Source organism: Nicotiana sylvestris, chromosome 2 (genome assembly GCF_000393655.2).
Source record: "Nicotiana sylvestris chromosome 2, ASM39365v2, whole genome shotgun sequence".
NCBI lineage: Eukaryota > Viridiplantae > Streptophyta > Magnoliopsida > Solanales > Solanaceae > Nicotiana > Nicotiana sylvestris.
This window is the reverse complement of record NC_091058.1, coordinates 113927515-113999391: the sequence shown is the minus strand read 5'-3', so window position 1 is coordinate 113999391 and position 71877 is coordinate 113927515. Positions and strand designations below refer to the sequence as shown.

Sequence of the window (71877 nt, the reverse complement as noted above, 5' to 3'; positions counted from 1 at the left end):
GGTACAGAATACAACTGCCATGTCATCAACTTTTCAGATCCTGCTGTCACGTCTCTTCATTTCAAATCGTTCCATCTCGATCTGAAACATTGCAATTCTCCACGCCCAACCGCCATTTCAGAACCGGTGCCTATTACTCTCTCTTCATAATTATCCTATCCTTTTAAAAAACCCTCTTTTCTGCTCTTCTTAACCATAAGTCTTACACTAGAATCACCCAAAAAGGAGGATCGTCACACCACTTCTTTTAATGGCTGAGATGACTTCCGATCTCTCTGCCTCAGTTGTAACTACCACTGATCAATCTATGGAACCTTCTGCTCTCACTGAGCCTTCCTCGTCCTCTATTACTCCTGCTGCTACAGTCACACCTTTTCCAGTTTCCTAATCTCTTCACAATCTTTCTATTTCTTTTCTATATATGGAAAGTTCAAAAATCATCATCTAATAATCCAGAAATTGCAATAAAAAAGAAATAAGAAACCCTTGAAATTGCTGCTCCGTTCTCCCCATTGTCTGATTCCCACCAGTCAAACCCTAAGTGGAGAACAAGGTCAAAATCCTGAGGTCACAAAGGGTTCTGCCATCGTTGCCACCGATCCTATGGTGGTGGAAGCATTGATTGAGGAAGAGAAAAATATTGTAACCATGTTTGTGGTATCCGCTGATGGTGTATTGCATAAGATTACATCTCAGAAAAACGAGACATAAAGTGTGGAGGAAGAAGGGGCCATTATAGCTATTGAAGGAGATGCAGTAGAAGATACTACTGGGGCATCACATGAGGAACCTAATCCCTCTCCGGAGGACCCAGGTCAGGGCTCTCATCCCTAGGATAGTGTTGTTCCTGCATTCGATGTTGTGCCCTTGGAAATTCAAGCACTTGAAATGAGATCCAGTGATGAAGAAGACCTAGATAATGTGGATCTTGATGCATTCATAAGTAAGTGGAGGGTTTTGTCCACCATTGAGTCTGAAATCAAATGACCTACTGCCAGGCTTCAAGTTAAAGTGGCCTACGATTCTGCTCTCCAAAAGAGCAAGAAGAGTAGTACGAAGAAAAGAAGAAAGTTGGTGAAAGATGGTGTACCTGTAAGTGATGAGGCGATCCATGTAGTCAAGGTGGAAGAGGGAACCTTAGAGGAACCTGGTTCACTTGTTAGGTGGTCTTCAAAAAAGACAAAGCCTATTTCAATAGAGAAAGGGTCAATATCTAGGTCTAAGATGAAAGAGGTAATGAGTGAGTTTTCTATGTCTGATGAGGATATCCTAGTCAAATCCAAGGGATAAGGCAAAGTCAGTGGAGAGAAGTCTGGGAAACGCAAGTCTGAATCTTTTGAAAAACCTGGTTCTGTGAAGAAAATGAGAAGTGAAGTCAGCCTTGGCTCTGAGCGCCTGAGGCATCAAAAAGTTCTGTTGGGTCGTAAGTTTGACGTAACAATCTCTAAGATGGCTGGAATGTGCCAAATTCTGGAAATGGTCGAGTTTCAACGTTGGGTGCATCTATTTCAAATTGATGCACCTAAGGTGTATGAGGAGTAGGTACAAAGTTTCTTTGCTAGCCTCTTTCTAGTTGATACTGACCATGTTTGTGCTTTGGTCAATAGTGTGGACATCGTCTTTAATGTAAAATTACTTGGAGAGATCTTAAAAGTTCCTACAGCTGGTGTGTCCAGTATAAGAGATGTGTGTCAGTATAACTTTAGTAATGCAGTGGTAAAAGATAATGTTAACCAGAAAGGGGACCAGGTCCATAAGAAAGCACTACTCCCTGTTTACTAGCTGCTGTTTGAATTGGTGAACAAAGTTCTATCGCCTCGAGCTGAAAGGAGGTCAGTGACTTCTAAGTCTGACCTATTCCTAATGGAGCAACAGGACGGTTTTACTCCTGTGAGTCTGCTTGCTATTATGATTGAACCCATGCAAAAGGTTGCCACCTTCAAAGACAATAATTATGGCCTTCCCTATGGATTCTTGCTTACTCCAGTGTTCAAATTCTTTAAAGTTCCACTGGGGATGGGCAAAGTGGGGACTCGAAAGCATACTTTCTCATAGATGACTTTGGAAGAGTGCGAGTGTGTGGAAAATTATGGGAGAGGTAGGAAGTACATCAATCGTTTCACAGCTTATCAATGCCCAGAATAGTGCATCTGAGAAAATTCGTCGGTTGAAGGCCAGGAATGTTATCCTGGAAGGTCAGCAAGATCGAGGGGTTCCGATGTCGAATGATGAAGTGGCTCGTTTGACACAGGAGAATGCTGATCTCAGGGCGCAAGTAGAAAACCTGAAAGCAGAACTGCTCAATGAGCAAAAGTCGGCAAACGCCCGAATAAACCTCATTCTCCAAACACTTACTGCAGCTACCAAGCCTTTTACTCCTAGTGCCCCCTAAGTTCCCCTTCAGTGACCAGTTTTCTGGATATGTTTGTTATGTTTTTTTTCTTTTGATGGTTTGGCGGATGTTTTTGTTTTTTTTTTTTTGTGTTGGGATGAAACACCACTGCTCCCGTTAGAAAGTCCAATGTTGTCTCTCGCTTTTTTTCAAAGCTGAGGCATATTAAAACTTTATTAATATCAATCCTCGTTTTATTATGTCAGTACTCTCTTTCTATATTTTATGCTCTATCATGATTGTGTGCACATATGTGGCATAAGTTAGATTAGCTGGACTTTTTTGTGTTGTTATTCTTTTTAATGATGCCAAAATGGGGAAAAATAATACTCAGGGGGAACATATAGGGGAACTATTATTACAATAAGGCATAGTCTTAGGGGGAACTCGGTGTTCCTCTGATACTTAAACTGGTTCTTACTGCTCTAACTCCACTCTATAAATGTTAAGTTTGTCATCATCAAAAAGGGAAAATTGATAGATATTAAATATTCTTGCCTTATGTTTTGATGATCTAACAAACTTACTGGTAAGAACTAGATAGGGAACCTGACCTACTTGGACTACTGCAAGCTTTAACGGATTCCAGCTAAAGGTGAACTACTACAGCTTCAGGAGCTAGGAACCCATACAAGGACCTGATACTCTTGTGGTTTCTTCATAGCAGTACAAAGTTAATTGGACACAGCAGGAAATGAAGTGACTGACGACATTGTTTCTGCCGCACTGCACTGTCTCCAGCGCCCACTCATTCGCTAACCAAATAAAGTACTCACATCATTTCAAGTGACGTGATCGAGATGTACCTACAATGAGTTTTATACAAAAATATCACTTGAACATTTCTGTTTCTCATTTAAGCTTCTTGCAAAAACAGAGAAATCAATCCTCACAAGCTTGAAGAACAAGGTTGAACCCAACTACGGACCAATTCCTAAAAGATAGCTTGTTGTTGTCCTAGTTGAGTTGTAACTTTGTTATTGTACTTATTGTATCTCCTAAACTACTTACCTAGATGCGTTTGATTAGGAATTCTCTTGTAAATCCGTAAACTCCTTGAGTTTATGTTGTGACTAGATTCAGTCATAAGAAAAAGTCTTTGTAATTGTAGAGTTATAAAGTGGCTTGTGGTAAGAGCATCACAAGTTAGAAAAAGCCTTTGTAACTAGGAAGTCACAAAGTGGCTTGTGGTAAGAGTACCACAAGTTAGTTGAGTAAATCCTTTGCAATAGGAGTCATTGCAAAGTAACTTGTAATTGGTTCTTTACAAGTTAGTGAAGTTAAAAGCCTACAGGTGTAGGTTGTGATTTTCTGATCCCCTTGTATGAGATTTTTCCACGTAAAAATTCAATGCCTTATTACGTACTGTTTTATTAGCATTCTCAGCAGAATCTTGTAGAGGACCAGGTACTCTACGATTTGGTGGACTCATACAAACTAACACAATAGGTTTGTATAATGATTTCAGACTTGGGCATATGTCCGGATCGGGTTTTAGATGATCCGGGAGTGTTTCGACATCTATTGTGAAAGTTGGCATTTTGGAAGAAATTCATAAATTTGGGTTGAAGTGCATTTTAATGTTATCGATGTCCATTTGGGATTCTGAGTCTGGAGATAGCTCCGTATGGTAATTTCGGTATTAGGAGTGCGTCCGAAAGTGGATTTGGAGGTCCGTAGGTCATTTTGTAGTTATTTGGCGAAAGTTAGAAATTTGAAGGTTTTGAGAAGTTTGACCGAAAGTGCACTTTTGATACCGGGGTCGGATTCTGATTTCGGAAGTTATAGTAGGTTCGTAATGTCAAATGTGACTTATCTGCAATTTTGAGGTCAATCGGACGTGATTTGATAGGTTCCGACACCGAATGAAGAAGTTGGACGGGGTCGCGGGGGCCTCAGGTGGATTCCGGATGGTTAACAGATTGAAATTTGAAGTTGAGGAAGAACTGAAGCAGTTGGGCATCTGGTGTAACCGCACCTTCATGAAGAGGGCCGCATGTGCGGGAGATGGCTCGCAGATGCGGAAGGAGCCAAGGTCGCTAGGAACCGCAGAAGCGGAAAAGCGTGCGCACATGCGATGATGCAGGTGCAATGTCAGTAGCCGCATAAGCAGCAAAGGTCGTAGGTGCAGAATAAGAGGTCGTAGAAGCTGAAGCGCGGATGCGGTTGGTGTACCGCAGATGCGGAATGGTCGCTAGGCAGTGAGGGTTTACAAAAATAGGACTTGGCCCATTTTCTCCGATTTTCATTTGGTTTGGGCGATTTTGGAGAGCTTAAAGGGGAGATTTTCTTCAAGCAACATAAGGTTAGTGATTCTCACTCAATATGAGTTAATTACATGGTCTGTATAAGGATTTAAACATGAAATTAGTAGAAATTTGGGATTTTGGAAAAAGACCTAGAATTTGGTATTTTTAGATTTTGACCACGATTTTGGACATGGAATTGAGAATAAATTATATATTCGAGTTTGTGAAGTTATGAGTAAAGTTTATTTTCAAAAAAAATTTGGAAATTGGGCACGTGAGCCTGAGGATGATTTTTATCGACTTTTCGATCGGGGTTAGAAATTTGTTATAAATTGGAATATAATGAGTATTAGAGTTTGTATTTATGGGTTTGAATATTTATTGGCTAGTTTTGAAGCGTGGGCATCGGTTTGAGTTGTCGAAGGGGCTTTAGAGCCAGTTATGAAACTTCGGAGCGAGGTAAGTCTCCTTTCTAACCTTATAGGAGGGAATTAATCTCATAAGTGAACTAAATTATTATGTGCTTCTATTTGAGGGAGGGCTACGTATGCACGAGGTGACGAGAGTACGTACGTAGCTACTAACTATGCCTATATTCGGGTAGTTTTAGGCTTACATCATGCCTTGTTAATTTTGTTGTTAATTTATGTTTATTGTTTGCCTTGAGAAGAAGCAAGATCAAGTTAGCTTAATATATGTTTTGAAAGAAGTTGAAATTGAGGAAAAGTTTGGGAACTTAAAAGTTTTCATATGAACTTCGTATTTTGAAAAGAATTGAAGAATAATATAATAACTTAAGAAATCTATACGTAACTGCGCCGTACGTGTGATCAGCGAGCGGGGTAATTCCTTGAATTTATATTTGACCGCGTCGCATGTATGATTCGCGAGTGGAGTAAATAGATGCATCTATGGTTCGTGTCGTTCGACCCTCGGCAGTGCACAATTTAGATTTATATTGGATCGGGCCGAACGCTCTTGGTGGTATTCGTGTGTGATAATGGAACTAGAAGTCCCTTTTGTAATTGGTATAAATTCATTGTTTGTGCGATCATATGTTTTAAAGGAATGAAGTGATTTAAGCTCTTAATTACGGGGAAGACTTGTCCAGTTATTTCTTGTTCTGAGTCTTATTGTTATAAATCATGCTTAATTAGAATTTCATATTACCATATTATTGGACCGCTAGTAAGTGTCAGAGTCGACCTCTCGTCACTATTTCTTCGAGGTTAGACTGGATACATGTTATTTCCGTACTCATACTACACTTTCTTTACATTTTGTTGTACATGCACATGTATGTCTAGTGGCCTTGTGGGCGCAACAACGTGGTTGATATAGGAACTTAGGTGAGCTGCAGCTTATGAGACGATCCGCAACCAGCAGAATCTCCTTCAGAGTACTTGTACTTTCTTTTCTATCTAAATTTGTGTTCCGGACATATATTGTATTTTATTTTACTTCCTAGTAAATGCTCATGCACTTGTGACACCGGGTTCTTTGATGATTATGGGATATTCGGTGTTGAAATCGGAACACATTATTATTTACTCTGTAAAGTTCATCTGTTACTAGTTGAATTGTAAGAAATTTTATGGTTTAAAAAATATAAAAAGAGAATTTAATTAACTATTTAATGTTGGCTTGCCTAACAGCGGTGTCCGATGCCATCACGACCTTTAATGGATTTTGGGTCGTGACAATATGGTATCAGAGCACTAGGTTCACTTAGGTCTCACGAGTCATGATCAAGTCTAGTAGAGTCTTGCGGATCGGTACATAGACGTTTGTACTTATCTTCGAGAGACTATAGGGCTATTAGGAGCACTTCCCTTCTTGATTCCTCATTGTTCAATTTGATTCTTTTGAGACTTATGCCTTTATTTTTTCCTATTCAATCTTATACGACGTGAAGTGCCAGTTATAGATCGAGAATTGAGAAATTGTAATAGTACTACATATGTGGTGCAGGATGTTTCTCCCTGCATACTTGATTGGGCTATTGTTGTCGCCTTGCGGAAGGCCGTTCTGCCATTTTAGCTCAATATCAGTATTACCTAAGGTTTTGAGATTTACCATTGATTGTTATGACGATTCGTGTGTTGCTATCGCACAATGTTGTGTAATAGTAGGATGTTTGTCTATGCGTTGAGGCAGTGAATGACTTAAAAGGAGGTTTACTCAGTGCATGATTCAAAGATTCAGTATTTTATTTCCGGCGGAGGAAAGGCAATCAGCCTACGAATGCTCAGATTTGGGTTGATGGAGTAACGAGACTTAGTATTTTCGAGCGTGGTAGAATTTTTATCAGTAATGTAGTGTCGTCGTCCTTGATCGAATGTGTTAAGTTTGTTGGTGTAATGGTCTTCGTCAACATCTCCCTCGGGGCAGGGGTAGTGTGAAATAGTGCCGGAGAAGCGACTATTAGAAATAGAGGAGTGTAGCAATTTCAGAGTCGAATGGGTATTTTTAATATTGACGGCTCGAGAAAAATAATCTTCGGAAAGGTTTAAAGTTGGTAGCGATCTATTGATCCAGGTGCTACAGAGATGGATTTCTGATTTGAGGCAACGACTGGGCAGGGAAGGATGAGGAAGGACATGTGGGAGGTGTCTTGTGGTGGTTAAATTTCTAGAAGGCCAGGTGTAAGAAACAGGAGTTGGGTAGTTGCTTAAAGGAGTGAGTTTGACCAAAGTGGCAGAGTGGCAGAGTAGCATATGGATTATGTGGTAGGATGACTACATACCTTGAGAAAAGTTTAGAGTGATTTAGGATTCATGGTGGACAATGACTAGGTCTACAGACGTAATTTGGAACATTGGTTATTATATGACGAAAAATTGGATATGACAGAAAAGGAGTTGCTTGATATGAAGAAGGATATAACATGACTTTGAATTGGAATGTATTGTCGCACCTTTAGTTGATTTCCATGAGGAGTGAACGAACTTTTATAGCTGGTGAATAAGCGCGGGCTCAGGATGGGTTACTAATTTTGTAGTAATTGTACCCAGTACACCGACGTTGGAAGATATCAACATGTAATTTCCACATGTGGGTTATCTCATGTGAATAGGTTAGCGATCGTGTGGTGTTGACAAAGCTTCTACAAAGGATTGTACTGGCTATCCAGTTAGAGGTTAAATATGTAAATGTGGCTAGTAATTCAGAGTGTTCATGAAAGTTTTAACATAAAGATTTCGAGAAATTTGGCGGGTTGACTGTGCAAGATTATGCCAATAATGAAGAAAGAGCCTTAGTGGTTCTAGGTTTATGCAATGATAGCTTCCAGCTAAGTGGGAGAGCCCCACCACCTACGATTAGATTGTATGGTTATCTACTTAAGAGGTTTTTGGTTATCGGCATATTGATGGGTTATTGCGACAAATGAAAGAGAACATCAGTGGTAATTTGAGCGAAGTATTTGAGGAATGTGTTCTATAATAGGCCTTATCGATTCATGTTCAGGCTTTGAGGAAGGTGATTCGACCGGGTGCTTCTTTGAGAGGGTGGTCATGTGCTAGAGGAGCCTTGTAGTTGATTATATTCGGGACTAAGTCATAGTGGGTGACTCTCAATAATGGTCCTAGTGGATTCAAAAGTTAAAGTGTGGTGCCTAAGGATTTCGAGTCGATAGTATGGTTGAGTATCAAGCTTTTGCAGCCAAAGGAGCTTGGGGTGTTCTGCGTTATCTCCGGTCTGTGGTGTAGTATAAGAAGAATTGAAGGAAATAACTTTGTATTTATAGAAGAATTATAAGAATGGGTATACCAGTTGAAGACGCGATTATGCGCACAAGGAGGGAATGAAGTGGCTCGTGGGTTTTGAGACAATGTGGTCTTGTGAAGTGGGGTCACTCAGGACGAGTGCAGATTAAGTTCGCTATGTTTTGAATGAAGCTATTATTATTCCTAAGGCAAGTCCAGGGTAAATTAGAAGAAGTCGTATCAGTTAGCAATGATTGAATCAGCATAATGATGGCAATGATCAGCTCCTTCAGCATGTTGAGTTACTCATGTGATTTGTGACGGTACGTGCGAGGTTTGACGGTCGCCGTAATGATTTTATTCGGAGGTTTTCGAGTATTATGGCATGTTATGTGTAGATGGGTCCCAGAAGAGTTATGGTTGTTTAGACCACTACTTGAAGTTGGTATTTTATGTGGATATAATATAGAAGGTATTACATAAATGAGAGAATTTATAATGTCAATGGCATAATAGACTTTTCAGGTGGAAGGTTTGTAAAATCTGGTCAAAGTGATTATTGTGATAATTATAGCATAGTAACATGATATTTTTGTAACAAAAGAAAGAAAAGTGACTTTTGGGTAATGAACACAAATCTGAATAACCTTTACGTAACAAAAGAAATAAAAATGACTTTTGAATAATGAACACAAAGTTGAATGACCACCCATGAAATTTACTCTATCCCTATTTACAGAATTTTTACTTAAATTAAAGCTTTAGTTTATAATTTGATAATGATGTCCAAACTAAATAGAACAACATAATTCAGTTTGGTAGCGGATCACAAAGCCTGTGAATCCTAATAATTTCAAAGCAATGCATGGTCTAAACCAAAACAATGCGGAACCTTTAATTTTTAACTCTTCAGTTTATAATCGTCAGCAAATACTCTATTCTTTTCCAAAATGAAAACAATCGGTTTTATTAGAGAAAGATAATAGGCAAATCTTCGGATAGTTTCAGGTTTCAAATAAATGGATCATGTAAGGACATAGCCAAATAAAAATGCTAAATAATGATCTTGTTCAAGAATTTAGGTAAGCTTCTGGACATAGGAACAACATTTTGATGTAAGTTTGTAACTGTCAAATTATATTTACACTTCGGCAGAGATGGTTGATTTTATGCTTGATTAGTTGCACCTCAAATTTGGACCTGAAGCTAACTCTGTGCAATGCTGAAAATTAACTCTTTAAAACAGCATAAGGTAAACCCGTGTATAACAAACCTAATGTGATCATGCTCTTTCTTGAACTCATGTATATCGCGAAAGTTTAATGCACTCTTTCACAAGTGTAAGGTTGAATTTAAAAAATATTATTTTGCTAACTTATCCACAAATAAGAAATTGGTTAGATAAGAATTTGTTTTTGAAATGGGGCATCTAAAATATAATGTTCGATTACATCTTTCACAAATCACCCCAAGAGAAGGATAGGAAGTTCATATATATACACCCTCCTTCCTGAAGCAAAAAACAAAATTAACTAACAAAGAAATTTAACTTTTCATACTTTGTTCTTATACTAGAAAGTTGTCATTTATCAAGTAGGAAAGGTCCTTTGACATTGTTGGGCAGTTGTTGGAAACAATGAAACACCCTTCTATGATTTGTGGTGGTAGCCAATTTAGCAAGACAATCCGCTACTTGGTTACCTTCTCTGAAGCAATGTCTGACAGTAGCTCTGGACTGTTTAACTATGAAGGAAGTTCTGTCTATCACCTTTTTTATCTTCACATTGTTTGTATCTCTTTTTGCCAACATATCAACAATGACCTTTGAGTCCAGTTCGAGAGAGAAATTAGTGTATCCATTTTGATTACACCATTTCCCTCCAAACTCTGTTGCCTTAGCTCTGTCATGGTATTATTATCACAGCTGACAGAGATAGAAAATACCATAATCAGATTCCCTTGACTGTCCCTGACCACCCCTCCAATGCATGCCTTGCCATTTTCATTGCAGAAACTACCATCCGTATTAATCTTGACAGTATCGGGTAGAGGAAATTCCTATGTAACTTGTATCCATTTTTGGGGTGGCCTGAGTCTCTCAATTTTATCACATAATAGGGGCCATTCCATTTGAGTATAATCACCAGGGACAATGTTAGCGATGACATCTTTCAAGGTCCAAATGATTTGGTGTCTCATAGTGCTCAACTGAAACTTCTTCTGTTTTCCATATCTGCACGTATTCCTTTGTTTCCAGATTTCCCAATATATGATAGTGGGAGCAATTTGAAGAATTTGATTGTGCACTTTATTGTTGGTAATTGTCTCCTACCATCTCTTAAAGGTAGCAATAACAGGTTCCTGTTGGTGTTTGATTCCAAGGTCATTTCCGATATTATTCCATATGAAGTTGGCAGCTTCACTGCTATTGAAGACATGTTGCACTGTTTCAACCTGGGCAAATGAGCAACAAGAACATCTGGAAATAATATTAGTACCATGTTGAGTTAGAAGAAAACTTCCCGTCATTAGAGATAATCCAAATAGTGAAGTCATCCTCATTTGGATCCGCATTTTCCAGGTGAGCAATATCATCAGTGATATGAGCAGGGAGAGTTTCATTGAGTTTGCCAAAGTTCCATCCTCCATTATTCATGAAGTGTTTCACCTATAATTTAGAAGATCTCCCACCTCCCTGGCAGAGATTGGCTAAAGCACCTTTGCCTGTCCAATTGTCCCACCAAAAACTACAATTACCTTTCTGAACTTCCCATCTAATGTTATTCTCTGCTTTGTCCCTGATTTTGAGCATGTTTCTCCGAATATGAGAGTCAGTTGGATTTGGCGTTTTGTGAACCGGATAGGCTCTTTTGCAATATTTACTCTTGAGAAATTGGCCCATATGGAAGGTTGAGTTTTGAATCTCTACCATCTTTTAATGCCAAGCGTATCTATGATATCTTCCTTTTTTCTGACACTTACTCATCCCTCATCTTTAGGGAGGCAAAGGTTGTTCCATAAGGACCAATGATATTTGTTCTTACCATCGTTTGTGCCCCAGAAGAAATTTGCAAAGTGTTTCTCCATGAGCTTAGTAATTCCTTTAGGAGGATTCATAGCACATAGGATGTATGTGGGGAGGGATTACTGGACATGTTTAATCAAAATCATTATTGTTGGACATGTTTAATCAAAATCATTCTTCCTCCAGAAGACATCATATTGGCTTGCCATCCATTGAGCTTTTTGATAATTTTGAAAAGCATATCGTCAAAAAGATTGCTAGTTTTTCTCCCATAGTAGATAGGGCATCCCATATAAGTGAATGGGAAGGACTTATCCATATAACCGGTAGCATTCCTAATTCTATTGATTCTTGCAGCACAAGTGTGAGGGGCTGTAATAAAGAAACTCTTATCATTGTTAACTTTCTGCCCAGAAGCCTTTTCATACCTGTTAATAACCTTTTTGATAAGCTTAAGAGTCATGTTGTTTCCTTCATAGAATATAACAATATCATCGGCATATGCTAAATGATTGATCATAGAGCCTCTTTGATCCATGCTAAAAGGAGTGAAACTAATAAAGTCATTCAACTCGTTGAGATATCTAAAGAGAACCTCAGCTCCAATAATAAACAATGAAAGGGATAAAGGATTTCCTTGTTTGGGCCCTGAGTTAATGTGAAAAAGCCAGTTCTAGTCCCATTGATGATGATAGATTACCAGATATCTTGTAGGAGCCCCCAGATAATGTCAATCCAGTTTTCAGAAAAGCCAAATTTTCTCATAACTGCCATTAGAAAGGTCCAGGAAATTCTGTCATATGCTTTTGCCATGTCGAGTTTTATTATAACATTACCTCCTCTGTTCTTTTTGTTCGCATCTTGAACAATCTCCTGTGCTAGTAAAATATTTTCAGTGATCAATCTTCCTTTCACAAAGCCACTCTGATTTTCTAAAATAAGCTTCCCTAGAATAGGATTTAGTCTTCTGAAAAGGATCTTGGAGATAATCTTGGCCGTAAAGTTACTCAAACTAATAGGTCTCAAATCTGAGAAACTACTAGGAGAGTCCACTTTAGGAATAAGAACTAGGCAAGTATGAAAGAAGAATTTAGTAAGCCTCCTACCATTGAATACTGCTTGAACAAAATCAGTAATATCCTCCTTAATGATATCCCAACAGGTTTGGAATAATTTTCCATTATACCCATCTGGCCTAGCTGTACTAGTAGAACTCATGCTGAAAATAACATCTCTAATCTCTTCAGTATCAGGTATGACAGTGAGGATTTCATTGTCATCACCAGTTATACAATTGATGATATTACGATCATTGAAGTGATGATTGATGTTAAAGAATTGTTGAAAATGTAGGACACCTGCCTTGCCAATGTTAGAGTCACCCTCAATCCAACGCCCTCTGCAGTCTTTAATTTTTTGAATTTGGAGCCTTCTCCGTCTATCCCTGATAGTGCTATGAAAGTACTTAGTGTTAGCATCACCTTCTTCGAACCAGTTCACTCTAGCTTTCTGCCTGAGAATGTCATCCGGCATCCCCATCCATCTAATGTATTCATCCTGGCCTTTATTCAGTTTAGTCCTGGTGATGTTATTATTGTTCAAGATATCACTCTGTTCAAGGTCCTTCATTTTATTTTCGCAATAGTGCACTTGATCAAACACATTGCCAATGTCTTCTTTAGACCATTGAGTTAGCCTTTTGCTCAACATTTTAAGTTTTTGTTGAAGTCTCCACAGAGGGTTTCCATTAACATGATTCCTCCAGACTTTTTCAACTACCTACAAAAAGATGGTTGGTTAGTCCACAAATTTAGAAATTTGAAATATTTAGGCCCATGTTGGTTAGTGTTATGGCATTTAATTAGGATAGGTCTATGATCAAATCCAACTCTAGCCAAGTCGTTGATAATATTGTTTTGAAAAATCTGGGACCATTCATCATTGATAAACACTCTATCCAATCTCTTCCATATTCTTCTTCTTGGTTCCCAATTGTTGCACCATGTGTATTTTGGTCCAACAAAACCCAAGTCCATCATTCTACATTTATCAATGCACGTACTGAATTTCAGACTTTTATTTGTCTTGTTTTGATTTGGATTCCATATTAAGATTAACTACCACATCAATCCCAGGAAGGTTTTTAATTTCTGAAAGCACACTAGTTGACTCATTGACATAGTCATTCATGTTTCAAGCTTTCTTTTCCTTTTTCCTGTTTTCCAGTTCTGCATTTTCATTTTGACTATCATTGTCATGAATTGACTCCTGCTGATCTTCTTTATTATCACTGTTACTGTTGTAGTCATTATGTTCCTGCTTGCTTGAACTTGAACTCAAAGGAGCCTTATTATGATCAGCTCCAACTTGCTCCCCTTTTCTATAGTTAGTCGACTGCCTTTGAGCACTCACAACTTCATCAAGATTACTTTCCTAGTTCAGGTTTTGTGTAGCTAAGGATATCTCTTTGGTATGCATCTTTTCCTGCATACTTGAATTGGTATTAGAGAGAGACTTATTATTAGCAGCTCAAACTTGATCTCCCTTTCTAGAATCAGTTAACTGCTTTTGAACACTCATAGCCATATCCAAATTGCCTTCTTGGTTCAGATTTTGTAGAGCCAAGTTTATCTCTTTGTTATGAATCTTTCTCCTATTAGTGTCATAAGATAGATTGAGCATAGGCTTGAAGGTAAATTTAGCTTGAGCATAGGCTTGAAGATAACTTTAGCTTTCTTCTTAGGGAGTTTCCTTGGTTTGCTCTTCTTAGTATTCTTCCTGGATCTCCCCTGATGTTGCTTGAATGTTTTTGCTGGTAATTATCGGATTCATTCCCATTCTTTCGCTTCAATTGATTTTGAGTGATACTATCTCTATCCTGCCCATTATTGATAGCCTTTCCTTTCTCATAAACCTCCTTCTTGTTATTGAGATCCGTGCCTTTGTTTTCAGCATTCTGGTTTGCACCAAAATTTTAATCATTCAATTCCAATTCTCTGTTAAGCATTGGACCATCAGTCTTCTGACCCTTCTGATTTGCACATGCATTTTGATTTGCATCAGCCTTCTTTTGATTTTTATCAAATTTTTGAACGTCCAGTTCTCTATTTTCCCCTTCTGATCTTCACCAGTTTTTTGGTCATCCAATTCTCTGTTTTTAGCAGTCTTTTCCTTTCTAATGCTCTACAATTGATCATATTGTGTCCAAGTTTTCGACAGAATTTGCAATATTTAGGGACTCCTTCAAATTCAATTTTTTGCATAAAACCTTTTTGAGGAGCATTGTCATATATTTGCCCAACGTACACAGAATTAGGTTGGTCCTTAAGCAAGTCAATTTCAACTCTGACTTTGGCTATACTAGGCCTTGTTCTACCTCTAGTAGCCAAATCCATTTCAAAGGGAGTACCAATTGCACTCACCACTTGTTTAACATAATTCCATGTGTGCATATGAAAAGGTAAACCAGGAAGGAGAGCCCAAACCGGAGCAATAGGCAGGTCCTCCGCCGGCTTGAAATCCGGTGACCATTTCTGGAGCCACATCTACTGCCTTTCGATTTCAATTACTCTTCTAAATCAAGAAGTACTAAAATCGTCTTCATTGGTGAAATCAAGAAAAACATTGTAATTATCAAACACCCCAATCTTGACAGAACCCTTAATCGATATTAGCTCCTTGAATTTTGATGATTTTGTCAATTTGGGGCCTTGGTTTTAGGAATCGACCGACAATTGTGAGTTTGCACTCTTTAGCCATAACACCATAGTAGTCTGAAGCTTTGAAGAGAACCGCTGGTATTCCGTTGTGTGTAGTATGAGTCGCAATGATAGAGTCTCTGCCCTGGCGATTTGGAGGAGTCGGAGTGTTCGAGGAAGAGATGATTTTGGTAGCATAGGACGATTTTGTACCAATTAGCTCAGAGGGTTGGTTCACCATGAGAATGGAGTCGATTGACCTTCCAGACGCGTCGGAACGGCGGGTCCATCGGTGGGTACGTGAAGGGAAGACGTTGACTTTAGAAAATAGCCGTTGAGCACTTGTTTTTAAGTTAAAATGACAAAAACAAGCCAAAAGCCAAAAGTTAGAATTCCTAACTTATGACTTAAAAGCTATTCTGGCTTAAAAATCACTTAAAACAAGCCCATCCAAACGAGTTCTAAGCTTATAGCTTCAGTCATGTTATGTAGTCAAAGTTTTATACCGTATGAAATGGATATTTTAACTTGGAACTACAGTTCAATAATTTAAAATTTCCTGTCTTATACACATAATTTACTAGTTTTTTGCCCTAAATTCAATAAATTTGTACTCTTTAATCCAACAGTTTCACACATAAATTAGACGGACATTCTTCGACATCTCGACGAGAGTGAATTTTTTTTAAATTTGTGGCCTCAAACAACTAACACAAATTGTGCGAGGGTTGACTAAATTTAGCATGTGAAGTTTGTGAGATCCATTACATTATATCATCCCATCTCCTTTCCTCCCGCACATATGTCACCATTCACTCTAAAATGTTTTCTCTTTTTGATACTTCGAATAAGTTAAATAATTTTTTTCTTTGTATTTTTGGCCCATAATCTTTTCTATATTAATTTATTTAACAAATTAAATTTGGTCAGACAAAAATTAGAATTCGTCAATGGTGTTTATAAATTTGCATATGCTTCACACCAACATTGTGTACAATAGAACAAAACAACATTAACTAGCCATTTTTATTATGCCATAGTAGTATGTAAGTAATAAATCAATGATTTTTTATTGATAAATCTTTTTTAAAAGATTATTTGAAAAATAAATAACAAGGGATATGTTCTTAATCACAAATTATCAGTTACCGTATAATTTAAGTGCGTCTTAATCCAATAACATGATTTTAAACAATGTCTTAATTTAAATTAAATTTAAAACTTTTAAAGGGATTAAGGGACAAAAAAATGACGTACCACTGTAGTTCTTTTTTGCCAATAAACCCCCAGCAAGGCAGCAACTGTACCTGTTAAGCAGGATTTTCTGATTTTCTTCTTTTAGCTAGTTCTTACAATCCTGCAAGTATCTCGCATCAAATTCTTCATCCGCTGTTCAACACTTTTTCTACCAGATTAATAATATCGACAAATTAGACTTAGGTTTAATATTCGTCATCAAAGCTTTCTCAGGATCTGATCTGAAATTTGATCCGTCCATTTTCATGATCTGGATCTGAAAGCTCAATCAACGACCGTGACCTATCATTTGTGTTTTTCATCTACCGCGTTTGATTATTCATGTTCTAAAAGGTTTATATAAATCTTAATTCATCGAAATTTGGTTACGGTTAGTTGAATTTGGGAGGATCAATGGAGTGGGCGACGCTACAGCATTTAGATCTCCGGCATGTTGGTCGGAGTTCAAAGCCATTACAGCCTCACGCCGCCGCATTTCATCCAACTCAGGCACTTCTCGCCGTCGCCGTCGGAAGCCAAATCATAGGTACATTTGATACTCCTTTCCTCCTTCAAAATCTCAGCTTTTGTGAAAGCATACAATTTCAACTGAAACTGAATTCACATATACTTTATGTTCTGTTAATAAACTGCATAATGACAAATGAATGAATCCTCAATATATATTTGGCTCAATTTGGACAAGTTTCATTCCGGTATTTAGTAATTTATCTTTTACAATAAACTGTATGATGATGCTGAGTGTATTTTACATGGGCAGAATTCGATGCGTATACTGGAAGCAAGATAGCTTCAATAGACATTGGTTCTCCTGTTGTTCGCATGGCTTATAGCCCAACAAGTGGACATTGTGTAATTGCTATTCTTGAGGTTAGTTCATTATCTTCTAAGATTATGATACTGAGTCTTATTTCTATTAAAGCCTGCAAGTTCTAACACTTGTCGCATTTGACACTAATGGTTTTCCTGTGAACTTAAGTGTGGCTGAAATATCATGGCATTAGGTTTATGTGCATCTTTGAATCCAAAAAAACAACTAATGGTGTAACTTTATCTTTTGCGGTATGGGAGTATTTTAATGGGTTTTCAGTTAGGATTCCTTGTTAACCAGATGAGAACATGCTTTACATGGTGATATACTGGCAATGTTTTAGTGCTTAAGATTTATCAGTATTTGTTTGTCCAGGAAGGGTGATCATATTTTTGAGAAAGTTACAGCCTATTCATCAGCTCAAAGTTTGTGGTGGAAATCATAATTACAATAAACCTAATAACATCTGCCTGATATTCTTCTTACAAGGACTCTAAAAACTGTAGTAAAGTCTCAGCTTCATCTCCACAAAATTCTTTACACCAAAAATGAAAAGACAAACCACAGTTTAGCTTGATTTTTTTGTAAAGAATTCCTCCTATCCTCAAAACTCCTATCATTTCTTTCCCTCCATACAGTCCACCATATGCATGCTGGTATAGCCCTCCACCATCTCTTATTCCTTCCCCTGCACCTACATTAAATCCTACAACAAAAAGACTTTCATTTGCACAGTGCAACTGATTCATTAAATCCAACAACACAAAAGACTTTCATCTGCACTGAGCAAGTGACTGCCTTTTGTTTTCTTTGTTTGAGAGTGGAGTTGCGTGCTGGTATCTGGCATTCTGCTGAAATATTAGATTTTATTCATTTACCCTTTTTCTTTTCTGGTGCACTGCCTTTGATACGTTGCACAAGTTTATTCTAGAAGATGTTTGTTATGCATAGAAGGATTATCAATTTGGCTACAGTTAGGATGCCAATTTGGAGAGGTGACAAGAGTAAGTATGACAACTTTCAAATGTAGCTTTTCCGGACATCAACAAAGCAACGAAAGAACCATATGTATAATAGTTTTGTATGGCATAATAAGAAACTACAGAAGACATGCTACAAGAAACATAAAAAAAAGGGCAGCCCGGTGTACTAAGCTCCCGCTATGCGCGGGGTCCGGGGAAGGACCGGGCTGTTTCCACGGCTTGAACCCGTGACCTCGTGGTCACATGACAACAACTTTACCAGTTACGCCAAGGCTCCCCTTCACATGCTACACATGCTACGAGAAACATAATGATGGAAATTTAATTGAGAAGGATCATAGAAGTGAGGCGGTTCTATAATGGCTCTGTTCAGCACATTGAATCTCTATGTTATTTACTGTTTTGTTTCTTTTTGTTATTTGTTATTTTTTTGATAAGTTCCTTTTGTTATTTTATTATACCCTGAAAGATCATGTATTTTGAATTTCAAACTAGTGTAATCTTCTGTTATTGTGCATTTAAATCATTTTTTGCTTTATTTCAATCATATAATTTTGGTGAGAACAAACCAATTTATTTTCTTTGTGGACATAGCAAACAGTGTTCTTCACATGGTCCTGATATTCTAGGTTCCTTTTCTTTGCAATTTTCTCTTGCAATTAGATACCTTGAAATCAAGGAAAAAGCTTCCAAGGTATACTTAACAGAAATTTTTTTCCTATAAACAAAACTACTAGAATTTTTTTGATAAGCATGATGACATCATTATTGTTTTTGTTGTTGGTTTTTTGTTGTTGTTGTTGTTTGTTTCTTTGTTGTTGTTGCTGGTTGTTGAAATAAATTGTTTGTACGCATACTAAAAAGAACGTTAAGACGTGGTTTTTGCTTGTTATAGGTTGCCAAAATGCTCTTTACTATAATTAAACTATATATATCATGCTCAATGGACAGAGTACATATTAGTATAAATGTACTCCTTGCATGTATTCATGTACTAGTGTTCTTCACCTATTTGGTAAATGTGAGTGTCTCCTATCAGTGTCTGCCACATATTATTTAATGCAGTGACGGGTTCAATTTGGGAGAAGGCGCTATGATCTCCTTAGTGAAGCCTTGATTTGTGATTTCCCTGACTTGCTTCCCACCTCTTTCTCCCCATGCAGGAGTTCATATTTTCCAGTAAGAGTTCTTAAACACTTTGATAAAGCTGCCATACCCTTTTTTATTAGCCTCTTTTGTCTGTGGTGCTAATAATTAATAGTCACATTGTTCCAGTAAGAATTTCACTGGTTTCTTATTTTCTCCGAGTTTAAAGCTCCAATGACGTCACCTGTTCCTTCGTACTGCATTTTGGGCATTTCAACTCTGCTTTTGCTTGTGTCAGTACTCGTTCGGCTATAATCTTGCATTTGGGGAAATTGTTTTCTCATTTTGCCTGCTGCTTATCGCAGGATTGTACAATGCGTTCGTGTGATTTTGATGCAGAGCAAACATGTGTTTTACATTCACCTGAGAAGAGGACAGAACGCATTTCTTCTGATACTGAAGTTCATCTTGCACTGACTCCTCTTCAACCTGTTGTATTTTTTGGTTTCCATCGTAGGATGAGTGTAACAGGTCTGTCAAAATTTGAGTTGAGCTCATCCCTGTACGCATATATAAGTTTTTTTCTGCATCATTTAAAGTTAAAAAAGCTAATGCTAGCAGATAACTGCTCCTAGATATGCGTTCTTGGTTCTAAATTTACTCGTTATCTGAAAGACCAGTGTTATTATAATTTTAACTATAGATATTTCACCAACTGAATGACAGTTTATATGGACATGGGAGATGTAATCCAGCTATTGGGTTGCAGTCTTGTCAATTTTAGTCCTGAGAGCTGCATTACCTATCCTGTGCTTTCTTCTGCTTGTTATGCTGATTTGCAGTTTAAAAGAGTGCTTTGTCATTCATCAATTATGGTGAATCAATACTTGTTTCCTGTGAGTGCTACTACATTGTCTCCATTTTTTCTTAGACGTGTTAGGATCTTGATTTATGCGGTTTAACCCAGTGCCTGCACATTTTACTATTCCCCCCCCCCCCCTCATTTTTTTCGTTGTTGGTTTTCTCGGGGTGGGGTTTTTTTGTCCCTCTGGATTCCAGTCTCATGCTTTCAAACATTTTATCCTTGAAAGAGCAAGTCAGCAGACTCCTTTCATTTGATCCTTTCACCTCGTTCTTTCCTCTGTATGCCCATAAAGCATTAAAGAAAAAGAAAGAACAAAGGTAAACTTAGTTATAACTTGGTAGTTTGGGAAGTAGTCATTTCGTTTGCAAAACTTTGAAGATTAGGGTTCAAGTCCAATAGAGACAAAAAAACACAAGGTGATTTCTTCCCATTTACCTAAGTTTTGGTGGGCAGAGTTACCCGGTGTATGTGCAGCAGCCTCCTTCCCTTCCACCTTATTCTTTCTTCTTTATGTTAGTAACCCTTGGTGGATAGAGTTATCCGGTACTTGTGCTTGTGGGAGGTCGCAGGTACCCAATGGAATAGTCGAGGTGTGCTTGAATTGGTCCTGCACCATAGTTATTGAAAAAGCTTTCGTCTCTTTGCTACATTTGATTAAATAAACTCGTCCTGCACCATAGTTATTAAAAAGGTTCTCGTCATTTTGCTACATTTCTATAATCAAATGCTAGTATTAGAGCAGTTTCAGTGCTTGCATAACTGTTTTATTGCAAAATGTTTCTGACCTCCATCTCTCTGCTTGTGAAGTTGTTGGAACTGTGGAAGGTGGGAAGGCGCCAACAAAAATAAAAACTGACTTGAAGAAACCTATCGTCAATCTTGCTTGCCATCCTCGACTCCCTGTTCTGGTAACATGCTTACTGCAATTAAGCCTCCTGCTTCATGGTTGATCGGCAAAGTATTGTGACTGCCACTTTGATCTGACCTTTTTGTCCTCCCTTTGATTCCAGTATGTAGCTTACGCGGAAGGCTTGATTCGAGCTTATAACATCCACACATATGCTGTACATTACACTTTACAATGTGAGATTTGAACGAGTCCCTTAATATATTCTCTCTTTAGTTGGATTGTTTGAACTTAGTGGAACTTGCATGAAAGCCCTTATGTTTGCCATATATAGTGGATAATACAATCAAGCTGGTTGGTGCCGGTGCATTTGCATTTCATCCAACATTGGAATGGCTTTTTATTGGAGATAGACGTGGTACTCTTCTTGCATGGGATGTATCAACTGAAAGGCCTATGATGATTGGGATGTAAGTAATATCAGTTCAGCTGTGGCTGACTTTATATTTCATATTTTACAATGTCTTCAATTTTGATTTATTTCTGATGTCTTAACATATCTAGCTCAATGTAAGACCTTTGCAACCAATATGTTAGCTCTTTCTCCCTGAATTTGCTGACTAATGTTGCTTTTCCTTTTCCGGAAGCTAACTGACAGCTCAGTCTTAGGCAATATTATATTGCTTTCTGTCACGATCCCAACTTTCCCTCCGTAGGATATCGTGACTGCACCTAGTTTCTAAGATTAGGTAAGCCTAGTGACATGCAGAATAATCAAATAACAATTTAAAAACTCTCAAAATATCCATTAATCAATACATAATAAAATTCCCAAAACCTGGTGAAAATACAAGTCACAAGCTTTTAGAAGGAGTCCCAAAATAGCTCTAAATATCAGAGTCTAATAAAGATAAAGAAACAAGATAGTAAAGATAGAGGGGGACTCCTAGGTCTGCGGACGCTGGCAGATATACCTTGAAGTCTCCACGCACAGCTAGCTCACGGGTACCTGGTCTGATAATAAGTACCTAGATCTGCACAAAAAAATGCACAGAAGTGTAGTATGAGCACATCACGGTGGTGCCTAGTAAGTGCCAAGCCTAACCTCGGTTGAGTAGTGACGAGGTCAAGTCAGGGCCCTACTGGAATGTAATAAAAGACAGGGCAAGAAGTTTAACAATATAATAGCAGTAATGACAAATGGAAACATGTCACATAAAAATTATGTCAAAATTTAACAACACAGAATAAGAGCAATTAGTAATAACTTACTGAAGGGAAAACTTCAATTCAATAAATAAAGAGTCATAAAATAACTGGAAAGTAAATGCAGTCATAAAGAAATATCAACAGGGGCACTCTCGAGGTACCGCCTCGTAGTCCCAAATCATAAATAAATTCACAATATCTCATTTCCTTATATCACTGCGGGAGCCTTCACATTTAATTTTAAAGAAAATATTTTCCCAAAATAGCATCCCGCGTTTTAGCCACCCTTATCTCACCGCATGACTTCTAGTAGTTCCCCTACTAGCCACGCGTATCAAGCCATCCTTATCTCAAAGCATGCGTTTCAACACCCAGACCTTATACCACCGCATGCGTATCAATATCACAATATATCACAATCTGCACCTCAAGTGCTCAAATATTTCAACTTGCCAAAATAAATCAACAACAACAATATTTTCCACAATAAAAAGCTCACTGCTCAATCTCGATGGGTGTAAAATCTCAATAACTAATATTTCATAATTTATCACCTTGAGTCCATACCAATTTTTACCATGCCAAATACTTCATATTAAAAATTATTAAATTAAAAAAAAAATACAACCTTCAAATAATGAGCACAAATAAAAGAAACAAGTTTCAATTTAACAGATAGGAAATTAGCAAGAAAAGGTCAGACGAATTTCAAGGATATGAAAATAATTCAATGACAATGAATATAACATGAGTAAATGATTTAATTAATATGCTAAAGTGATCTACACAATTTAAAAGTATAACCTTCCACATTTAGTCCGTGTACACACTCGTCACCTCATGTACATGACTTTCAATACATTGCAATTAGCACATTAATACCAATCCTAAGGGAAAGTCCCCCACACAAGGTTAGACAAGTCACTTGCCTCGACTTGCTCCAATTTAATCCACTAGTAGGCTTTTTCCTCGATTATTCAATTCTGAATGGCTCGAATCTAGCCAAAATAATAACAACAACAACAACCAGAAAAATAATAATTACAAAACTAGTTCATGGAAGCAAATGTGAAACAGATCCGAATGCAAGATGGAAGAACAATCAGTTGCCAGAGCAATACCAAAAAAAATCATATAAATGTGCCAAGAAAAGGAACTATTGTAAACTAAAGAAACAAAAATATCTTGGATGAGATCTGGATGAAACATAAAAAGAAAGTTCCAAATGTTTTGGCCAAAAGCACAACAACAATCAAAGAAAGGTAATCAAAAAAGAAAAACTAAAAAAAAGTTTTGAGTAATCTACATGGTACTATAAAGTCCTGCAGTAAAAGAAAACTACTCAACCATAAGACAACCAAATGAAGCAATGAGTAAAACCCATTTCACATATCAAGATTTAAATCTAACATCTTTAATCAAAAAAAAAAAAAAAATTAAAAAAAAAAAAACTACCATAAAACAAAGATCAAAACTTTACTAGACTAAACCCGAATTAAAGCTACTTACTTTAATCAAATACTAAACTGCCACAAAATAAAGATCAAAACTTTAACAGATAAACCAAATTAAAAAAAAAGTATAAGTACCTCAAATAAGTCCAAAAATGAAGAAAAGGAGAATTCGCAATCTGGAGTTGATAAGGTCTTTCAATAAATAGTGATTGCATATAAATATATAAATTTAATGAATGAACTCACCTACCCAATGTGGACCTTTATGGATGGAGAGAAACAAACTTTCGGTGACATGGTCTAATTTTCTTCTGTAAACACTGTGGTTTACATCTTGCAGTCAAAGTACGACTGCTCTTTATTTATTTATTTATTTATAAGATTCCAAGAATACTGCCCTATGAAATAAATTCCGGTTGGCCTCAAATTTTGCACACAAGTCATAAATGACATAATGAAGCTATGAAAATTTTCAGAACTAGATTCTGATCCCGATATCAAAAAGTTAACTCCTCGGTCAAACTTCCAAACTTAAATTTCTTATTTTCGCCATTACAAGCCTAATTTAGCTACGGACCTCAAAATAATTATTCGGACACACTCCTAAGCCCGAAAATACCATACAGAGCTATTAGAATCATCAAAATTTCATTCTGGGGTCGTTTACACATATTTCACCTTCCGGTCAAATTATTCAACTTAAGCTCCCTTCTTGGAGACTAAGTGTCTTAATTCATTTCAAAACCTCACCGAACCCAAACCAATTACCATTGCAAGTCACATAACAACTGTAAAGCATGAATTTAGCAATAATTGGGGAAACGGGATTGTACTATTCAAAACGACTGGTCGGGTCGTTACATTCTCTCCCTCTTAAACAAACGTTCGTCTTCGAACGAGTTTAGAAAAATACCTGGAGTCTCAAATAGGTGTGGATATTTGCTCCGCATATCCCGTTCAGTCTCCCAAGTAGCTTCTCCGATTGGCTGGCCTCTCCACATCACTTTCACTGAAGCTATGTTCTTTGACCTCAACTTTCGAACCTGCCCATCTACAATTGCCACTGGCTCTACATCATAAGCCAAATTACCCTCCAACTGAACTGTACTGAAATCCAAAATATGGGACGGATCCCCAATATTTTTCTAAGCATAGAAACATGAAATACTGGATGTACACCCGATAGGTTAGGTGGCAAAGCAAGTTCATAAGCCACCTCCCCGATCCTTTTAAGTATTTCAAAATGTCCAATATATCTAGGACTCAACTTTCCTTTCTTCCTGAATCTCATAACACCTTTCATAGGTGAAATCTTCAGTAAGACCTTCTCACCAATTATGTAAGACACATCACGGACCTTCTGTCGGCATAACTTTTCTGTCTAGACTGCGACGTGCGAAGCCGTTCCTGAATCAACTTGGCCTTGTTCAAGGTATCCTGAACCAAATCAATACCCAATAGCCTAGCCTCACCTGGCTCGAACCAACCCACAGGAGACCGACACCGTCTACCATATAAAGTTTCATACGGAGCCATTTGAATGCTCGATTGGTAACTGTTATTATAAGAAAACTCCGCTAGCGGTAGGAACTGATCCCAAGAACCCCCAAGATCAATGACACAAGCACGTAGCATATCCTCTAATATTTGAATAGTGCGCTCGGACTGTCCGTCCGTCTGAGGGTGAAATGCTGTACTAAGCTGTACCTGTGTGCCTAGCTCTCGCTGCACTACTCTCCAAAACTGTAATGTAAATTGTGTGCCCCTATCAGAAATAATGGACTCTGGCACACCATGAAGATGAACAATCTCGTGGATATAAATCTCTGCTAACCGCTCCGCAGAGTAATTCGTCACCACTGGAATGAAATGAGCTGACTTGGTCAATCTGTCTACAATCACCCAAACTGCATCAAACTTTTTCTGAGTCCGTGGAAGCCCAACAACGAAATCCATAGTAATCTGCTCCCATTTCCACTCTGGAATCTCTAGCTTCTGAAGCAATCCACTTGGCCGTTGGTGCTCATACTTCACCTGTTGACAATTTAGGCACCGAGCTACATACTCTACTATGTCCTTCTTCATTCTCCTCCACTAATAGTGCTGCTTCAAATCCTGATACATCTTTACAGCACCCGGATGAATGGAATACCGCGAACTGTGAGCTTCTTGGAGAATCACCTCACACAAACTATCTACGTTAGGAACACACAACCGACCATGCATACTCAGTACCCCATCATCCCCAAGAGTTACATCACTGACATCACCGTGCTGAACCGTGTCCTTCAGGACAAGTAAATGAGGATCATCATACTGGCGTTCCTTGATGCGGTCATATAAGGAGGACTGAGAAACCACACATGCCAGGACCCGATTGGGCTCCGAGACATCCAATTTGACGAACTGGTTGGCTAAAGCCTGAACCTCCAATGCTAATGGCCTCTCTGCTACCGGTAAATGTGCTAGACTACCCAAACTTTCCGCCTTCCGACTCAAAGCATCGGCCACCACATTGGCCTTCTCCGGGTGATACAATATGGAAATATCATAATCCTTAAGTAATTCTAACCACCTTCGTTGTCGCAAATTAAGGTCCTTCTGCTTGAACAAATGTTGTAAACTCCGATGGTCGGTATAAACCTCACAATGGACACCGTACAAATAATGCCGCCAAATTTTCAAGGCATGAACAATAGCTGGCAATTCAAGGTCGTGCACATGATAATTCTTCTCATGTACCTTCAGCTATCTGGACGCGTAAGCAATCACCCTACCGTCTTGCATTAACACTGTGCCGAGACCAATACGCGACGCATCACAATATACAGTATAAGACCTTGTACCTGTAGGCAACACCAACACCAGAGCAGTAGTTAAAGCTGTCTTGAGCTTCTGGAAGCTTTCCTCACATTCCTCGGACCACCTGAACGGAGCACCCTTCTGGGTCAATCGGGTCATAGGTGTAGCAATAGAAGAGAAACCTTGTACAAATCGGCGATAATATCCTGCCAAGCCGAGAAAACTCTGGATCTCCGTAGCTGAGGATGGTCTGGGCCAACTCTGAACTGCCTCGATCTTCTTCGGATATACCTGAATCCCCTCCCTGGACACTATGTGCCCCAAGAATGCCACCGAACTACGCCAGAACTCACACTTAGAGAATTTTGCATAAAGTTTCTCCTCCCTCAGTCTCTGCAATACAATACCCAAGTGTTGTGCATGTTCCTCCTGGCCACGTGAGTATACCAGGATATCATCAATAAATACTACGACAAGTAAATCAAGATATGGGCGAAATACACTGTTCATCAAGTGCATAAATGCTGCTGGGGCGTTAGTTAGCCCAAAAGACATCACAAGAAATTCATAGTGACCATATCGAGTCCTGAATGCTGTCTGCAAAATATCGGAATCCCGAATTTTCAATTGGTGATACCCAGACCGCAAATCAATTTTTGAGAATACCTTGGCACCCTGCAACTGATCAAATAGGTCATCAATACGAGGTAATGGGTACCTGTTCTTCACTGTAACCTCGTTCAGCTGTTGATAATCGATACACATATGCATGGAGCCATCTTTCTTCTTTACAAACTAGGCTGGGACACCCTAAGGTGATACACTGGGCCGAATGAAACCCTTATCAAGCAACTCCTGTAGCTGCTCCTTTAGTTCTTTCAATTCTGCCGGGGCCATCCGATATGGTGGAATAGAGATGGGCTGAGTGCCCGGTAACAAATCAATGCCAAAATCAATATCCCTATCGGGTGGCATACCCGGAAGATCAGTTGGAAATACATCTGGAAAATCCCTGACTACTGGAACTGACTCTACGGTAGGACTATCAACATTGACATCTCTCACAAGGGCTAGATAAGCATTGCACCCTTTTTCAACCATACGCCGGGCCTTTAGAAAGGAAATAACATTGCTAGGAACAAAATTTAAAACACCTCTCCATAATATATGTGGTATACCGGGTATAGCCAGCGTCACAGTTTTAGCGTGACAATCGAGAATAGCATGATGGGGAGACAACTAGTCTATGCCCAAAATAATATCAAAATCTACCATATTGAGCAATAATAGATCGACTCTGGTCTCAAAATCATTAATAATAATTAAACACGACCAATACACACGGTCAACAATAATAGAATCTCCCACGGGTGTAGATACATGCACAGGAGAACTCAGAGAATCACGAAACACTCCAAATATGGGGCAAAATAAGAAGACACATAAGAATAGGTGGAGCCTGGATCAAACAAGGCTGAAGCCTCTCTATAACAAACCGAAATTATACATGTGATGACTGAGTCAGATGCAAATGCCTCAGTCCTAGCTGGAAGAGCATAATGTCTGGCCTGACCTCCCCTTCTAGGGCGACCTCTACTTGCCCGACCTCCACCTCGAGCTGGCTGTGCAGGTGGAGTGGCAACTGGTGCAACAACCATAGCCTGAGAAACTCGAGGGCCTTGTGGAGCAGGTGGAGCCTGAGAAATCTGTGGAGGTGCACCCCTCCTGAGTCTGGGGCAATCCCTCACAATATGACGAGTGTCACCACACTCAAAACAAGCCCTCGGAGGACGCGACTGCTGAGACTGGCTCGGGCCTGTTCGGCTAGACTGACTGCTAAAAGCATCACGTGCAGGAGGTACACTGGATAATGGCGGTGCATAATAAGGAGCCGAAGGTCTGGGAGTAGCGGAATGTCACTGGCAGCTGGAAGTGCAGAATGAATAGGACGACTCACATAGCCTCTACCATGACGGGCTGTAGCTGGGGCACAAGAATTATTATAGGTGCCAGAATCTTGAGGCCTCTTAGCCTCTCTCTCTTCCCTATCCCTGATTCGCATACCCTCTAATCTCCTGGATATTGCCATTACCTGCTGATATGTGATGTCCGTTTCCAGTTCTCGGGCCATACTGTATTTGATGTTAGGGTTGAGCCCCTCAATAAATCGACGAACCCTCTCTCTGACAGTAGCAACCAAGGCTGGTGCATGCCTGGATAAATCACTGAACCGGACTGCATACTCCGAGACAGTCATAGAACCCTGGCGCAACTACTCAAACTCCGCGCGCCATGCATCTCTAAGACTCCGGGGAACATACTCCCTCAAGAACATATCCGAGAACTGAGTCCAAGTGAGTGAAGCTGCTTCGGCAGGACTATCCAACTCATATGCCAGCCACCACTGATAAGCTGCTCCCCTAAGCTGAAATGCAGTGAAAGAAACCCTACTAGTTTCCGCAATACCCATGGTACGGAGGATACGATGTCACTCCTCAAGAAATCCCTGGGCATCTTCTAACGCCAAGCCACTGAAAGTAGGAGGGTGGTATCTCTTGTACCTCTCGAGCTTGAGTTGCTCCCCTTCAGAAACTGCTCCTCTAGTCTCAGCCTGTACCGGGACGACTGGCAATACGGGTATGACCCCTGGTACATGATCAACCTGGACCCGTGGCTCTGGGGTACGCGTGACGGGAGTATGTGCTCCTCCCCCGGCCTGTGATGTGGCAGGAGCAAGTGGAATCAATCCTGCCTGAGCTAGAGTGTTAAACATGCTCAGAAATTGAGCAAGAGTCTCCTGAAGTGCAGGGGCAGTAACAGGCGTCTCAGGTGCCTGCTCTCCAACTGGAACTATTGGTGGTTCCTCTACAACAGCTCGTGCAGGTGCTCTGGCTGCACCACGTGGTTTCCCTCGGCCTCTGCCCCGGCCTCTTGCGGCTATAGAAGGGGGTGTGGGTGTCTGATCATCAGATCCAGTCGTACGTGTCTCACAGATTGTCGTACGTGTCCTCACCATCTGTGAGAGAATAGAAAGGCTAAGTTTAATAATTCGAAGTCAACAAATACGCACGATAAGGAATCAAATAAGTGATAATTTCCTAACAGTTCTACAGCCTCCCGAAGATAAGTACAGACGTCTCCATACCGATTCGCGAGACTCTACTAAACCTACTTGTGACTCATAATACCTATGAACCTACGGCTCTGATACCAACTTGTCACGATCCCAACTTTCCCTCCGTAGGATATCGTGACTGCACCTAGTCTCTAAGACTAGGTAAGCCTTGTGACATGCGGAATAATCAAATAACAATTTAAAAATTCTCAAAATATCCATTAATCAGTACATAATAAAATTCCCAAAACCTGGCGAAAATACAAGTCACAAGCTTTTAGAAGGAGTCCTAAAATAGCTCTAAATGTCAGAGTCTAATAAAGATAAAGAAACAAGATAGTAAAGATAGAGGGAGACTCCTAGGTCTGCAGACGCTGGCAGATATACCTTGAAGTTTCCACGCACAGCTAGCTCACGGGTACCTGGTCTGATAAGAAGTACCTGAATCTGCACAAAAAAATGCGCAGAAGTGTAGTATGAGCACACCACGGCGGTGCCTAATAAGTGTCAAGCCTAACCTCGGTTGAGTAGTGACGAGGTCAAGTCAGGGCCCTACTGGAATGTAATAAAAGACAGGGCAAGAAGTTTAACAATATAATAGCAGTAATGACAAATGGAAACATGTCACATAAAGATTATGTCAAAATTTAACAACACAGAATAAGAGCAATTAGTAATAACTTACTGAAGGGAAAACTTCAATTCAATAAATAAAGAGTCATAAAATAACTGGAAAGTAAATGCAGTCATAAAGAAATATCAACAGGTGCACTCCCGAGGTACCGCCTCGTAGTCCCAAATCATAAATAAATTCACAATATCTCATTTCCTTATATCACCGCGGGAGCCTTCACATTTAATTTTAAAGAAAATATTTTTCCCAAAATAGCATCCCGCGTTTTAGCCACCCTTATTTCACCGCATGACTTCTAGTAGTTCCCCTACTAGCCACGCGTATCAAGCCATCCTTATCTCAAAGCATGCGTTTCAACACCCAGACCTTATACCACCACATGCGTATCATTATCACAATATATCACAATCTGTACCTCAAGTGCTCAAATATTTCAACTTGCCAAAATAAATCAACAACAATAATATTTTCCACAATAAAAAGCTCACTGCTCAATCTCGATGGGTATAAAATCTCAACAACTAATATTTCACAATTTATCACCTTGATTCCATACCAATATTTACCATGCCAAATACTTCATATTAAAAAAAAAAACACAACCTTCAAATAATGAGCACAAATAAAAGAAACAAGTTTCAATTTAACAGATAGGAAATTAGCAAGAAAAGGTCAGACGAATTTCAATGATATGAAAATAATTCAATGACAATGAATACAACAGGAGTAAATGATTTAATTAATATGCAAAAGTGATCTACACAATTTAAAAGTATAACCTTCCACATTTAGTCCGTGTACACACTCGTCACCTCATGTACATGACTTTCAATACATTGCAATTAGCACATTAATACCAATCCTAAGGGAAAGTCCCCCACGCAAGGTTAGACAAGTCACTTACCTCGACTTGCTCCAATTTAATCCACTAGTAGGCCTTTTCCTCGATTATTCAATTCTGAATTGCTCGAATCTTGCCAAAATAATAACAACAACAACAACCAGAAAAACAATAATTACAAAACTAGTTCATGGAAGCAAACGTGAAACAAATCCGAATGCAAGATGGAAGAACAATCAGTTGTCAGAGCAATACCAAAAAAAAAATCATAAAAAGGTGCCAAGAAAAGGAACTATTGTAAACTAAAGAAACAAAAATATCTTGGATGAGATCTGGATGAAACATAAAAAGAAAGTTCCAAACGTTTTGGCCAAAAGCACAACAACAATCAAAGAAAGGTAATCAGAAAAGAAAAACTAAAAAAAAGTTTTGAGTAATCTACATGGTACTATAAAATCCTGCAGTAAAAGAAAACTACTCAACCATAAGACAACCAAATGAAGCAACGAGTAAAACCCATTTCACATATCAAGATTTAAATCTAACATCTTTAATAATAAATAAATAAATAAATAAACTACCATAAAACAAAGATCAAAACTTTACTAGACTAAACCCGAATTAAAGCTACTTACTTTAATCAAATACTAAACTGCCACAAAATAATGATCAAAACTTTACTAGACTAAACCCGAATTAAAGCTACTTACTTTAATCAAATACTAAACTGCCATAAGATAAAGATCAAAACTTTAACAGATAAACCAAATTAAAAAAAAAAGGTATAAGTACCTCAAATAAGTCCAAAAATGAAGAAAAGGAGAATTCGCACTCTGGAGTTGATAAGGTCTTTCAATAAATAGTGATTGCATATAAATATATAAGTTTAATGAGTTAACTCACCCACCCAATGTGGACTTTTATGGATGGAGAGAAACAAACTTTCGGTGACATGGTCTAATTTTCTTCTGTAAACACTGTGGTTTACATCTTGCAGTCAAAGTACGACTGCTCTTTATTTATTTATTTATTTATAAGATTCCAAGAATACTGCCCTATGAAATAAATTCCGGTTGGCCTCAAATTTTGCACACAAGTCATAAATGACATAATGAAGCTATGAAAATTTTCAGAACTGGATTCTGATCCCGATATCAAAAAATTAACTCCTCGGTCAAACTTCCAAACTTAAATTTCTTATTTTCGCCATTACAAGCCTAATTTAGCTACGGACCTCAAAATAATTATTCGGACACACTCCTAAGCCCGAAATTACCATACAGAGCTATTAGAATCATCAAAATTTCATTCCGGGGTCGTTTACACATATTTCACCTTCCGGTCAAATTTTCAACTTAAGCTCCCTTCTTGGAGATTAAGTGTCTCAATTCATTTCAAAACCTCACTGAACCCAAACCAATTACCCTGGCAAGTCACATAACAACTGTAAAGCATGACTTTAGCAATAAATGGGGAAACGGGATTGTACTATTCAAAACGACCGGTCGGGTCGTTACACTTTCACTAAGATCTCAGTTTCCTTTTAAAGTGTGTTTTCTTAAAAAGATATACATGCATTATAAATAACCCGAGTTCTGAAAGGAAATGTTGAATAAAAATCTAAACCTGAATGAGTTCTGGAATAATGTATTTTGCCGATTGAACTTGGAAAAACCAACTCTGACAACTATCATTATAGAAGTTCCAATTTCTGATGTTAAATGTTGAAATTTTACATTTCTTCTACATATATGGATTATACTTTATTTTAAAAATGTACTTTAAGTAGGATATATTTATAGAGAACTGAAGCAACTTAACACCTACAAGAATCAGGAATCCTTCTGATAAAAACAAAAAGAGGGATTTTGTGCAATAAAAAGTCCTATTCCTGTAGGCATTTCTGGATTGTAATCTTTTAATTTTTGCTTGCAATAACAGTACACAAGTGGGTTCTCAACCTATCACATCAGTTTCTTGGCTGCCAATGTTGCGGTTGCTGGTCACTTTGTCCAAGGATGGAAATATTCAAGTATGGAAAACAAGGGTGGTACTGAATCCCAACAAGCCACCCATGCAAGCAAACTTTTTCGAGCCTGCTGGTACACTCAATTCTTTGAATCCCCTGAAGCTTTCATGAGATCACCTGGGTTTAGTTGTTTGACATGAATGAGGAGTTTCTAATATATGTTAATTATTTTAAGAGGCTTGAGAGGTAGTAAAGATATTTAAATGAACCGTTCAGCTTTGGTGGTAAAAATATAGGTTGACATCAGTTTAACTTTTCATTTTGTGGTGTTTTTACATTATAAATGGTGTTTTGACTCCCCGCCCCCCAACACCCCCCCCCCCCACACAAAAAAAAAGAAGAAGAGAAGATGAGTAGGCTCATATATTAAAGTTTAGGCTCTTTTAAGGTGTTTCCTGCAGGTAAACAACGCTATTCTTATTGCTGATTAAATTTAGAACTGACACAGTCTCTTCAGGGTCATCCAAAAAAAGTGGAGCGATCAGAGAGAAGATTAGCATGCCCCTAAGTCCCCTACGCTAGGATGATACGCACGAATCGTGAAATGGTCCAATTTCTTACCGATCAAAATTTAGAACTGACACAACACATCATGGAACCTGTTCTCAAATAGTACTCTTTTCTTCTCATTTTTATTTGATATATTTTCTAGTTTGAGAACCTCCAAAAGTATTGATCCATTTAGAAATAACAAATATCTTACATAACTTCAACTACTTTGAAGATTTAAAATTCATTTGAAAAGTCAAATTTAGTACATTATGGTGCAATAACTACTATATACTTTTCTTTCTACTGCTGCCAACAACATACGAATTTCAAATTAGAACTGTAATCTCCATGTCAGTAGAATTGTATCACACAAAATGAGACTGAAGGAGTACATAAGGCCGTTTCTACTTGTTTCTTTGTGATCTGTTGATCTCATTTCTGTTGATGCTATATGTTGATAAGTTATCTGCTATGGTGCAGCAATTGAATCCATTGACATCCCTAGAATTCTATCTCAGCAAGGAGGAGAAACAGTTTATCCACTCCCTCGAATCAGGGCATTAGAAGTTCACCCGAAATTAAACCTAGCTGCGTTGCTTTTTATGGTGAGCATTTCGATTTATGTCACATGCCTGTGACTTGTGTTGGCACTCAGACATTTATGTGTTTTCCTACAGAGTTTGACTGGTGCTGACAATAGAAAAAATAGAGCTGCTTTTACTAGGGATGGAAGGAAACAATTATTTGCAGTTCTGCAAGGTGCAAGGGGATCTTCAGGTATTTCTTAATTAAGAATCATGTGGTGTGCTTTAATTCTTACATTTATTAGATTTCAATACCATATCATTTTTGAGTAAAGGGTAAGTAGATTTCAATACCATATCTTATATTGGTGCTAAATTTTTTCTTGCACGTCTCAAGTTCTGTTAGTCCTTCCTATTTAACTGAGAGCCTTTATATCATCATTGAAGGTTTCATTGGATTCTTGTGGTAGTATAATTTGTCAGACGTGTTTATCAAGTTAGGTCTTCTTTTCTACAAATGTTGTTCGGCACTTCATTTGATTTCTCTGTAACCTGGGTTTCAATTTGTAGTATGATATACCAGAGTTATCGAATCATGAAAAATTGCAGTTTCCAAAATGGTGTGGCTGTTTATGTGACTACACTGTTGTTACTATTTGGATGGTCTTGCTGAGAAAATTAGTAATGGAATTGGCTACAATCTTTTGATACATTTAATTGCTCTAGTTCTGATCCCAAGTGTTCAGCATACCTAACTTTTTATGTGGCTGTACTATTGTGGTTACTGTGTGCATGTTCTTGGAATGTAGTGGCATTTGCAACTATCTTCCGATTCGACACATGTAATTGGTTGTGATCCCAAGTGTTTAACATATCTTGGGTTGTTGATGGAGGTTAAAAGAGTGTGTTGAAGGCTCTTACGTGCACCATGTGTTCTCTTATTCATTTTACTTTTATCCCCTCTCTGATCTCCATTTGGGATAATGGGAGAGGCGTTATATGTATTTGCTAATTGCTGTTATTGTCTGTTCCCTTAGAGTATGCAATCAGTATGTTTTTTTTTTAGTTTGGTTAACTTTTAGTGCACCACAAGGTCCTTATTAGTGTAAATGATTGTTTTTTTTGTTGTAAAGGACTATCTTTTTTTATAAGCATTGTATTGTTGTATAGCATACATATACAAGGGGAGCCGAGAGCATCAATATTACTTTATCAAAAAGAAAAAAATGTAATCTGTAATCAAAAAATATTTTTTTGGGATAAATGTTCTTTAATATGGTTATCGGTGGTCTTGTGATCACTTTAATATAACTATGGTATCAAGTATTCTATATCTTCACCTTGCTGTTCTAATTTTATGATCCCGTGCAGCATCTGTCTTGAAGGAAAAGCTTTCAGCCCTTGGTTCATCCGGAATATTAGCTGATCACCAACTTAAAGCTCAGCTACAAGAACATTATTTGAAAGGGTGAGTTGGGCCTTATCATTGTTCACTTTTGATTAGAGCGAGTAACATTCAGGAAACCCAAGTTGTGAATTTTAAGCTTTACTTGATTTTTCGTTGCATATAATTTTCTCTGTTTGGGCGAGGTATTTGAATTTTCTGTGAACAAAAATAATGTAATTACTGTTCTTAAGAACATTTGATTGGAATTCATTGGGACATGGAGAAGTTGGATGGTTTGGTTAGTACTTTTTTGCTTGCTTGTCTAATGACAATGCTAGCTATGACCTCATTGGAAAACATTTCAATGCTCATATCCAAGTATAAATTGAATATTCAGTTAGATTGTGATGAAACTTACACTTTGCTTGCAATGCAAATCATCCTCTCTAATGTCATTCTTCATCTTTTATATATTCCTGTCATTAGCCTGTAGTTGACTAGTCATTTCAAGCGGTGGAAATGATTCTAATGAATTTAAACAACATTCCTGTCTCCGTGCATCTGGTCTAGGCCTTCGGTTGGTTGCCTGTTGTTGTCCATCCTTTCCACATCTCTGCTGCCCCCTTTTGCACTCTCCATATTGAGAATTATTCCCCTAGATAATTTCTTGATGGATCATCAGATAAAAGTGAGAGTTGCATCATATGGGCAGTGCTAATGTTTTCTTTTTGATCGGTTGGACACTGCTAATATTTACGCTATAGAACTTCGATTGCACCCCTTTTTTCATTCCTGAGCCTCAGTATTTGTGTGTCTTTTGATTGAACGAAATAACTGATGTGTTGAGGGAGAATCTTCTCTGATATACGGGATAAATTTTCAGCTTTAGAAAAAAATCACACACACACATATTAGCGAAAGAGGAGCTGATGAGCTTTTCTATTCTCTGTTCTTTAACCTTAAATGTCTATAGGCTAGGCTTTTTGTTCTGTTCTTTTATTGGTATACTTTTTGCACTATCTTGGTTAATATTCCTTGTTTTATATGCATTAACTACATCCATATACCACACACACACATATACACATACACTGATACACGCATGCATGCATGCGCGCGTGTGTGTGTCACATATGATTTTACTTCTGCAAGTCGGGAAAGTTACATATCCTCTCCTTTCTACTTTTATTATTAAAGAGTTTCCTTGGGTTTGTAGGGAAGTTATGAAAATGCTGAGTAGCAGCACATACAAATGGACAGATAAAGGTTGAAAATGGGGAAGAAGTCTAATGCTAGTTCTTAGTATTTGTCTAACTCTTATTTTAGTGTTTTCCTGCTTTTCTTATTTGGATTGGTAGAAAGAACTTTCTTGTCTTGCACTTCTTTATTTTGTTTTATCTCTTTGATGATTTTTCAACTATGATCAATGTGATTGGCGTATAAAAACTACTTGGATTGGAAGAAAGAAAAACTTCCTTTTTTTTTTTAAAGTCTGTCAAATTTCAACTATGATCAATTTGTGATTAGCTAATTGGGGTATAGATAACTACCAAAAAAACAAAATAAAGGTGCACCTTGAGTTGATCGACAAATACATACCACAATCAAAGGATAAAGCTTGTGGTCTTGATGGTTTACCATGTCTTCTGTCCGTACTTGTAGGGATGTAGTTAACGGGGATCTCGTGAAGTTTAAATAATTCTATGCTAACAAAGTTACCTCAGAGCATTAACTACACTTTCATCATCTCTGTTCCTAAGATATCCCATTCCCTCATGTACGAAAATTTAGGCTGATTATTCATCTGCTTTATAAAAGTCTTTGAGGCCATGTGAAGTTTTAGACACCCCAATTTTTACACTTGAAGTGCTTTTTCGGGCAGTTCATTTCATATTTATATTTCAAAATCCCTAAGGTGGTTGTGAGTTGGATTGCATTGCTCATCATGATTTTCTTTGGATGGGTGGGAAGAGGTATTTGTCTTTGTAATTGGGACATGGTTTTTCTTTCTACTCCGTGGAACTAGTCGAGGTGTGCTCAAGCTAGCACCGACGTGATGGTTATAAAAAATATGGTTTTTCTTCCTAAGAAGGAGGGTGGTTTTGGTTTAGTAATCTGGTTTTCAAAAGCGTCAAGGGAGGATATAACCCAAGTGTGTCCCATAGCCTAAACCAACCAAAGAATATTGCAGAGCTGTATGAAGTTCAAATCATTGTTCCTGCTTACAGGATTTCTCTTTCTTTCATTCAGTTAGAACCAATCATGCTTGTCGTCGCTACTGTTTTTTTTTACTCAAAAGATTTCAATATTGCGATAAAGAAAATGTACCTTTCATTATGTTTAAGTAGTGCCGAAAGGGTTAAATTGCAGTTCTCGCCAAAAAACTAAGCTAAGCACCATGGAAGATATGCAGAAGTGTCACAGTACTAGGGATAAATTAGAAACTATAGCTTGACTTCCCAAAAAATAACTACACTATAGAAGAGATGACACCATATATTAGTAGAGTGGTTTTCTTGTCTTCCTGGTGGTGTAAGGCTATAGGCCTCTTCCATCATATTGCTTGACTAATCTTTGGTGAAGTTAAAAGAGCTTGGTCTGTTTAATTTGTTTTCTTCTAGTCTAGGATCGCCTGATCCTCATCTCTATATTCTTCTTCTATATCATAAATTTTTAATAAATGTACATGTATTGCTTATACATGGTAAATCAGTTTATCAACAATTTATTGTTAACCTACTTCTCGTTCATGATTTGTAGGGTTTAGCCTATCCTTTTGTCATGTTTATCCATTTTGCCAACTCTAGTACTTCGAATACAATATTTGATCTATTTGGTAAATAACAATTGTAATACGAGGTTGGATTCTCGTATTTTTTATTTTGTTTATTAAAAAAACACGAAGGTTGTGTTTTCTTTGAGAATTTTTGTTGGTTCACTATTTTTTCATATAATCTACTTGTAACTTAATTCTCAGATTTTACTACTTGACCATTTGAGTTGCCACAAGGTTTCTAGTAATAATGTTTTTTTAAAAAATTTCTTGTGTCAGGCAAAGTCAGCTCACAATTTCGGATATTGCACGAAAGGCTTTTCTTTATAGCGTAAGCCCTTCTCTTTGTTTTACAATTTTTTCAGTTGAAGTACGGCCTATCTTATATAGATCAAATTCCTAAAATTTGTGGAAGCTACAAAAACTTTAGATGATTTCTTTTCATCTGCCTAAACGTTAGTGGACAGAGTTACCCTATAAACTGGTGCGAGGTAGCAGGGACCTAGTGGAATATTTGAGATGCGTGCAAGTTGATCCACACACCATAGTTATCAAAAATTGATTGAGAAACTAATTGCTAGTTTAAATATTATACCTACCTAACTGCACCTAATGTTGTATCCTAGTGGTCAATGAAGTGGGTTGAGAACCATGAGGTCTTCGGTTCAAATCCCAGATGATTTATTCCAATCCTAGTGGACAGAGTTATAAGTACCCCGTGGAATTAGTCGAGGTGCGCGTAAGCTGGCCCGGATACCACGATTATAATAAACGTTATACCTACCTTCTTTATGATAGAAAAATAAACCAGCAAAATTTCTTCACAAGGTATGTGGAGGAGTTGCATTGTTAGCTGATAGAAGGTTAGGGATATGTAGGCTTGAAGCAAAAAGCAAGAAGTGAAATGCATATTTTACAGAATTTAAAAAGTTACCAAATATTCAATCAGTACTTACATTTCCAAATTGCAATTAAAATAACTAGTTTCAGCATACAACATGCAATAATGTCGACGTTAATTCAACCCATCAAAGTTGAATTCAAAGAACCAATTGCAACTCGTCAGGATATATTGCACACCTTTATGGTTGAACCAAATCTCTGGGGGCAGAATATATTTGAAAATTGCATAATAACTAGATGAAAATGGTTTGCATAAAATATTGAAGAACAATTTAAGCTTCTTGAAAAGACCTTAAGTTTAAACCATTATGCAAGAGCAAGACAATAAGGAAAAAAAAACTAGACATTGAATTTGAAATAGAGGGATTATTAGTTATTAGTTATAATGTGACCAGGAGCTCACGGGTTCGAGCCGTGGAAACAGCCTCTTGCAGAAATGCAGGGTAAGGCTGCGTACAATAGACCCTTGTGATCCGGCACTTCCCCGGACCCTGCGCATAGCGGGAGCTTAATGCACCAGGCTGCCTTTTTTTAGTTATAATGTTAGATCAACAGTAACTTGCCTTTTAAGGAAGTCAATATATATAAGAAAAGTCACCTTGACCTTATTTTGGCAGCATTTTATGGAAGGTCATGCAAAAAGTGCTCCAATTTCTCGGTTACCTCTCATCACAATCCTGGATACTAAACATTATTTGAAAGATGTCCCAGTTTGTCAGGTAATCATTATCAACTATTTAAGTTTCTACTCTCTTCACACAGTTTTGCTTGATATAGCCTCTAATAGCTATCTTATGCAGCCATTTCATCTGGATCTAAATTTTTTCAATAAAGAGAACCGAGTTCTTCACTATCCCGTCAGGGCTTTCTATGTTGAAGGCTCAAACCTTATGGCATACAATATATCTTCTGGAGTAGAAAATATTTACAAGAAGCTTTACGCATCGGTATACTTAATTGTTATTTTCAATTAGTATGTTAGAGCAGTACACATTTGCAATCTTTTGCACTTTTGAAACTGACAATTTTTGTGTTCTTTCAGATTCCTGGAAATGTAGAATTTCATCCGAAGTACATTATTTATAGTAAAAAGCAGCACCTCTTCCTCGTCGTTTTTGAGTTCAGCGGCGCCACAAATGAAGTGGTTCTTTATTGGGAAAATACAGATTACCAACTTGCTAATAGTAAAGCAACTACAATTAAAGGTTTTCACCATCTATCAGAACTTCTAGTAGTTCTGTCATGACTCATTAAGTATCAAAATAATGAGTTTACTCCCCTTTGCTCCAGGTCTAGATGCTGCCTTTGTTGGCCCTAATGAGAATCACTATGCAATTCTAGATGAGGATAAGACTGGGCTGTCCTTGTATATTTTGCCTGGAGCTGCTCTACAAGTTGCAAAAGAAAAGAATGGCGCCATTGATCAAAACCAGTCTACTGACACTGATGTTGGTACTACTAAGGGTCCAATGCAGTTTATGTTCGAAACTGAAGTTCATCGCGTCTTCTCAACTCCAATAGGTATGTTTGAAGGGGGTTCCATGAAATATATTATGTAAACTGCTGCGGCAATCCTGATTGATCCAATCATTTTGGTTTTTTAGAATCAACTTTGGTATTTGCTACCCATGGTGACCAGATTGGCTTGGCAAAACTGGTTCAAAATTACCGCCTCTCAAATGCTGATGGCCATTACATATCAACAAAAGCTGAAGGAAGAAAATTTATCAAATTGAAAGTAAATGAGATTGTTCTCCAGGTAAATTGTTTAGGATATGTTTCTCTCTATCAGGTCTTGTTTAAGAAAGTTCCAATACAAATATTAGTAGCTTCGCATATTGAGTTCCATTCCTGTTTGTTATGGTTTTTTTCCCAAGAACTGCTTCCTTCACAAGTATGATATTTTTCAGGTGCACTGGCAAGAAACTCTCAGGGGCTACGTTGCTGGTGTATTGACCACACATAGGGTGCTTATTGTTTCAGCAGATCTGGATATCCTGGCATGCAGTTCTACAAAGTTTGACAAAGGACTTCCTTCAATATCCTTGAATGCATTCCTTTTATCGTTCCTGTTATTTTTATTGCCTCCTCAGTTTATTTATCTTTATGTAGGCTATTCTATATATGCTGGGATTCTTAACTTTTTGGATACTATAGATCTATTCTGTGGCTTGGGCCGGCACTTCTTTTTTCAACTGCCACTGCTGTTAGTATGCTTGGGTGGGATGGCAAAGTGAGGACTATACTTTCGATTAGTATGCCTAATGCAGGTGGATATTTAAGTCTTCCTCCAAACTGCATGTACATGCTTCCATGCTTGGGGCTATCCAGTTCTATTTGTTCTCGTTTGTTACATCTTTTTTTCATGCAATCTTGGATGCTTAACTACTTTGCCTACATGACTTCCTTTTGCAGTATTGCTTGGAGCTTTGAATGATCGGCTGCTGCTTGCCAACCCTACAGATATAAATCCTAGACAAAAGAAAGGGGTTGAAATCAAAAACTGTCTTGTTGGACTTCTTGAACCTCTCCTTGTTGGGTTTGCCACAATGCAACAATATTTTGAACAGAAGCTTGACCTCTCAGAGATCCTATATCAGATAACCTCAAGGTTTTCCTTCTACAAAATGTTGATGCTTTTAGACTTTTAGTTTGGCATCTTTAATTTCTTTCATGCTACTTAAATGTTTGATCTGATTGCACTATTTAAATCTTTCTTGGTGCTTGCATGCATAATTTATCGCCAACCACGAAATTTAGTTTATTGACTCAAGTAGTTCTAATTTTGTTTTTGGAATCCTTTGTCGAATGAATTACCTTGATTTAGCTAACAAAGTTGATTCTAAAACATTTGATAACTTAAGTTAGTCGTATTAGGTAAGTGTGTAAAGACAACTATGAAGTAATTTGTGACATTTCAAATTCCTTTTTGTGTCAATTTTTACCCTCTGTGTTAGTTTTTGCTCATATTTTTTGCCTTAATGAGCACGGTGTGAACAAAGACCTACTACTAAGATTTTATTGGATCGCTTTTGTAATTGGAATATCGAAGAGACCATCACGTATTTGTTGTAATTATCATCTATTGTAAATAGAGAAGATATGTAGCTTTAAAGAATAACCACTTATCCCGAGTTGAATGCTTTAAATCTATTTGTTAGAAGTCCTAATTAGTTGTTAACTGGTATCTTTTCAGTCTGCAAAGCTCTAAAAAATGCCAGTTCTCTCAGGCAACTTTTGGTTGTTTTCTTATTAAACAATTTTTGGCTGTCTTATGGATTTACAGTAAAAAAAATTCTTTTTCTTTTGGCTACATTATGAAATGTATTACAGAGGAGAAACTGAGGTAAAATTTAGTTTGCTATGAAGTACTTAGTACCTAATATTTTGTTTTTTTCTTTCTGCTTTCTGTCCTTGTATCAGGAATGAGATGCCTCTATATTATAATATACAGCAAATAATTTCTGGACTATGACGAGTTTTTGATGATTTACTCTTGTTTCTTCATCATTTTCTACTCAATTTGCAACCTTTTTCGTTCTCCATTTGATGATTTCTTTTTCATCTTTTTTTTTCCATAGAAAAGAATTATGTTCTCTATTACTCTATATTTATATTTGCAGTTTTTGGGATGATATAACCTTCTAGTCTGATGCAATTCCCTTCGCTCAAAAGCTTAATACATACTTACATAGTTAATCATAGCCACACCTTTTTTTTAAAAAAAATAATCATTGATGTCCTTTGGACGTCTAAATTTTATGGCCTTTTTAATCAACTGCCAAAAGATGCAATAATTGAATTTAGGCTAGATAAGTGTATTTACAAACTTTTCAGTCGATTGTGTAATGTGAAAGGTCTGATAAATAAGATTAGGGAAGATCTTTTGCATGTACAATTCTGAAGAACCAGTTTTAACATGATTCTGTGTGTCTTTGCTAAAAAACTGTCCTAAATCTTTTTGGAACTTGGAATCCATCAAGCAACCGATCAACTATGCCCAATCTCAATCTAGTCAGTGTCGGCTGTATTAATCCTTTATGTCCATGCCGCTTGGGCTTGAAACTTGGATATTGCAATTAATATAAAGAGTTTTTATAGATGATGAATATATTTAGGATATCTTGGTGTATATTTCAGATTTCGTAGTAGTTGAATACAAATGGGAGAGGAAAGGTTCGACATGATTGCAGTTTCCTTACGCTTCTTAGTTGTACATTGACTATGAAATGTTTGCATAAAAGCTTGTTAGTAATATTATGAGAAAGTGGTGATATTTGACAGTTTTCGGGCTTTTGTTATGTGAAGGTTTGACAGTCTACGAATAACTCCAAGATCTCTTGACATACTTGCTAGAGGTCCGCCAGTTTGTGGTGATCTTGCCGTGTCATTGTCCCAGTCAGGCCCACAGTTCACTCAGGTAAAATTATTAGGTAATTTGTTTGTATTTTATGTTTTGTTTGTTTGGGGTGAAAAGAGGAGCGACTGGAGGAGAGAAGTAAAAGTGGATAGAAGTTATTTACAGATAAGAGTTGCTTCACTTGTCTGGTTAGGAAGTAAAAGAGGAGTGGAAGTTAGTGTGGAGGGTTAGATACCCCACCATGCTAGCATTTGAAGCCCTCCAAAAGTGGAAGGGGAGGTTGCAGTGAATCACTTTTACATTCTCCAAATGTACTAACTTGAGATAACTCATAGTACTTTACCTTCCCCCTGCAACCAATCGTTTGCAGAACCATATGTTGTGATAACTTGGCATTGTGTTTGTATTTATATTTGCTGATCTGAGTAGGTATTGAGAGGGATCTATGCAATCAAAGCGCTCCGGTTTTCTACTGCATTGTCTGTCTTAAAGGACGAGTTTCTGCGTTCAAGAGATTATCCAAGATGCCCCCCAACTTCACATTTGTTCCAGCGCTTTCGTCAATTGGGCTATGCTTGCATAAAGTATGTAATCATGGCAATATTTTATAATTTTCTGTTTAAAATGTCTAGAATTATGTGCTCTGTCCTTGAGTTCATGTTATCCTGTCTTTGCTATTTGTTATTCTTTTTTCTTCTTTTTTTCTTGGCTTTGGTGTTTGACCTGCTTGGACTTTACCTACTGTTTACAGCTTTGCGTTCTCTTTGTTGACAAGCCATAATCAAATATCACTTGGACTATGTGATTGTGGTTCCAATTAAAAGCTATATACTTGGAGATTTTCTACTTGCTTTCCGACAAGTTTTTCCTATTATTATTTATCTCAGCAATATAACCATTTTGCACGTGGAGGTAGATCTTTTCTGTAAGAAAAAAGGAGCAGATATCTCTAATTATTAATTTGTATATAAAAGGTAGAGAATAATTTCTGGATCTTTATAGTTTTATTGTAAGTCTTCTAATTTTCTTTCTGTAGCTTGTCCCAAATGACATTTATTCTGGTGTTATTCCTGAGATTCTGTTTCACTATTTGCCTCTTCTCCTCCCTCTGAATCAAACTTCTCCTTGCCCCACAATGGCTGAGTTCCTATTAGTATCCATTGTACAAGTCGAATCCTAGATGTAGAAATAAAAGGTGGACCCCTCTCCGACGAAAGAAATGAGATTATCGCGGATACACACATTAAGAATATTAACCAAATTTGCCTGACGCAGAGGCAATCAAGAAATCCGTATAAGTGAATATGTAACCTACAGAAAAGCTATGTTGCTCGGACTCTCCGAAAATGCTGCCGGGTGCGTGTCGGATCCTCCAAAAATAGTGTAATTTTGGAGGATCCGACACGGGTGCGGCATCATTTTGGAGAGTCCCGCGCAACATAGCAGAAAAGTGAGCTAATCCAACCAATCTTGCTTGTACAATGGAAAGGGCCACTGGTTTATCTCTCCAGCAAATCAAATTGGGACATGCTCGATAAACTGTCACGCAAATTGATATCTTATTCTTCAGTGTCTTTTTTGTTTTAGTCTGTCAACAATTACTCTGGTTTAACATGTTCTGCTTCATATGCTTGTTAGGGGCACCTGCCCATTACTTTTGTGATGTCAGCAAAGCTCTCTGCCTTTGTTATATTTTGAACTACGTGAATTAGCTTGTTCCTAATATCTGAGACGGACCAGTAGTGTGACATGATTTTGCTTTAGTAGGACAGGTAATATGACATGAATGTTAGACCAAGTTTCAGCGTATAATAACGTGCCCATGTGACAGCAGCAGTAGCTACGTGTTGGTTCAAAAAATTGATTGCTACTTTTGCGTGTTGCTCAAATAGAACAGTTTTATCATCGAGCATCGTGTGCCGCTTTGATATATGCTTGGAATAGTAGTCTACTGTGAATTAAAATGATACAATTTCTACTTTGGTAATGTTTGCAGTTTGTTTTTCGTCTACATCGTCAATTAAGTAAAAATATTTGCAATACTTTCAAATGTCCAATGTGTAGATACATGTATGTAATGGAATAGAGTACCTTATTTCTGTTTATCGGGAGCACATACACAAATGGAATTCCTTTTTTGTACGATACAAAATGAATTTCACTCAATTGCATTACCCTTAGAGAATACTTTTCCAGATTCCACCTTTTCCTTATCCGGCAGAGATTTTGTGTAACCTCAATTACTCGATAACTCTCAGGGAGACTGGTGCAAAATTGATATGCTCCTATCTTATTCCAGCAACTTTTACTACACTCATTCTTATATTGGATTATATTTTGAGATTGCAGATATGCTCAGTTTGACAGTGCTAAAGAAACTTTTGAAGTCATATCAGACTACGAAAGCATGCTTGACCTATTTATAGGCCACCTTAACCCAAGTGCAATGCGGCGACTAGCACAGAAACTGGAAGACGAAGGTGCAGATTCAGAATTACGACGATATTGTGAAAGGATCCTTAGGGTGCGCTCAACTGGTTGGACACAAGGTATCTTTGCAAACTTTGCAGCTGAAAGTATGGTCCCTAAAGGACCAGAATGGGGTGGTGGTAATTGGGAGATCAAGACACCAACTAATCTGAAGAGCATTCCTCAGTGGGAGCTTGCTGCTGAGGTGATGCCATACATGAGAACTGATGATGGTACAATTCCATCAATTGTCACGGATCATATAGGTGTTTACCTTGGTTTGATAAAAGGAAGAGGTAATGTTGTAGAAGTGAGAGAAGATAGTTTGGTGAAAGCATTTAAAGCTGAAAATGGTGAAGACAAGGCAAATGGACCTCAAAAAGCTATAGTTGCATCAACAGCTAACCAGTCCAAAGGGTTGCCTGAGGGTGAAATCAAGGGTGATATGTTAATGGGACTAGAAAGCCTTGGCAAGCAAGTTGCCAGGTCTAGTGTGGTAGATGAGCAAACAAAAGCAGAAGAAGAATTCAAGAAATCACTGTATGGATCTGCTGCTGATGGTACCAGCAGTGATGAAGAAGAAACGTCAAAAACGAAAAAACTACACATACGAATTAGAGACAAGCCTGTTACATCTGCTACAGTGGACGTGAACAAGATTAAAGAAGCCACAAAACAGTTGGGCCTGCCGATCAGTAGAACAAAGTCATTAACTGGTTCATCCCCAGATCTTGGCCTTCTTGTACCTCAACCTTCTTCTGCAACCACTGGACCAGTCACAACTCCAATGGTTTCTACATCTGCCGATATTTTTGGAACAAATTCATTGACCCAATCTGCATCTATGCCGAATCTAGCTCCTAAGGCAGCGGGTGCTGGAGTTACTGCAGGGCCCATTCCAGAGGACTTCTTCCAGAATACTATATCATCCCTCCAGGTTGCGGCATCATTGCCTCCTCCGGGGACTTTCCTTTCCAAGCTGGATCAAAGTTCTCAAGTTGCTGAAGCCACTAAAATGCAACCTAACCAGGGTAGTGCATCTGTAGCTGATGTTGGTCTGCCTGATGGTGGTGTTCCCCCTCAAGCTACTCAACCACCTGTTTCACTTGAGGTGGTTGGTCTTCCTGATGGTGGTGTTCCTCCACAGCCCTTCACTCAGCCTTCTGGCATGCAACCTCATGTTCAGATGTCAAAAGTTCCAGTATCCAACCAACCTCTTGATCTCAGTTCTCTTGAAGCTCCAGGTTCAGGACAACCTTCGGTACGTCCACCTTCTCCTCCAAAAGCCGTGCGACCTGGACAAGTAAGTATGCTTTTCCACTCTTAAATAGTAAATTTGTCTGGATACTGAATTCCTGCATTGACTAAGGAATTTCAAAGTGTGACCAATTCCTGTTCATACTGAATTTGTCTGGATCATTAGTAATTATGGAAAAATTGATAGTAAGCATTAACATTGTTTCGTTTCTCTGTACAAATGCTGGCGCATGAGAAGGAAATTGGGCCTTTTGAATGCTATATATGTTGGTAGTAGCATGAAGAATTTTCTAGGACTCCTTTTGGTTTGCACAATTGATAATGTTAAGCACAGACAGCTGGTTTTTTTATTTATCCAGCAGTTGGTTTTGTCATCAGATTCTTCACTAAGTTGGTGAGGTGGTTATGTAATGCTTAGTTGATATTTCTGATCCGCTGGAGTGTTAGGAGGTACAGCGAAGCCTCAGGATAGGACCCTTACTCGATTGCTAATATTCAGTGATTTGTTGTCATTAGGTCATGGTTGAATATCGAGCGTTCTGGTAAGAGAAAATGTAATGCTGCACACCAATTAGCTTACCTTATTCTTCTAATTTGACCAATTTGGATATGATTGAGTTGCCCTAGAGAAGGGAAATCCCTTCTATTAGAATTTAGAACATACAAAGATGCTGAGAAAGTTGGGTACTCCAAGAAAGTTCTTCATTTTTTAAACCTTATCGTTGCAAATCAGGATTAAACAAGCGATGTGTGAATTTTTTTTTTAACTTGTTAAGGGAATTGGAAGTCAAAGGTTAAGAAGATAAAGAAATAAGTTTAACAACAAAGAACATAGTGGTTCTGTTAAGGTGTATATTCTAAGGATCAACCTTTATCGGGTTCAAGGAACTAAATACAACAAGGATTTATAGAGAAACAGTGAGGAAGTCCTTGAGCACTAGTGTCGGTTGAAAGTCTTGTGGTCAAATATGTCCAAGCAGAATCCTCATCATTTTCTTACGATTTGCATCTTTCTTTGTCATAGGTTCCTCGTGGGGCTGCTGCTCCAGTTTGCTTCAAGACTGGTCTTGCCCATCTTGAGCAAAATCAGCTGCCAGATGCATTGTCCTGTTTTGATGAAGCTTTCTTAGCACTGGCTAAGGATCAATCTCGTGGAGCTGACATAAAGGCTCAAGCCACAATATGTGCACAATACAAAATTGCAGTCACCCTGCTTCAGGTACCTGAGCATTTACCAAATAGAAACAGTGTTCTACGTTGCCAAATGGACTATTTAACTTTGTCCTAAATGATGTTTCATTTTAATTTCCCTGTGCATTCTTTGGGTGACTTGGCTCACAGCTGGGAGAGTAACAGTTCTCTACTGTCTGTTTTACCATCCTCCTGCTTCTTTCCATATTAGTTGATGTCACTTATGCTCTCTTTATATTGCATTAAAAGTTACCAAAGGGAATCTTCTCAGCGCCTAATACAAGTTGCTAGCTTCTGCAACTTGAGTATAAACCTAGTCCTTTCTACAGTCCCTCTTTCCCATCCTAGAGACAGAACAGCAATACTAAAAAAATGGAAAATTACAATCTTCGTCCCTTAGTTGATAGGAAATTGCAGTTTTGGTTCTTGTGATATCCTGCTAAACACATTTAACATTCAATTAGTTATTGTGCATTTTTAACCTGTCCACTAACAATTCACTTAAAACAAGTAAAACTATCAAAATTACTTTCTTTTAATATAAAAGATAGATATTTAGTTCTTTTTATATTTAAAGATTCAGTAAATTTACAGAGATTTTGTCAGTGGAAGTTTCAAAAGTGCACAACTGATACTTTTAGAAGGTTAAATATGTTTAGGCAGGTGCACAAGGACCAAAATTGGAATTTGCGAAGGGATAAAAAGTGCAATTAGCCCTATAATCTCTAGCTACCCCTTCCCCTCCTTTCTTCTGTTTCATTCCAAAATGCTGTTGGTTTCAACTTTTCAAGAGAATTTCCCACATTAGAGTTTAATGCAACAAGCCCACTGCTTGTTTAGTCCCTACGACATATGCAAGAGGTAGTTTCAGATAGCCTTTGTAAACAGACAGCATGAGAGTATAAAATTAAGCTTCATTGCAAAAGGGAAGCTTTTGTTTACTTGCCAACAGCAACATTGAGCAAATATCACTTGGTTTTCATTAGAGTTCGTGCTTTGTTTGGATGGGTGGCTTTAAGTCCTTTGTCACTTCTCTGCAGGAAATCAGCCGACTGCAGAGAGTCCAGGGCCCAAGTGCAATCAGTGCGAAGGATGAAATGGCGCGATTGTCTCGACACTTGGGTTCACTGCCTCTTCTGGCTAAGCACAGGATAAATTGTATTCGAACTGCTATCAAGAGGAACATGGATGTACAGAACTACGGTTATTCCAAGCAGATGCTCGAACTTCTACTATCTAAGGCACCTCCAGGCAAGCAAGACGAATTGAGGAGCTTGGTTGATATATGTGTTCAAAGGGGCTTGTCCAACAAGTCAATTGATCCATTAGAAGATCCCTCCCAGTTCTGTGCTGCAACACTTAGCCGTCTATCAACTATTGGTTATGATGTCTGCGACCTATGTGGGGCCAAATTCTCTGCTCTGTCATCACCTGGCTGCATTATATGTGGTATGGGAAGCATCAAAAGATCGGATTCACTTGTGGTTCCTGTTCCTTCTCCATTTGGCTAAGATTACCGGTCGATTTAATTCTAGCTAGTGTATCTCTTTCAAGATCGATATGAGTCTGGTATGAAAACGTTTGAAGCATAATTTCCTCTGGAAATTCTGCAATTGGTGGTGGTGCTTGGTGTTGGTGTTAGCATAGTGCAATTGTTTGTACATAGTGTAATCCTCCATTTTGTATCTGGTGTTCTTTTGTTTCTTCAATTATCTTTTCTTTCCTTTTTGCTCTCATGTTTCCCTTGTCTAGTTTGGCCTTGTGTGACTAGTTCGAGCATTCAGGATTCCGTAGGTTGTCTTCGAAATTTTGCTATTAGCAGGTATTCTTTTGTATGATCTTTCCTGTAATACATCTTGATATAAATATTAACAATGTTTATCTTCCCACGGATGTTAGCCCTTGTAAAACACTGATCCCCATGGACCTTATGCCCACTGCAAAAAAGAGAAACCTAGATGTCACCGTGGCACCTAGTTTTTATTACAACTGAACAAATGACATCTTAAGTTTCCTTTGTTGCCAAATTTGTTTCGTCTAGCGTGACAACAATTTGGGTGTTGGGTACTGAAATACACATGCACATTGATCGTAGACGGGAAAAGAAAAAAAAAAGCTACTATTTTATTTTGTGAAATAGCCGTTGCCGCTAATCACATTAAAAGATGGTTTTTCTTGTTTTCTGATGAAACTGTATGAGTGCAGAAGTCGTTATTTACTTTCTTAGTTCTGTTTTTCTTTTTTGGTACATCTTCAACGACTATGCCGTGATTTTATTTGTCGGTCCGTGAATGTCTCTTTTAGCGACTCTGGACAACCAACAGCACATCTTTCTATAAAATATGGTCCAAAAAGTTTACATGAAAGGACAGTAGTTGAAAATTTCGTTATAAACATCAAAACTTTTCATTCCTACACAACCCTACTACTGTGTCGTTATGTTTTGCAATCCAATTTTCCATCTTCCCATTTCTGTCCTCTTTCATTTTACCTGTTTGTTTCTTTTGTTGACTGAAACAAAAACTACTTCATAAACTATATTTAGGGTTTAGTTTAGATAATTCTAACAAATTTGATTAAGCCAAAGCAATACAGGAGAAAGAGTAAGTGAAGCGGAAAAATTGACACCTCACTAACATGATTTTATATCGTCAAATACTTTCAATTACATGACTTATTGACTAAGCATAGTGAATTTCAAGATGAGATCCCCGACTTTGTATGATACAATAAACATTTTTCAAGCTAGAGCTCGCATTGGATGTCAAAAGTCAAGGATTCAGAATAACAGCATCGATGCATCTAATCTCTATTTTTATTTTTGAAATAAAATTTACATATCCCAAGACTATAAAAATAAGTACCATAGAGGATAGATCACTAATTTTTGTAGTATAAAGTGTGTGGCAAATTGTAATCAAAGAAAAAATTGACTCCAAATATTCATACTGTCAAACGAATTGAGACAGTAATGTACAACGGCAGTGCCTGAAAAATGTAGTCGAACATAAACCACCTTGAGTACTCAGAATTTAACGCTACACTTTTAATATACTCTGATTCCACATCCTGTTTCAGTAACACAACATTTTTATTTAGATTCTTGACAGTATGATCTCGTTGAGCTTATTTACTCTCCAGGGGATACAAAGAATTGTGTAATTTTGAATTTCCTACATTCTATACTGGTATCTGGAACAATATCAATGACCATTACTATGTCCAAAACCACTTCAGTCTGAATCTGTATGCTTCTCATATACGTGTACTCTGTCGTGTGCTAGTAATTGTTTTCACTTTATTGGTGTATAAGGTACCTGAAGCTGAAATTGTAAGGCGTTACTTGTACTAATTGTGAAAGAGGCTCTCTTCCTCGTCTTTCGAGGCATTTAATAGTTTCATTTCTAAGTTCATCTGGCAGCTGGAGGCACACCCAATCTAGCAATGCATCCAAGTCTTTGGCAAAATCAAGAAGATACCAGTCCAACAACTTTGGGATTATGAGCTTATTTGTTGCTGAAATACCAACTGCTGCTTGTAAATAGTCTCTTTTTGCTGCTTCCAACTGCGTCTCTACTTGAGATGCAGTATACACCCTCACCTTCAGAATATAAAAGATTACAACGTAGAATTAGAATTACTGGACATAAAATTGACCCTTGAGACATTAAGTTGGCAGTACAATAGGGCTAACAGAAAGATCGATACCAACTAATTACAATCCGTCTCAACTATTAGCAGCAATAGAATATCAATGAACCTAGTGATAAAATTTTCCTTTTTTATAATGAAGAGCCTAGTGATAGGAATATTAAAGCGCACTCTCTCTCTCACGACGTACTTCTTTCTCAGTCAGAGAGACTTCAAAAGATGAAAGATTGACCAAATCATTATACACCTTACAATGAAAAATTAAGCTTGTTTACTTCTTCATTAGTGCAATTACCTGATTTCTTTTTGTAGCCATTTTATTTGATTGAAGAAAGTTCTAATTATGTTGAGAAAACATTACCTTTAATTAAAAAAAATCTCAAGACACATCAGAAAGCTATACCTTTTGAAGTTTCTAGTTCGGAAAAATGATTAATCAACCCTATGATTCCACTAAAACTGAGAAGGTTATGAAAATGGTCGACGAACTTACTGCAGGGGAGGACCAACTTCCACAGGAGAGTGCAAATGTGACAAGAGGTTCGGACCACTCCAAGCCAAAAACACTGCGAACCTTCAGCTCGTTGTCTTTCATTGACTTTGAACAGGTCTTTCAAGTGATGGAAAATAGCTTAAGAATTTGTTGAACGAAAGAAAGATTTAAAAAAATTGCTCTAAGCTCACACTTAAGGCGAACAGATTAAGGAACATGGAAATGTTAACTTACATATTTTAAGTGGTATGGAAGCCTCAAGATGAAGTGCTCTATCATGATTGCATTTAGCAAATGCCCTCCCACATTAATTGTTGCCTGATGAAGAATATTCAGAAAGTTAACAGATTCTGGAATTCATTTGCTGCAGTATCAGAAAAATCTACAAGCCGGATAGTTTTAACTGATCCAGGAGTTCTAGAAAAATTTTGAACACAAGAAGGCATAAATGCAGCCCAAAGATTAATATTTACAACTTTATAAAGCAGAAACATGTATTAACGAATCAACTGTAGCATCAGCAATATTTGAAGAAAAATGGACTAGAATGACCGCATAACTTGCCTTTTGCATTAGTGAGACAACTTGTTCAGCGGTCTCTGGAATCCCAAGCTCTAGAAATGCCTGAGAATTCACGACAAAAGAAATTATTTCCTAAATCGAGTGAGATATTACTTGGTATTTTTGCTTAAAAAAGATGCCACTTACATTCATCACACAGGAATTGTATGTGTTTATCCAGAAAGCGAGCTTCTGCTGATGGCTCAAACCCTCTAATTTCACAGATGATAGCTTGCCGAGGAGTATCCTTATGTTTAAAATGGAAGAAGGCACAATAAGGACATGCAAATCTATAGACTCCTTATTCGTAATTACTAGAAAATGAAAGATAGGCCGGAAACTTACTTAAGCCTGTGAATCAGAAACGAAGCATTCATTTTCCGGTTCAGATTAACAGAGTTAGCATCTATGTTAAGTATATATCTGTATCTGCCAATATCTTGCTTCCTGAGTTCTGAACAGATGGAGTACGGATCTTGTAACTCTCTTTCTCCGTTGCTTTCATTGAAAACTTTTGCTCCTAAAGAGCAAAAAGATTCTGGATTTGCTATCTTCCCTTTAGATGTACTCAACCTTAATAAGATGCTAGACAAGCACTTTATAATGTCTTCAGAGATTTTGTTTTCTGTGGTTTCAGCTTCCAATTCCCTCTCATCTAAAGAAGCTAAACAGCTCTCTTGTGTCTCTTCTACAACTCTGCACTGAACATCTGCTATTTTACTTACCGATTCAGGTTTGACTGGAGGCCTTTTTGATAAGGTCTTAATCGTGTTGACTTGCTTTTGTGGAGATGGCTTATGTTTAGTATAAGTATCAGACGAGTGATTCTCTTTTCCTAGGCTATCTTCCAATGAGTCATTGCAATTCTTAATAACAGCTTGTCTGCTATTTGATGTGTTATCAGAGCAAATCCTCGAGCTATCAAAGACTGATTCTTTTAAATACAACTTTCTACTTGAAGCACTCCTATCTAGAGAAGGAGAAGGCCGTGATACGCATGACCCAAGGTTGACTTCGCTCAAGGATAATGATCTTGAATGCCTTTGTTTAGGACCTTTACCCGGCAACTGAGGGCATGAATCAGGCAAATGGTTGTCGTCAGCATTTCTCCTTGAGCATGTGGAAACTGCTTCTTGATAGAGACCTTGTCTATAATTAACAACCTGTACCTCAAGCCGGACCACCTCTTCTTCCAAAACAGCTACCTCAGCAAGAAGCTCTAGAGTCTGCATTATTGTCATCGCACAAATTTGAAGGTCAATTTTTAGTCCAGAACTAAAACTTTTAAGCAGTTGAAAGTTCAACTGTTATGGATAATTCTGTTATTAGTATTTTTTAAGAAAGTCCTTCTGCCTAATCAATCCCAAAAGCTAGCTCATCGGGTAAGAATTGCCCGAGACTGTATAATGAGACAACAACCCATTCCCTTTACCAATGAGGAACTTAACACCCCTGCATATGGACAAATATAAAATGAGAGCACAACATTTAGTTAACCAAAAATAGGAATTGACCTCGCTCTGATACCATGTTAAATAAATGGACCTTGAGCCTAACTCAACATCAAAATCTAGCTTATGAGGTGAGGATCGCCCAAAGACCATATAAGGAGTCAACAACTCATTTCCTCAACCAATGTGGGACACTTTAAACATCTTTTCTTTATCAAGAGGTAGAAGTAATATTTGTAAGAACACTACTAACATATTTGGGAAGATAGGGAGGAAGGCGCGGTAGAGTTCCTAAAGGTCTGTAAAAAGCCCTCTCCAAAGCTCTGTGAACATTTTCTTCATGCCTCAGCTTCTTCTTTAGCTTATCAACCTGCCAAATTTGAAAGGCAAAACAGACGAGTATATTAAGACCTCAAGGCCAAATATGGAAACTAGTTTCAGAATAAAAAGAAGAGATAAGAATATACATCTTGAAGTAAGGCTAATTTTCTGTCTCTTGCTGCTTGACGCCGATTGACTCTGGACTTGTCTGCAGACAAGAATTTGGTTTGCTGCATTTCCATCTTTTTCTCCTATCAAGAATTATTTCAGAGTCAATTAACTATAATGAGCTGTTTAAGCAAAAGGGGTCTTGAAGATATATCTTTGAATCAGATATATTGGATTCAAAGATGACAACTTTTGCCAGTACAGACTACAGACGACAGTTAATAATTTAGTATCTCAAGACAATGGCCAAAAAGAATGAAACAGGGAAAAAGAGGAATCACAATTATTTAGCATAATCACCTCATGCATATCAAAATTGAATAAAAGAACTCACATATTGAGGATGCAAATTAGGAACTTTTTTGGGTTGCATAGGTGGCCGGAATCTGTTATTCATCTCTCCTTATTTTCGTCAAACCCATCAAATTTTAAGGTAAATTCCAACCCAAATGATTTTCGAGAAGAATAAGAAATTCAGACAGGTGGAAAAAGAACACACAAACATATGAGAGAGGGAGAGAGAGTAAAAGAAAGAAAATGTGGAGGAAAAGAGGAGAGAGCGGGAAAGTTAAAGGAAACAGAAAAGAGAGTGAAGAGTGAAGACAGAGAGAGTAGTGGGATTGGGGAACTAGAGGAGCATCTTTGTTTGTGTGTATCAACATTGTCATAATATATTATCCATTACTTATTAGCTTCTTTGAGCCGAGGGTCTCCTGGAAACAGCCTTTTTACCCTTCGGGATAGGGGTAAGGTCTGCGTACATATTACCCTCCCCATACCTCACTTGTGAGATTATACTGGATCATTGTTGTTGTTGTTATTAGCTTCTTGTCGTTACTAGTAATTTTTTTTACTATGATATCTCCATCAGGTAATTTTTAATTAGAAGCTTCCGGTTCAATTTTCAAAAATTAATAAATGAATAGAAATAAGAATTTGTAACTTATAAATACTATATCAACATATTGTAATAGATAATTTACTTTATTTTTTAAATTATTAAAAACTGTTACGTATATATAATTATCTTTTGAACATATTTTATACTATATAAAACAATACTCATTGGATTACTAAATTAGAGCAAAAAGACAGTAACGGAAATGGAACAAGGCAGAGTCTTCAAGAATAGGAGAGAGGGTTCTTTCTTCAGTAAAAATGAATACGGACGTTTCAGGTGGTGAAAGCTATATATATATATATCTCACCCCCCCCCCCCCCCAATTTACCTGAGCATTTTCAACACATATGTTTCATAGGTCACCACTTTAAATCATAGAAAAAGTCACTAATATTAAATTGTCTATTTTTTAATGTACAAAATAGTATCTCAGTTGGAACATTGAGTTGCATATATATGCTATCCAGCTCTCGTCACTATAGCACACCTCATTTTCTTACTTTTTCCTATTTTGGCTGTTTTGCATATGGGTGAGGTGAGGGCGGCTCTCTTCTTTTAGTATATACAAACCGCATTATATGGATAGGGTGAAACCATTGTATTTTTCGCTCTACTTTAATTTAAATGAAATATAGTATATGTGTTTGCAAGTAGAATAATTATATCTTATTTGCTTTTTTACTATCACGTTAGACTTTTTGACCAAATAATCATTCAATGTTCTATATCTATACAATTATATTAAAAGCACGAAGGTCCTTAGTGAAATATTGTTCGCTTTTTTTACCCTTTAAAAAAAATTTCACATTGGACATAATTATAATATTTAGGACTTTAAAATCACTTAAAATTGACCTTACATCAATTCTTTTCCTAATTGAAGTATTTAACATAAGTATAATTAGTCGTACTAAAAATCAAATTTTTTAAGGCAAAACGTTACTTGTCAAGAAGACAAGTAAAAAAGAGTAGGCATAAAATTTTTATCGCAAAATATATAATTTTTTTATGATGTTTTATCTAAGATTTAATATACATATTCAATTTTAGATGAAACTTTATTTCAAACGAAATGCCAGTATTCTTTTTTCAGTTATTGATCAAACAAATGATAAATTATATATCATTTATATATTTAATTATTTATTGAGATCTACAAAGAATTTTTATTCTTTTTGGAACATGTCATGCATGGATAATTTTTCACCTAATCGATTTTTACTATTTGAAAAAGAAATTCTTATTGAATAAAAATGTAATCAGCTATACACAATCAATATTCATCATCTTCAGGAATTTTTATTTTTATTTTGTAAGTCAAAGAAAAATTTAAATAAATATTTCTTAGCGAGATAAGGTACACGCGCAAAGCGCATACATTAAGACTAGTAATTATTAAAAAAGCGCGCGAAGGATATCTTTGGATAATGTTCACTTGATTTTTTTTCTTTCTATGTCAAAATATTAAGGGGAAAAAACATGTATTAGAAGATAGTGCTCCAAGAAAATTTGATCGATGCTCAAAATGCAATTGTTACCATAAAGCTGCATTTCACCGCGGTCATGCCGCGTTCTGCTGCGACCGCGATCGACTTTGGAAATGCCCAGAAATTTAGGGACTTAAGTGTAAATCATGGAAAACTTATCCTAACCCTATATAAACTCAACAAACTCGCCCAAGCAAAGGTTAAGCTTGTTTTTAGACTAAATTGGAGGCAAGAACAAGTGTGAGAAGATCAAGACACCATTAGAGTTTTTCAATCTTCTTATTGTTATCATTAATTGCGAATTATGAATAATTCTATGTTTTTATCTTGCTTTACTATAAGTAGCTAATTATTTAGTCTAGGGTTTTGATGGAACCTGTTGAGGGATGAACTTCTTGTTGTGTTAATATAGTTTGCCCAGTTTAATCTCTATTTGTTCAACTACGTTCTTTTTGTAGTTAATTGATATGATCCTCAATTAGCTGTGCCTATTTAATATGTATTACTCGGGAGAGAGTGCATATTTAGGTAGTTGTTGAACAACACCACTCCCAAAATATATGAGGAATCAATAACCGAGGGTTTAAAGGTGGGATTAGGGATAACGAAACCTTGAGTGCGATCTAAGTGAGCTGTAAGAAAAGCCAGCTAGCGTAACTCCGGAGAGTGCGTCTAATAAATTATCGTAATTACTTGGGAGAGATTTACGGTAGCAAGAGTGCTTATGGTTGATAGGGACGATTATGCAAATCTATGCGAAACATAACAGGAAGGGATTCCATCAATATGGAAAATCACAACCTTAGACCCTTCTTTTATTTGTCTACAACTCAATCATAGTTAGCTCTTAGTTTACTTAATTTTATTCAGTTATAGTTAGTAGAAATATCACCAAGTGTTATTCAAAATATCTGGGAAGTTGATTTCGGAGAATTCAGTGAGTCTGACAACAGTAGTTGGTAGGTTAAGTTCCTGTGGGATTCGACTCTGGGCTAAATATCCGGATTATATTTGCAACGATTGCTTATCCTTTTTATAAGGCATAGTTGGACGTGATTGATAATAGGCTATATAGTTGTTATTTACACCATAATTGCCCATGCTTTGTTGTTGTTTTATAATGTAAGTTGCCAATAAAATGCTTCAATTAATGCTATTTGGTTTCGCAGGGAATATAAGATGTGAGGAAGCAACATGAAGTGTTTAGAGGTAATAACGTGAAGAAAACACCCACTCAAGAAGTACCCAAACACAAAAGAGCAAAAAGAGAAGGAACGCGGAGACAAAAAGGCCCAGCATACTCACCGCGGTCCGCGCCGCGGTTGAAGTCAGTGTTCTCAGCGGTCAGCGCCGCGGCCGCGACGACATATTCACAGTCCAGAAATTTAAGGGGCCAAAGTGTCAATTCGGGAAAGCTTTTGTAAAACCCTTATAAGATGTAGGAAACTCGCCCAAGAAAGGGGAGGCTTATTTTGAGATTACTTTTGGCAAGAAGAACAAGTGTGAGAGATCACCCAAAACATCATAGTTCTTATTCTCTTCTATTTTTCTTGCAATTTTCCATTATGAATGTTTTCGTAGTTTATTCTTACGTTGTCATGAGTAGCTAAATACTTTAATCTAAGGTTTTGGTGAAACCCGTTGGGGATGACTTGGTTGTTATATTAATATAGTTTGAATTGGTTGTTAATCTCTATTTGTTCATCTACGTTTTGATTGTGGTTAGTTGAAAGGGCCCTCAATTATCCGTTCCTATTTATTATGTATCTTCTTGAGAGAGAGTGCATATTTAGGTAGTTGTTTGAACAACAGCACTCCCGGAGTATAGACGATAATCATAACCGAGGGTTTAGAGATTGGATTAGAGATAACGATACCTCGGATGCAATCTAAAAGAACGGTAATGTGAATCTAGCTAGCGTAGCTTGAGAGAGTGCGTCTAGTAAATTATCATAATTGCTTGAGAGAGATTTATGATAGCTGGAGAATTCTTGATTGATAGAGACAACTAAGGCATCGCTATAAGAAACATACAACCAAATAAATCACCAACGGAGGAAACCATTACCTTAGACCTTATTCCAACTGTTTACACATCAAGCATAGTTAATTTTCAGCTGTTAATTATTTTCAAACTTTAGTTGTTAGAAATATCATCAATTGTGAATTACAAGTTTGGGGAAATTGATTTTGTGAATTTAGTAAATCCGTCAAAAGTAATTGATAGGTTAATTCTCTGTGGTTCGACTTTGGGCAGAATTACTCAGATTATATTTGCTACGTCCGTGTGTGTCTTTGTATAGGCATAGTTTGGCGTTATCAAATTTTGGCGCCGTCGCCGGGGACTTAACAGTGTTATCAATTACAATTGAGAGGAGTACAAAAATTCTAAGTGTAGTTAGTTTTCTCTATACCCAATCTTTTCATTGAAATTCTAACGTTTGAACTCTTGTTGAAAGCAAGTGTATTCCTAGAAGTTCTTCAAGGACTGGAGAACTGTTAGAAGGACTCTCAAACCCCGAGAAAATATTCAGGGCATTGAACCGTGCCAACAAAAGACTTCAACAATCTCAACAATCACACCAACTCGAATTTGACATGGGTGACGTAGATAACGTCAACGGAAATGTCAGGAATGAGCCAGCTGACTTAAATGTCAGAAGGGTGGCACCTCTTGTGCCCGAAGCTACACTTTATGACTGGGCACAACCCACAGCTGATAATCTAGCCACTGCCATAGCTGTGCCCGCAATTCAAGCGAAGACATTCTAAATCACCAACAACATGCTGCATCTGCTGCAGAATAAAGGACTGTTCTCCGGGTCACACATTAAAGACCCGCAACAACACTTGAAGAATTTTCTGTCAATTTGTATGACCCAAAGGCAGCCAAATGCAACTCCTGAAGCTATCAAGCTGCTACTGTTTCCATTCTCGGTAATTGGGGAAGCTCAGACTTGGCTAAATTCGCTCCTTATCAACTCTATTACCACTTGGGAGGAATTAGTCAAGCAGTTCCTAAACAAGTTTTATCCGCCTAACAAGACTGCAAAACAGATTGATGACATATTGCAGTATAGGCAGCAGCCCTCTAAGTCCTTGCAAGAAACTTGGGAAAGATTTAAAGGGATGTTAGTGAAGTGTCCTCACCATGGCATTCCAGACCAGATGCTCGGCCAAAGATTCTACATGGGGCTAGCTGACAATTTGAAAGCAAATGTGGATGCATCAGCTGGAGGTGCATTTTTAAGCAAAACATTCACTGAGTGCAAAATCCTTCTCGATAAGATGTCACAAATTCGGGGTGGATGACTAGAGGTATAACACTGGCACCCATAGTGCATTCAGTTCCTCTTGACCCAAATAATTCGCATGCAGAGAACATGGCCACACTCATGACCCAGATGAGCATATTGACAAAGAAGATTGATGAGATGGGTACAAAACAGGTGCACATTGTTGATACAACAAATGGGGGACGGTGTACACCTTGTATTAATCAGTCTTATGTGTGTTCATGGAGAGGAGAAGGTGAAAATCAAGGGGCAGGGGAAGATATGAATTATGTCAACAACTATGGAGGTCAGAGGCAAGGAGCACAGCAGTGGAGACCGCAGCAAAATCAGTAGTACATGCCTAATATGCAGCAGCCTGGGGGTATGCACCCTCAAAACCAATTGGTGCCAGTACCATATCAGAAACCACAGGGCTATCCACAACAAAGTCAACAATAATCGACATACCAACCACCCCCTCAGCAGCAAGATAACAACATGGTAGAAATCAGGGGTATGCTTCAGCAACTCATTGGGACAAATAATAAAGTGCAGGAAAAATTAGCAGTGCATGATTCAGCTATAAAGAATATTGAAACGCAGCTGGGTCAGCTATCTATGGCTTTGAACAACCGTCCTCAAGGAACTTTGCCTGCAGACACAAACATAAACCCCAAGGATCAAAACCCGAATCAGCTGATGGCAGTAAGTCTCCGGAATGGGAGAGATTTAGACAGAGAGCAGGAAATTGCACAAGCCAGCAAGGACACTACACCAGCCACTCCAGTTCAATTAGAGGTAGAGGAACCAACAGAACTTATTGAAGTGGTGGTTGAGCAGAGTCAGGAGGAAAAAGGCAAAGAAAAGATGAATGAGCAAGTTGCAGAACAGGTGGCACCTCTTGTGCCAGAAAATTCTAACAGAGAGAAGCCAGCAAGCAATGCACAAAGGGTGATACCTGCACCCTTCCCTCAGAGATTGGTCAAACAAAAGAAGGCAAACCAATATAAGAAGTTCATGGAGATATTGCGTCAAATTTAGTTGAATATTCCTTTGATGGATGCCTTGAGGGAGATGCCCGGTTATGCTAAGATGATGAAAGATCTAATGTCACGGAAGTTTGATTTTTAGGATCTATCCACTGTAACTTTGACATAGACTTGCAGCGCAGTGGTGGTAAAATCGATGGCTCAAAAGATTTCGGACCCAGGGAGCTTCACTATTCCATGCACAATTGGAAGTTATGCCTTTGTAAAGGCATTGTGTGATTTGGGAGCCAACATAAATCTGATACCACTGGCTGTGTACACCAAACTGGGCATTGGTAGAGCTAGGCCAACTTCGATGCTGCTACAGCTGGTTGACCGCACAGTGAAGAGGCCCACTGGTATTCTTGATGATGTGTTGGTACAAGTGGGGAAATTCGTGTTCCCTGCAGACTTTGTTATCTTGGATTGTCAGGTGGATGAGGAGATACCCCTTATTTTAGGGAGACAATTTTTAGCCACGGGGAGAGCATTGATCGACTGTGAAACTAGGGAATTAAAAATGAGATTGAACGATGAAGAAGTCATATTCAATGTTCAGCAATCTATGAGGAGACCCAGTGAATATGCTAATTGCTCTCTAATGGAAGCAGTGGATGTAATCCTGCAAGAAGATGATATGACCCTAACTGTAAAAGATCCATTAGAGGCATGTCTGACGAATTTAGAAGAAATGGATGGTGAAGGGTTAGCTGAATGGGTCATGGCACTGGAAGGCCGAGGATTTTGGTCAAGGGAACCTCAGTTCGAGTCCCTTGAGCTAGAAAAAAGGGCCATTCCTCCAGCAAAGCTATCAATAGAGGTACCACCCAAGTTGGAACTGAAGTCACTCCCAGATCACCTCAGGTATGTGTTCTTAGGCCCTGATTTGACCTTGCCTGTTATCATATCATCCGGTTTGTTAGATGTGCAGGTAGAACGGCTCGTACAGGTACTGCAGGAAAACAAGACTGTTATTGGCTGGACCATGGCAGACATAAAGGGTATCAACCCAGCCTTCTGTATGCATAAGCTTCTCCTGGAAGAGGGGCACAGACCTTCCAGGGAACACCAGCGAAGGCTGAACCCAAACATGAAAGAGGTTGTAAATAAAGAAGTAATCAAATGGTTAGATGCGGGAATCATCTTCCCCATCTCTGATAGTAATTGGGTCAGCCCTGTCCAATGTGTGCCGAAAAAGGGGGGAATGACTGTTGTAAAAAATGAGAACAATGAGTTGATCTCAACTCGTATAGTCACAGGGTGGCGTATCTGCATGGATTACAGGAAATTGAACACAGCCACCCGGAAGGACCATTTCCTCTTACCTTTCATTGACCAAATGTTGAACAGGCTAGCTGGACGATCGCACTTCTGTTTCTTGGATGGATATTCGGGGTACAATCAGATATCAATATCCCCCGAAGATAGAGAGAAAACGTCATTCACCTATCTGTATGGCATCTTTGCCTTTCGGATAATGCCTTTTAGGCTTTGCAATGCACCCACGACTTTTCAACGGTGCATGTTAGCCATCTTCACAGACATGGTGGAGGATATTATGGAGGTCTTTATGGATGATTTCTCCATGGTGGGAGATTCATTCGAAGACTGCCTTCACAAATTAAGGAGAGTGCTTAAACGATGTGTGGAGACAAACTTAGTGCTAAACTGGGAGAAGTGCCATTTTATGGTACAAGAAGGTATAGTCTTGGGGCATCGAGTGTCCAGTAAAGGAATTGAGGTAGACCATGCTAAGGTTGACGTGATTGAGAAGTTACCAACGCCCACTTAAGTCAAGGCGGTGAGAAGTTTTCTTAGACACGCTGGGTTCTACCGGCGTTTCATAAAAGATTTTTCCAAAATTGCTAACCCATTATGCAAACTCCTTGAAAAGGATCAGCCCTTTGTGTTTTCTAATGATTGCAGGTTGGCATTTAAGGAACTGAAGAAGAGATTGATCACTGCACCCATCATTGTTGCACCCAACTGGGAGCAACCATTTGAGCTCATGTGTGATGCCAGCGACTATGCTATAGGAGCAGTCTTGGGGCAACGAAAAGATAAGCTGATGCACCCGATTTACTACGCAAGCAGAATGCTAAGCGGTGCACAACTCAATTACATAGTGACAGAGAAGGAGATGTTGGCGGTGGTGTTTGCGTTTGAGAAGTTCCGATCATATCTGATTGGTTCCAAGGTAATTGTATACACTGACCATGCAGCACTCAAGTACCTAATTGAGAAAAAGGAGTCTAAGCCGCGCCTGATTAGTTGGGTGCTACTGTTGCAAGAATTCGACCTCGAAATTTGTGACCGTAAGGGCACAGAAAATCAAGTCGCTGATCATCTATTGCGACTTGAAAGAACTGAAAAATCAGTCGAGGTCGAAGAGATCCTGGAAACCTTTCCAAACGAGCAGCTGCTCACAGCCAGTCTTGAGGATGCGCCATGGTATGCAGATTTTGCAAACTACCTGGCCTACGGTATTTTTCCCTATGACCTTTCATCTGTCCAAAAGAAAAAGTTTTATCGTGATTGCCGCATGTATTATTGGGATAAGCCTTATGTGTTTAGAATCTGTGTTGATAATATGATCCGGAGGTGTGTCCCCTAGATAGAACAATCTTCTGTTTTGTAGGCTTGTCACGCATCAACATATGGAGGACATTTTGGAGGAGCCAGGACAGCTGCGAAAGTGCTAGAGGCCGGGTTCTTTTGGCCAACAGTGTTTAGAGATGCACACCTATGGGTGAAGGGCTGCGACGAATGTCAGCGAACCGGGAACATTTCCCATCGCCATGAGATGCCCATGAACCCGATTCAAGAGGTAAAGGTGTTTGATGTTTGGGGGATTGACTTCATGGGCCCCTTCGTCAGCTCATTTGGCAATAAATACATACTTGTTACTGTGGATTACGTGTCTAAATGGGTGGAAGCTGCAGCGTTGCCCACTAATGATGCAAGAGTGGTGATAGGTTTTGTGAAAAAGAATATATTCACCCGATTTGGGATACCAAGAGCGATCATCAGTGATGGAGGCACTCACTTCTGTAATAGAGCCTTCGAGAAATTGCTTGCAAAGTATGATGTACGCCACAAGGTGGCTCATCAGCAAACCAGTGGGCAGGTTGAAGTGTCCAACAGGGAGATAAAAAGTGTACTAACCAAGATGGTGAATGCCACACGAACTGATTGGGCAAAAAAGCTTGATGACGCACTTTGGGCCTATAGGACTGCGTTCAAAACACCAATAGGTATGTCACCGTACAAGTTGGTATTTAGGAAGGCCTGTCACCTGCCTGTGGAGCTAGAACATCGAGCTTGGTGGGCACTAAAACAATTGAACATGGATCCCGAAGCAGCTGGACAAAATCGACTGATAGAGTTGCATGAGCTGGAAGAATTTAGATATCAAGCCTTTGAAAGCATGAGGCTCTACAAGGAAAGAATGAAGAAGATGCATGATAAGCACATTGTGGACAGAAATTTCAAACTCGGTGACAAGGTATTATTGTATAATTCAAGGCTGAGATTGTTTCCGGGTAAGTTAAAGTCCCGATGGTCAGGACCATTTAGAGTGGTGCAAATGTTCGCAAGTGGAGCTGTTGAGATTGAGTCAGAAGATGGGACAAACAAGTTCTCAGTAAATGGGCAAAGGTTGAAACATTACCTGGGAATAGCTGAAGAAAAAGGGAATACAGTGGTGATCAATTTGAAAGAACCCCAGTACACGAATGAGGAGTGAAGGATCAACCACTTGCATCGTACCACGACGTTAAATCAGGCGCTGCATGGGAGGCAACCTACGAATGTGTTGTAAGTGTAGTATGTAAATTTTGTGTTAAAAAAAAAAAATTGCCAGCCGCAACCGTGGCCAGGACCGCGGACCGCGGCGAGGACCGTAGAAATCACTGAATGTTCAATTTTTCACCACGACCGCGGTAACGACCACGGGGGACTCTATCTCAGACCGCGGCGTCGACCGCGGTGATGTCCGCTGATATTTTAATTTTTTTTCTCTTTTTTCCCACTCTTCTTTTAATTTTAAAACCCTTCCCTATATCAAAATAAACACCAACCCCTAAAATCCCCACTTCCCTCCCTCTCTCTAAACCCTAACCCTCCCCTTCATACTCTCTTCTTCTTCTTCCTCCTTCACAACACCCCTCATCTTCTTCCCCCCAAGGTATGTTTCCGACCCCCCCTTCTCCTTTCCTTCTATTATTTTTGTTGCATTATGCTAGTTCATGTTGTTCTAATGTAGTGTTAGTGATATGATTTTATTTTGTTTAGTTCTTCTTCTTTTTATTAGTGTAATTTCGTTTTTAGCATATGTCTGGTGAAGGGGATGTGTTTTGAATGTTTGGAATGGTGTTGTTGGCGGGTGATGGTTAACAAAAAGTGTGGAATGTGTGGGTATAGTAGATAGTTGAGTTGGGGAAGTTTTCTCGATTCCCTTGGGGCCATGAATATGAAGAAAATGCCTTGCCCACAATGTGTTTGAGAAACTGCCTCAATGGTGATATAAGGAGATGTTGTGACATGGTTGTGGTGAAGTCTGAGTAACCACCCATAATCACACATTTTAGGCTCATCCTAATATGTGTTTCTCTATTTTGACAGGTATTACGAGTTCAGCCCGTAAGAAACAAAATACCGGGTCCTCTGCTAGTGGCCCAGGAGGCTCCTCACGAGCTAGGGGACAAACCAGTGCACCACGGTTTAATAGCACTTGGTTCGTCTCTGCAGAAGCAAAGGCACGGTACAATCAGAAACTTGCCAAGAAGTTACTCCATGAGGTCCATATCGACAGGAAGGCTCTAGTGAAGGAATGCCCCAATATGTTTGGTGAGCTACGGAGGTGTCAGCTGGACATCTTCTTTGAGGCTCCCAAGGAAGCCAATATTCAGCTAGTGAGGGAGTTCTATGCAAACCTGCCAGAACACGAGGACAAAGTTGTGGTTGTGCGCAACACCCCGGTTAATGCTGCTATAGAGGTCATCCACAAAGTGTATCGCCTCCCCGAATTCATGGGTAATGATCATTACATCATGGCTAGTCGCCCGATGGTTGACTGGGACAGAATTTTGGAGGTCATCTGTATACCTGGCAGACAACCCAAATAGGTAGCACAACCGACGACTATGCATTCCAAGTTTCTTACTTGGGAGGCCAAATGTTGGCTCACTATCATCACCACTCGGTTGCTACCATCCAGAAATATCACCGATGTAAATGGGCCACGGGCCGCTATGATCTACTGCTTCATGACTCACCAAGGGTTTGATGTCGCCCGAGTCCTCTCTGAAGAAATGTTCATCCGATCGCCCGAACTAAGCAAAGGCCACTACTTCCCTTCGCTTGTCACCCGTATATGCCACCTTGCTAATGTTCCAGAGAACTCCCAAGTTGATGGGAAATTACCTATAAAAACCCCTTTCCGGGCGAGAAAAATTGGGCAAGAGGGAAGAGAGCCAGTACGACGCAATGATGACTCGTCTGATGAGTCTGAGTCTGAGGATGATTCTGATGCTGCTGAAGCTACTGAGATCACGACCCCTCCTAGAGGGGACGAGGCAGAATCGTCACAGCTACGCCGGAGCACTCGGATGGATGCTCTGGAGCAGGAAATGACTGGACTGCGGACCTCCGTCACTGACTTGGGGTCCCGCATGGATGTTGTGGCTGACTGGCAGGTGAAGTCAGAAAAGAAGTTCATGGGTTGGTTGAGAGCACTGGGTCGCGCCTGCAACGTGAACCCAGACACAGTTTCAGATCAAGAGTGACCCTTTAGGGAAGTTTCTTTACATCACTGCTTTTTATATTGTCAAGCCATAGGGACATGTCTTAATTTTAAGTGTGGGATGTGGGACTTTGTTGTATGTTGTACTTGTGAATATTATCTATTTGTTATTCTTGGTTTTGTTTTGTGTTAGTGACTTTAGAAATAGAGTAACAGTTTTTTTAAAAAGTGAAAATAGAAGCGACTTGTCCCGACGATGTATCTCTTTCAGCGGGGTTCCTGAGGGACTAAGTCGAGAGAAAAAAAAAATTTGAAATATAAAGACTCTTCCTAATGACGGGTTCTTTAGACAATTTTCTTGAGGGAAGCTAGTCTATAGAAAACACCAAAAAGATTTTTTTTATTTCTTAGGTAGTGTAGTAACTCCCCCTTGGTTTTTCTTTGGGCCACGGTTCTTTCCAAGGGTTTAGCTTGAACCGAGTATAGGTAGATTTTTTGTTTTAGGTTAGGATTAGTGGGTGACGAGCTTAAAATTGAAGAAGAAAAACCCTTAGCGTTCTTACACCCGAACACGAGAGACGCTAGAGTGTAGCGCTTAGCTTTAAGGGTTGAATCTTGTTGAAGTGCCTTAAAAATTGTATGTTTATACCTAACTTGAACAATCAAAAGAGAATGTTTTGATAAACTAATCCGAAGTGAGTCATGTGCCATGTGGGTGTGTGTATCATTGTATTCCATGCTGTACATTTGATGCCTAGAACTTGCCATGTGTGTTTGCAAAGCGAAATAGTAGCTTCATTCGGTTTTAGAAGTGATATAGGCATTTCTTTGTTGAGCCAGACATATAAAGTGAACCCACCTGAATGCATTACATCTTAGTTAACCCCGTTGAGCCTATAAGCCTGTTTCTTTGGCAACCACAATGTGAACCTTAACCACTTATTTGAATAACCTGCTGTTTGAACCAATTTTCCTCCCTCTCACTAATCACTAGATTGGTATTGAGATTATGTAAAAACAAAAGTGTGGGGTGGTGGTTTGGTTTTTGAAGTGGAACCATGGAAATAGAGAAAAGGTGCAGAATGTGAAGCGTAAAAAGAGAATGTAAAGCGTAAAAAGAAAAGCACCACGAAAAAAAAAGTTCATATATTTTGTAGTGATTAATAAGTGGTAGCTTGTACAAATTGCACCTAATGTATGAGGATATTTAAATAAATGTGGTGGAGTGTTGGCTTACAAAATGATGATTTTTAAATTTAACGTAAGTGTATTTAAAGTGCTTAGGGAGGTTAGTCACTATATCCAAATGTATCCTATCCGTCCCTTAGCCTACATTACAACCAAATAAAGTCCTATTGATCTTAGACTAAGTGGGGCTCGATTAGTCGAGTACTACACTAGGGGCAAGCCTATGGTGCATCTTTGTGGCATGTGAATGTTCTTTTTGGAGAGTGAACGAATTCTGTCTATTTGAGTTCCTAATTGTTATCACTATCATTATATATATGGAACTACTCTCTTGTGTGATGTGAGGGCATGTGATTCACAAAGGAAAGGTGCATCTTGACTATTGTGTAGAGTAGTTTGAGTAAGTGCAAATGTTACAGGGTACGAAAAACTTGATTCTTGAGGTAAAAGCTGTTCACTACTAGGTGTAACTCTTGTGAAATGTTCATGGCGTGAGTCGTTGAGGGAAAAGCATAGGGAATGAATTTTTATGGAGTATGGTGAATTGCTCGAGGACTAGCAATAATTTAAGTGTGGGGTGTTGATAATAGACTATATAGTTGTTATTTACACCATAATTGCCCATGCTTTTTTGTTGTTTTATAATATAAGTTGCCAATAAAATGCTTCAATTAATGCTATTTGGTTTCACAGGGACTATAAGATGTGAGGAAGCAACATGAAGTGTTTAGAGGCAATAACGTGAAGAAAACACCCACTTAAGAAGTACCCAAACACAAAAGAGCAAAAGAGAAGGAACGCGGAGACAAAAAGGCCCAGCATACTCACCGCGGTTGCCACCGCAGTCCGCGCCGCGGTTGGAGTCAGTGTTCTCCGCGGTCGCCGCGGCGGCATATTCACAGTCCAGAAATTTAAGAGGCCAAAGTGTCAATTCGGGAAAGCTTTTGTAAAACCCTTATAAGATGTAGGAAACTCACCCAAGAAAGGGGAGACTTATTTTTGGCAAGAAGAACAAGTGTGAGATCACCCAAAACATCATAATTCTTATTCTCTTCTATTTTTCTTGCAATTTTCCATGATGAATGTTTTCGTAGTTTATTCTTACGTTGTCATGAGTAGCTAAATACTTTAATCTAAGGTTTTGGTGAAACCCGTTGGGGATGACTTGGTTGTTATATTAATATAGTTTGAATTGGTTGTTAATCTCTATTTGTTCATCTACGTTTTGATTGTGGTTAGTTGAAAGGGCCCTCAATTATCCGTTCATATTTATTATGTATCTTCTTGAGAGAGAGTGCATATTTAGGTAGTTGTTTGAACAACATCACTCCCGGAGTATAGACGAGAGTCATAACCGAGGGTTTAGAGATTGGATTAGAGATAACGATACCTCGGGTGCAATCTAAAAGAACGGTAATATGAATCTAGCTAGCGTAGCTTGAGAGAGTGCGTCTAGTAAATTATCATAATTGCTTGAGAGAGATTTATGATAGCTAGAGAGTTCTTGATTGATAGAGACAACTAAGGCATCGCTATATGAAACATACAACCAAGGAAATCACCAACGGGGGAAACCATTACCTTAGACCTTATTCCAACTGTTTACACATCAAACATAATTAATTTTCAGCTGTTAATTATTTTCAGACTTTGGTTGTTAGAAATATCATCAATTATGAATTACAAGTTTGGAAAAATTGATTCTGTGAATTTAGTAAATCCGTCAAAAGTAATTGATAGGTTAATTCTCTGTGGTTCGACTTTGGGCAGAATTACTCAGATTATATTTGTTACGTCCGTGTGTGTTTTTGTATAAGGCATAGTTGGACGTGATCAACTACTGCTAAAATGCAGAAAGGACCTTCAAGATTACTTGAAGTATTTTTCGGGTAATCATCGGACTCTTTTTAATTAATTTGCACTTTTGATTTGTCATAGAAATTACGTTACAAAAGTACGTACACTTCTCGTGCATTCCACAGCAGATAGCAGCTTTATATGTGTACCAAATTCATAAAGAATACTTGCAGTAAAAGACTACTAACATTTAGGGATTTTCTAGGTAATTATTACAGATAGTTCAATCGATTTGTATATTTGATTTGTTACCAAAGTAATAAATTTTTCATGCGTCCCACACAGTAGGAAGCAGTATGATATACATGTATCAAATTCATACATGAATGCGTGTAGCGAAAGGACAACTTTAATTAGGTTATAGCCCTTTTGGGTAATTATTATGCGTCTGTCTCGATTTAGACCATTGATTTGTAACAGAAAATAAGTACCAAGTACAAAACTTCTCATGCATTGTGATAAGTCTACCAAATTCATCTCAGAACTGTAAATAAGTATTGTTTCTAATGGAGTTCTTCGTTCATAATTCCTAAGTACCCATTCCAAAATTGTTGTTTACTTCGAAAATACAAGTAATAATTAAACTTAATTTGTGATTTTAAAGATATGTGATTTAGTTCAATACTAATTAATAACCAAGAAGTATAACATATAAATGAAAGAAATAAGTAAATCAAACCAGTATGCAGGATAGTCTCGACCTCGAGTTAGGTGGCGTCGAGAATAGTAAAATAAGAACAATCAAGTAAAAAGACGATTCTGATGAGCAATGAACAGGAAAGTAAGAGTATATTTTTTTACCAATGATTGGGGTCCTCTTTATATAATAGGGGAACCATAAATAAGGTAAATTTCTATTTACAGTAAAGAATCTTATTGGGACAACTGTCTAATCGCCTAGTACGGATTAGTACTAATTCTACAAATCTATCCCGGAATTTAGCCCATGATTTTGGGGACGTGGTAGGAATCTTGCTCATTCTGTTACAAACCCACAACGACACCATCTCGGGGTTGGGTATACTCGGCTTTGATACTCATCGCGTACTTCGATCCTTGGGCCCTGTACTCTGTCATCGGGGTTGAGCTTGGTCCACCGACCTCGAACTCGACTCATACTGAACTCGGGATTAAGGCGACCCCTCGAGGCCGTGAAATCGGGCATACCTAATTTCGACCATATACAGATAGTCCCCGTGTTTCTTAGAGTATAGCGACAAGAAACGAATTGAGTCCTTGATCTTTATCCCTATTTTCCACGACATCATCATCGTGACGTAAGCGACTGAGGAAACGAAAGCTTGGAAGCTGGCCTTTCCCGAGGAAAACTCCGAGAACTTTAGCGAGTCCGGCGACGGAGAAGATTTTAAGGGCGAAGACACTTCTGCTGATA

General features: G+C 38.3%; 4 protein-coding genes and 1 pseudogene across 4 annotated transcripts; 3 read left to right on the top strand and 2 right to left on the bottom strand.

The window, feature by feature from the left end:
- Window positions 1–13566: 13566 nt before the first annotated feature.
- LOC104219444 (uncharacterized) lies at window positions 13567–14918 on the bottom strand. Its single transcript, XM_009770136.1, has 4 exons — window positions 14502–14918; window positions 14100–14329; window positions 13909–14026; window positions 13567–13806 (listed from the first exon to the last, which is right to left on the bottom strand). Exons 1-4 carry the CDS (start codon window positions 14916–14918, stop codon window positions 13567–13569), a joined length of 1005 nt encoding a protein of 334 aa, XP_009768438.1.
- A 1432-nt stretch (window positions 14919–16350) lies between these two features.
- LOC104219443 (uncharacterized) lies at window positions 16351–50249 on the top strand. Its single transcript, XM_009770134.2, has 24 exons — window positions 16351–16854; window positions 17089–17198; window positions 19574–19739; window positions 20881–20981; window positions 21084–21156; window positions 21255–21390; window positions 32917–33077; window positions 33977–34101; window positions 34174–34273; window positions 35392–35488; window positions 38460–38511; window positions 39701–39802; window positions 39884–40030; window positions 40126–40288; window positions 40374–40604; window positions 40688–40842; window positions 40994–41122; window positions 41236–41353; window positions 41499–41694; window positions 43392–43503; window positions 43873–44027; window positions 45793–47215; window positions 48194–48388; window positions 49401–50249. The coding sequence occupies exons 1-24, from the start codon at window positions 16722–16724 to the stop codon at window positions 49869–49871; spliced, it is 4851 nt and encodes a 1616-aa protein (XP_009768436.1). The 5' UTR covers window positions 16351–16721; the 3' UTR covers window positions 49872–50249.
- Window positions 33452–33563, top strand: LOC138886684 (U6 spliceosomal RNA; annotated as a pseudogene).
- Window positions 50250–51302: 1053 nt separating the features above from the next.
- On the bottom strand, window positions 51303–55649 carry LOC104219442 (uncharacterized). The gene is made up of 9 exons (XM_009770131.2): window positions 55340–55649; window positions 54984–55088; window positions 54770–54886; window positions 53411–54291; window positions 53213–53312; window positions 53069–53128; window positions 52739–52822; window positions 52505–52621; window positions 51303–51961 (listed from the first exon to the last, which is right to left on the bottom strand). Exons 1-9 carry the CDS (start codon window positions 55400–55402, stop codon window positions 51659–51661), a joined length of 1830 nt encoding a protein of 609 aa, XP_009768433.1. The 5' UTR covers window positions 55403–55649; the 3' UTR covers window positions 51303–51658.
- A 6204-nt stretch (window positions 55650–61853) lies between these two features.
- LOC138885436 (uncharacterized) lies at window positions 61854–65441 on the top strand. Its single transcript, XM_070166384.1, has 3 exons — window positions 61854–63469; window positions 63623–64297; window positions 64754–65441. Exons 1-3 carry the CDS (start codon window positions 61854–61856, stop codon window positions 65439–65441), a joined length of 2979 nt encoding a protein of 992 aa, XP_070022485.1.
- Window positions 65442–71877: the final 6436 nt, after the last annotated feature.

Coding starts and splice junctions, on each gene's coding strand:
- LOC104219443 (XM_009770134.2), top strand. CDS start 16,722: ATGGAGTGGGCGACGCTACAGCATTTAGATCTCCGGCATGTTGGTCGG. Junction 21,391..32,916: donor AGGCCTATGATGATTGGGAT/GTAAGTAATATC, acceptor TTGCAATAACAG/TACACAAGTGGGTTCTCAAC. Junction 40,289..40,373: donor TAAAGCAACTACAATTAAAG/GTTTTCACCATC, acceptor CCTTTGCTCCAG/GTCTAGATGCTGCCTTTGTT.
- LOC104219444 (XM_009770136.1), bottom strand. CDS start 14,918: ATGTGGCTCCAGAAATGGTCACCGGATTTCAAGCCGGCGGAGGACCTG. Junction 14,027..14,099: donor TCCCTAAGAAGAAAGCTAAA/GTTATCTTCAAG, acceptor TGACACTAATAG/GAGAAAGATTCATAACAAAG. Junction 13,807..13,908: donor ATTCTAGAAAGGGAGATCAA/GTTTGAGCTGCT, acceptor AACCTGAACTAG/GAAAGTAATCTTGATGAAGT.
- LOC138885436 (XM_070166384.1), top strand. CDS start 61,854: ATGGCTCAAAAGATTTCGGACCCAGGGAGCTTCACTATTCCATGCACA. Junction 63,470..63,622: donor AAGGTTGACGTGATTGAGAA/GTTACCAACGCC, acceptor TAATGATTGCAG/GTTGGCATTTAAGGAACTGA. Junction 64,298..64,753: donor GTTGATAATATGATCCGGAG/GTGTGTCCCCTA, acceptor CTTCTGTAATAG/AGCCTTCGAGAAATTGCTTG.
- LOC104219442 (XM_009770131.2), bottom strand. CDS start 55,402: ATGAATAACAGATTCCGGCCACCTATGCAACCCAAAAAAGTTCCTAAT. Junction 54,887..54,983: donor AATTAGCCTTACTTCAAGAT/GTATATTCTTAT, acceptor CAAATTTGGCAG/GTTGATAAGCTAAAGAAGAA. Junction 53,313..53,410: donor TTTCTGATTCACAGGCTTAA/GTAAGTTTCCGG, acceptor TTTAAACATAAG/GATACTCCTCGGCAAGCTAT.